Genomic DNA, 59,851 nt, shown 5'->3' on the forward strand with positions numbered 1-59,851 from the left:
GGGAGGAGGGGGAGGGAGGAGGAGGAGAACAACAACAACAACTAGAATATCCTCAGTGAAAAGTAGACACCTAGCAAGAGCAGGTTGTTAAATACAAATAATAGTATTGAGAAAGGAAAGAATTCTTTTTTTTTTTTAAAGATTTTATTTATTTATTTGACAGAGATAGAGACAGCTAGTGAGAGAGGGAACACAAGCAGGGGGAGTGGGAGAGGAAGCAGCAGGCTCACAGCGGAGGAGCCTGATGTGGGGCTCGATCCCATAACGCTGGGATCACGCCCTGAGCCGAAGGCAGACACTTAACCGCTGTGCCACCCAGGCGCCCCAAGGAAAGAATTCTTGAAAATTATAAATATGATGACAAATCAAGACAAAGTTGGAACTTCAAGCTGAATTTCTTCAGAAATTAAATTTTAAAAAAAGGATCAGGAGTTAATGGTAATAAACTTTTTTTTTAAAGATTTTATTTGTTTATTTGACAGAGATAGAGACAGCCAGCGAGAGAGGGAACACAAGCAGGGGGAGTGGGAGAGGAAGAAGCAGGCTCATAGCAGAGGAGCCTGATGTGGGGCTGGTATTAAACTTAAGGGCAACCCTGGAAGCTGGCAACCAGCAAATGTTGTCAAAATCCTCAACATGAGTTCCAACCTTGATTTTTATACCCAGCACAACTATCAATTAAGTGGGAGGGCAGAATGGAACATGTTCAGATATGTAAAGTTCTCAGAAAAGTTATCTCCCACACACTCCTTTCTCAGAAACCAGCTTAAGGATGTACTCCACCACAACAAGGAGGTAAAACAAGAAAGAGGAAGCTAGAGATCCAGAAAACAGGGAGATCCACCCAGAAGAGAACAAAGGGAATTCCCCAGATGATGGTGAAGGAAGGGCCTTCCTGGGATGAGAGCCAGGCAGCAGGTCTGGAGACCAATCAGGCCAGAGAGTAGCAAGAGAACAGAATGTTCCAAGACGGACCTTCCCAAGAAAATATGTAAGAATCACAGAGTACCGAATGTGTGAATGGTCTTACACTTCTGTCAGAGTCTGGGGCTGAATTAATGAAAGCTATATAAGAAACTAAACAGGGAGAGAAGGGTTATGTATAAAAGGGAAATATAAAATACCGTGCTGTGAACAACATTTCAGTCTTCATCAAGCAAAAGGATACAGTCATAGCCAAAAATCGTGCCATAACAGTATGAGAGGGAGGGGAAGGAGACTGACTGTGCTTCAGACAGAGGTGGAGAGAAAGGTTATTGAAGCCAAATCCTTACCCTCCTTAGAAGGAAATCAACAGATAAGATCTAGAAGTGGAAACTCAAGAAAAGTAATACAGCCACAGGACTGAGAAATACAGATGTTAATACCAGAAGACAGAGAGCAGTAACAGGGCTGCCTCTAGGAAGGGGAGGCACAGTGCCAGGAGGCACTGGTTCTCATTACAAGCCTGTTAGAACTACTTTGCATTTTACACGACGCACATGAAATGTTTTGCTAAAAAGTAAAATTTAAAATGCTGCAAAACACACGACACATGGAAAGATGCTCAATACCACTCATCACCAGGAAAATGCAAATCAAAACCACAGAGATACCACTCCACTCACACCTGTCCGAATGGCTAAAATCAACAACACAAGAAACAACACATGTTGGCAGGGATGTGGAGAAAAAGGAACCCTCATACACTGTTCGTGGGAAGGCAAGCTGGTGCAGCCACTGTGGAAAACAGTGTGGAGGGTCCTCAAAAGTTAAAAATAGGCTACTCCATGATCCAGCAATTGCACCACTAGGTATTTGGTCAAAGATACAGAAACACTAATTCAAAGGGATACATGCACCCTGATGGTTACAGCAACATTATTTACAATGAGCCAAATTATGAATATAACCCAAGTGTCCATCGACAGATGAATAGATAAATACGGTATATACATATACGAGGGAACATTACTCGGCCACAAAAAAGAGTGAAATCTTGCCATTTGCAATGAGACAGACAGAGCTAGAGAATATTATACAAAGCAAAATAAGTCAGTCACAGAAAGACAAATACCATATGATTTCACTCATCTGTGGAAATTAAGAAACAAAACAAATGAGCAAAGGGGGAAAAAGACAGCAGAAAACCAAGAAATAGACTCTTAACTACAGAGAACACACTGGCAGTTCCCAGAGGGAAGGGGGGCGTGGAGATGGGGAAACAGGGAATGGGGATGAAGGAGGGCACTTGTCGCAATGAGCACCAGGTGACGTATGGAAGTGCTGGATCGTGCATCTAAAACTAACGTAACACTGTATGCTAGCTATCTGGAATTTAAATAAAAACTTAGAAGAAAAAAAAACCACTGCAAAACCAAATCCAACAACAAAACCTAGAACTTCCCTTCAAATTGCTTTCAATCCAGTAAGGACAGACTATGGCAAGAGAGGTTTCAAAGGCCTTGGGGGACAGGGGTGGTGGAGCAGGGAGGGTGCCCTTGTGCAGGCATCCCAGGGTGGGGGTGGGGGTAGCAGTGGTTTGTACAAATTAGACTCGTTCTCAGGGTCTGAGGCTGAGGGAAACACGGAAGAAAATGCCCCAAGAGCCAGCTGTGAGCTGTCAGTCCCTCCTCACACAGTGACTGGATGGATTCCTTCGATGGTTTTATCATTACGAACAGAAAACACTTTCTGTGCTTTGGAGTCGCATTTAGGACCGGCCATGTGACTGCAAGGCAGGGGCAGAAATATAACAAGGGGTCTTGGCCTGACTTTTAAAAGCCTCCTGCCTTCCGTACATATTTTCCTAACATTTTTGAAGTGGCATAAAAGTACATTTTTCCAAAAGTCCATAACACTAATTTTGTGTTTCTCCCAATTTTTACTTTTTTTCTTTGAGGTGATTTTAGTGGGTAAGCATTGCTAAGAAAACAGAAAGAGAAGTTCTACTTGGACAGGGTAAAGCCTCCACTCTAAGTGCAGGTCTCCCCCATCACAGGACCCCAGCAACTTCCCAGGCGGCACCTGTCTTCTCGATGCACTAATAATGAGACAATAATGAGAGATGATGCTAGAAAGACTCCGTTTGTCGAGTAGAAAACACCTCTAGTTCACAGCTTTAAGGATGACCACTATTTCCAGGCCCTCTTCCAGAACTCCCCATGGTCGGAGACACTGAAATGTGCCTCGCTTCTGCCCTCTGTGATAAGGACCCCTAGGAAGCAAGAGGATATGCTCATTTAGACCAATGCCATCGGGACGTCGCTAGCAGAGGTCAGGAATGAGAATTTGATCAGTTGGCAATAAAGCCTTGTTTATCGCCCCCTGCCCAGTCCATTTCTATACCCTCTGCAGCAAGCAGTTTTCCCAGGAGTAAAACACTGTATGTTCCTATTTCCACATTCATAAATGTACCCCTTTAGAACTGCATTTCTGCTGTTCTAACACTGGCCCTTTCTGTGGTTAAGACTCCCTCCCCTTCCATTAAACTTCCATCATTCCAGGTCTTCACGTGTGTTCAAATGACCTTTCCATGTACAAGCTGCTCGACCTCACGCAAAGAAATGTGGACTGAAACCAAGAAACTGTGTGCCCTTTCCATGTGAGCAAAGAAATGCAAAAACCAGACATGGCAACGTGCTGGGGGAGGGGAAGGTAAACAGTGCTGAGGAGCTGGAATGTTCTCCGCGGAAGCTGGTGGGGAAGTGACGGGACAAAATTTAAAATGCAGACACCCTTTGACTCAGCCATTTCTCCTCTAGCAACTGTGCCACATTATTCTTGCTCGTGTGCAGGGGTATTGCTGTAGCTGTGTTTATAGCAGCCAAGACTAGAAACGGGTGAAGTGCACCTCTATGGAGGGCTGGTTAAGTCAATTACGGGCATGTCACAGAGGGAAACGACAGGGCCATTAAGAAAATGTGTGCGGACATGATCTCTGACATATTACAAAGTCAAAAAACATTCACGACAGGGCGGGGTGCATGTACTGCATGTGTGTGTAAGGAAACACGGGGCTGTGCATGCTCAGACACACGTGCAGAGAGCATCTCTGGAAAGAAGCAAACAGGAAACGGGACAATCAGGAGTCTCTGGGGAAGGGCAGTGGGATTGGGCCTGGGGGGGGGTCTTTGTGCCATCTTTTGGACTGGTGTCAAGTCTTACCGTTTGCATGTGTTACTTTTTCAAAAGAAGTTAAAATGTTGTCATTAAGGTTCTGCAAAGATAACACTGTAAGATGGAGAACTGTCCACCATTGCTTACAGACAGGCTGCCCCACCTTGCAAACTTAGAAGCATCTCCACCAGTCAGGACTCCATCGATCGGTGACAAACCCTCCCCACCCCACCGACATGCAGGAAAGCACAGGAATGCGTGCCTGGCCCCCACACTGAGGCTCCCTGGGTAGAAGTTTCCTCATCAGGAAAATGAGGAAGTTGACCTAAGTCATCCCTTCGGTCTGTTTCCGTCACATGAGATATCTATGATGTTTCGTTTTAAACCAATTTTATGTTCCTAAGAATCAGTGGCAGAGCAAAGCGATGGGCTCTGGTATGTTCTCTAAAGCATATCTAAATGCTCTTAAGCCATCCATTCAAAATAATTTTACACTGAAGCATCCTTTAAATATATTCAGAGCACAGAATTTATTGAACAGAATACGGAGACAGCTAGTACAAAAGTTTATGCCTTGGCAGGGCGGGTTTCATCAGGCCGACATGGCGGAACATGTGAGAACATGCTCTGAATGGCTCTTTCGATCTGGACACTGCAGAAATACATCTCCTTCCCTCCGGGAAATGTAAAGTCAGCCATAAAACCATGAATTTATTACATATCAGATAACCAGAATGGGTGATGGTAAAGAGTCCTTTCCTGCACCAACTTTTTAAATGAATTCTCTGTCAAAACAGGAAATACAACTTAAAATACAGAAAAGAAAAATTATGAAAACGATAGCATTCTAAGACATCTCTTAAAAGACTCCATCCCCAAAATGTTAATGTACATTGAAGTCAGAATAAAAACACACACCACAAACTGCAGAGATCCCCCCCCCCACAAGACAGGGAGAAAGCTGTATAGCAGAGGGGGACAGTGTGCGCCATGGAATTGACTTCCTTACTCACAAAGGACAGAGGAGGTAAAGGGAACATTTAAATAGATCACTGAGTTTCTTATAGGAAGTTCCAAATCGCAGCAGTTTATAAATTCTTTAAAAAGGAAACACTAGCAGCAGAAATGAGAACCAAATGTACTTTGCAGTCTGCTCTCTACACATAAGCTTGAATCACTTTATTGAGGCTGCTTACGAATGAAAACGCACAAAAACAAATCACTCCTGTTGATTAGTTCCTCCACATCTCCTACAGTAGCTAACATACAGAAGGTAAACCGATAAATGTTTGCTAAATACGTGAACGCTGAAGGCAAGCGGTTCTTGTACACATGGTGTCGGGACTACAGACAATAAATTCTGACCTCTGAATCCAACTAGAAGAGTTCAACGAAAAAAACCTCACTTTAAATGAATGCCACAGTTGGAGGGCCACAGCCGAACGTAGTTGACTTCCAAAGTACAAAAGGAAGATGGGAATGCAGGTGTCCAGTTCATAGAAAGAACCAGACCTTTTCATATCACATGGAAAAACCATCGAGTCGACGTGAGAAACATGCATGCTAGTTTATCATTGTTTTAAGTCACAAAAAGCTATGCATCCTTCTTAGCACTAAGCCTTAATGAAACTGTGCTGAGCTATGGGATTGGTCTACCCTAGCTGGCATGTCCTGAAAGGAAACAAAAAGTAAACGGGATCCTGTGCTGCTGGGGCCGGTCGCGGTGCTGGGCAGGGGTGACGCGGACACTCTGGGCGGCTCGGCCTGCGGTAGCCGGGCCACGCTCCGGGCGCCCGTCAGAATGCAGCGAGCGCATGGCAGTCCTGCACCCATGTCCATTAGCCGAATGATTAAATATACATCAACCCTGTGGTATAATAAAGTAATTCTAATAGGGCATTGTCACAGGATCAATGTTTCCTGGTTTAAAAATAAACATTAGCATTTATCTAGCAGCAGAAAACTATTATCCCATGGTACTGTTTTATTCAACTGACATCTTTTAATCAAAGCAATCCATATTGTGGCAACATTCCAAGGTATCATGATTGCAAATATCTACGGCAAGTTAGGTAATAGCTATGTTTTTGTTGCTAGCTTTTTCCTCTTCTACGGAGTCGATGCAGATGTTTTCTAATGAATTAATTCCATTAGGAAAAAAATCTGAAGTAATTATATTACTCAAGACAACCTCTCATTTACCTCCACGGGTTTCACTTGTAACTATTATACACAACCGCTCGTGTGTGTTCATGTCTTCCAAATTTTCCAAAATACCGCTGTAATGAAAGTAAGTAAAACAAAACCTTATTTTCCAGGGGCACGGACGATGTTGCTAACACCCTGTGGAGAGAGGTCTGGATCCCCCTGCAGGGTGTCAGCTGGGGGGGCAGGGGGATCGTGCACCCCGAAGGACATGCTTGGAGGTGAAGCCCGTGGACTGTGTGTGGCAGATAAGACTCGGGCACAGGAGTGAGAGGGTTGGGAGTCTCGCTGGAGGCCCGTTTTCACAGCCTCCCAGGCCCGCCTCTGGGCTGTTGCTCCTCACCAGGGTCTGCTGGGACTTGCTCCCTTCCACGATTTCCCAGAGAAGGGCAGCACTAATTCGGGGAGAGGTCTGAGGCTCGCAGCTGGGCTTCTTAAACCTGGGCAGGCCACGTCTGTGATACCAATTTTAATGACCTGCCCTCGCTTCACATTTAATTTACAAGTTATGTAAAGCCCCACAGAAAGCGTCCTCATCACTGCCTCGCTGACATAGACTGGGCATTCTCTTTCTGCAGCCCCCAAATTCACTCCCCACGAGCATCAGGCAGAGATCTTCAGGCAGCAAGAAAATGGAAAACGCACATTTTCTTCACTGTCTGAAGCGGTTTGGTTTCAAAAAGAAAAATAAAAAAGCATCTCACTGCGTGTCCGGATTCTGTCCACTTCATCTTTAGAATAACTGCACGAGGCACGAAGGCAAGCACATAAAAGGGGTACAAGTGGTCCAAGTGGCTGAGACTGCAAGATCACTCACCAGAGCCTCCACATTGCTCCTGAGTGGGACCGCGGTCCAGACCCTGTCTTAGCCATCCCAGCCTCATCACAGCCTCCTCTGAGACCGACTTCATTCAGAATGAGAGGCTATAAGAAGTTGCTCAATGTAACCTCTTGGAGACTTCATTTCCTCATAAGCAAAACAGAGCCCTCATCCCCCACTCCCCGCCCCCGGGTCACAGCTGTTGTGAAGGAACATTCTGGAAGTGCTCTGCACAAGGCAGAGGGAGCACTGGAACAATAGCAACTTTCCCTAAAAGGTTCCTGTCAAAGCAGTTCCGTCTGAGGAAGATTAAAAAAGAAAACAAGCCTTCCACAAACCCAATCAGGCCAGGGAAACCCCGAAGGCCCCACTCAACACGAGGCACGTGTGGTCCCTGAACTACCTTCAAGCACCAGACAGTAATCACAGGCCTTAGCAGATCTGGGTGCAGGAACTGGAGACATCCCTCTACTCGTCAGGGGACTTTCTAAGAACAGGTCCCTTTCTGCTGATCTTTGAAAGCTTTCACACCCAACAACAGCAAACATGGCCACGCTTAACTGAGAGACAACCCCTCGAAGTGGTCACTTTGTATAACTCCAGAGTTGGACCTAGTTCTGCTCCTTCTCTAACCAGACGGACTCCACGGACCGGGGCAGGGGAGGCCACCCTGGACCCCTGGGGCCTTGCAAGACGCTCTCAGTGAGCTGCCATCGCCAGCAGGGGGCGCAGCGGCCCCTTCACCTGAGGAGGGCTCCCAGGTGGACCGTCAGTACAGTGCTCACGGTGATGAGGATGCCTGAGTCCCATCTCTCTCATTTTTTTCTTTCAAACCAAGAATTTCACAAACCATAACCAGAAACTTGTAAATGGTCCAGTTTAGAGAAGGGACTGAAATTGACAAATGGTATTGTATTCTGACACAGATTTCTGAGTTTGCAAATATAAAGATTTGTGTGTGCAAAAAATATAGGCACCATTTGAAAAATGTTAAGCTACTTACATATGGTACATATGCTACACACACACACACACACACACACACACACACACACACACACGGTTTGTTTTCAAATTAATTTGAAAGGCTATCTAGATCTGAGCTATCACTGCAGTTATATCTAACCCAACACAGCCTGCAAGTCCCCACTGATATCTTTGGATAGCAGTTCCGTTCCTGGGATTTGTTTGAAAGCGTTTACGTTTTCACGGATCACTGCAGGTTCCTCATTTTTCCCCCTTCTGTGTTATGTAGGTATAAGCCGTCTCTCTAGGCATAAACTGTTCACTGGTAAAAATCAATTTTGATTTTATCAGTATTTATTACTGCTGGTGCCAGCAATTTAGAAGACTAGAGGGGGAAAAACATGCAAACTAGGAGAAGGAAAAAAAAATTAAAGCTGGGTCTTCATACCTACAAATAATACAGCCTGCTGTCTTTAAGAAGTTTTTTGTATTGTGCGGAAGGAGCTTAAATTATCAATTTAAAAATTCAATCAATAAAGATTTACAGGACTCTGCTACTGCTTACATCTCTTCTGTATTTGTGGGCTCGGTGGCAGATTTCTAAAACAAAGGCACTGCTCTCAGGGGTGCTATACAGCAGTGCCTGAGGTGGCAGGCAGGAGGGTGGCCTGACCGCGGACCGCTCGGGCTCACTTCCTGACCGGCACCCTTGCCGGAGTCAGCCTTGCTCATGCCCGGCCAGTTTATTCTGATTATTTGACTCTTCTCCTCTCGGGACAGGCCAGGCCACGTGAGGGAACCACACTTCTGCCCTTCTGCCTTACTCTCATCTTCCTCTTCCCTCATTCCAAGACAGACACTCAAAAGGTGCAAATTCCTCCAGGTCTGAGATCTGGAGTGTCTGTCGCTCTTCAAACGGCTCCTGACCCTGAGCAGTGCTGTGTGGTACACTCTCCCTCTCCCGGCACACTCCTTTCTGACTGGATGATTTACGTAATATCCAATCTCCCCATCATTACCTTCCTTCTCTCCCTGGGAAGTTCCCTTCTTCTGCTCCATCAAAAAGCTCCTTAAACTAACATGCGTTCACCGAATCTTAACCTCTAAAGGAGAAAGATTTTACAGGATGATCAGTTAGAAAGAAGACAACTCTGGATTTTAAATTCTGATTTTCAGCTACAAACAAAAGGCCCACATCTTCTGACAAGCTGAATGCCATCTCCTGCATATACACCAAACACAAAGTCACTTCCCAAGTCCTAGAACAGAACAGATACCCGAGGCACTCTTTTCAAGAGCTCAGCTGCCCCAGTGCAAGCGCAGGCAAGTTCCAGCCTCAGTCGCCAAACCCAACCAGCTGTTTCTGTGAATCACGTTTTCTGGGAACACACAGCCACACTCCTTGAGAAAAAGTCTGCAGAGCCCTGCTCCAGAGAAATGGGGCTATGCCGCACTCCCAGGAACAGTCCAAAACCCTCCTAACCCTGGTCCTTTTGAGGCTGTGAGGGGCTGGAAGCTATCAAGATGGGTTCGCTGCAGCTCCCACACTTGGACTGCAGTCCACTTACAGAAAATTAATGGGAGAAGGCACAGTCATTTCACCTCGTTCCCTAAGTCCCTGGATCCATGGGGACAACATAACACTGGAGACGAACTTCTACTCCAGCAGCCCTCCAAGCGCACGCACTCAATGCCCTCCAAGCGCACGCACTCAATGCCCTCCAAGCGCACGCACCCAGGCGTATGGCGGCCAACTGGGTCTGCTCCATGTTCCCTGGGAGCACTCGGGACACAGTAACTTCTCATGAGGACAGAAGCTACTTCCATAGGCCGCAGACACCCAGCTCGCAGTCTCTAGGTCCCTGACCAGGTCCTCAGGCCAGAACCAAGTCCCTTCCGCCCAGGCCAAGCTCAGGAGGACTGTGACTCAATGTGACTTCTAAGAACTGTCTCCCTTCTGATGAATTTGTCTTTTCAAACCCACCCACTCCTGGAACCATGCTCAGCAGGCTTACCCCTCATCTTTCCTGCACGGCTCCTTGACCCAGAGGAGAGCTTTCTTTCTACTGAGGGCAGAGTGGTGGGAGGGCAAGGGCGACCGGCTGCCTCAGATCTCAGCAGTTTTATTTTGTCTCTCAGTTGAAGCTAACAACATACACACACACACACACACACGTTACATACTGTATATATATGTATTCAAGTCATTAAATGTATGTATTTCTCATTGATAGGGCTCATTTTAGAACCAACCTTCCAATAACAAAATAATAATGAGGATAAGAATAATTTCCCCCCTATAGCAAGTGTGACAAAATGACAAAAGAACTCTTAATTCTGGGGCTTTATTTTAATTTTTTTCTTTTTAAGATGCTACATAGTCAAACAGAATTGGATTGGTCTTTTATGGCATAAAATTCATTTACAGTCAAACTCTCCATCACTACTCGACGATTATCTGAAGAGCCTCTCACCCCTCCCCCGCCCCACCCAGCTGGTTCCGTGTCTGCTACCATTCTGGCGCCCCATTCCGAGCAAGGGTCACATGGGAAAGGTCGGGACCAGACCAGGGGCACACGTGCTGGAAGTAGGCGTGGTGGTAGAGGGGCAATGAAGGAACAGAAGATCGGCTAGTCTTCTCCATTTGAAAGGGTAACAGAGTTCACTGCTGCTACTAAGAACTTCCCTCTCTTTGACGGTAGTTATTTATTTACACAGAGAAACACTTCCTGGCAGCTGTTCTCCAACATTCAAACCAACCACACCTCCACGTGTACGGAGAGCCCAGAACCTCCACAAAGAAAGGAGCCCACGGCCCTTCAGCAGCAATGCCAGCATCACCCACCGGCATTAAGTAGCAAAGGTGATCTTTAGGCCACAGCATTAATTATAAATCTTGTGGCAATATGGAAACATGAGATGAGATACATTAAATAAGTTAAATATGCATTAAACATTTCTGAATAACAATTCAATCTCACTACATGAACCAACAGTAATTTAGCTTGGTCCCTTTAAGAGAACAAAGCATTGACTTTCACTTCCAAAGTTTTGGGTCAGTCGGTCAGCATCCGCCTCCCACTCCCCACTCCCACTCCTGACAGACAGATCCGACGCCACCACAGCACAATGCCATTGGCCTCTGACCCTGTTCATCAGTCCCAAGGAACTAAAAGCCAGGGGCAGGGCAGAGCGGAAGGTGGAGCATCAGCCCGGGGCTGAGTGAACAGGTGGGGGTTGCTACGTGGAGGTGACGGCCCTCCCCGCCGCACTGGGCTCCTGCTCCCCAAGGGCCAGCACCAACAGGCAGGAAGAGTGTCTTGTTCTAAGAGAGGTAATCAACCCAGCCACATGTACCAAGGCTACAAATGTTTAAAGTGACACTTACAACATGCCATTACAATTTAATCACGGTTTCCCTTGTCATTAATAAAGACCATTCTTTTCCCCCCAATCATTTACTATACATTTTTCACTTTCTAAAAGATTGTTACGTTATAATTGCGTGTGTGTGTGTGTGTGTGTGTGTGTGTGTATGTGCACGCGTGCGCACGCGAAGGGAGGGGGTAATTTAAAGGCAAGACCTGTGAGATGTCATCACACGTTAACTTCTTTTTACACATGGTTATGATAAATTCAAACCCCATGGTATGGCGGGCATCAATCCAGTGTGCCACCCTTTGCCTGCCACCTCTACAAGGCGATCTTCCCTATGATCACGCCAACGATGAAGAACAAGACCACCAGCGCGAGGAGCCGGGCGCTAAGGCCCTCCTCCTTCACAGCCGCGGCCAACCCAGGAACAGGGCTGTTGCTCTGCGCGGTCTTCCTCATCCGGAGTCCATCTTCTTCCTACGGGAGCAAATGCACATTTCAAAGACAACCCAAGGCACCGGCAGCAGAAGTCACTGTCCAGCCTAGCAGGGTGGGCTTGTACGCAGATCTGAATCACACGGTGTGGGCCAGCCTCCTCATTTTTCAAAGGGAGAAACTGAATCCCACAGAGAAGGCACTGGCTTAAGGCCACTGAGAAAATGCTGCCAGAAGCCCCTCTTTCCTTCCACCCACCTCCATGATGCTTCTAGGCACCTTTTTATACCACGCATCTAAGCAGGCCTGCCTCGATTCCCCATCACTTACAGGAAAAAAAAAAGCCCCCGAAAGGGTCAGCCAGGCCCTTTGCACCCGGGGACCACCCCTCTCTGACTATGCCTCCTACATCAGACTCCACCCTTCTCTGTCCTCCTTTCCTCTCCTGAGCAGGCTTCCCTAGTCACAGGTCACAGGTTTTGAAATGACAGGCCCTTCCCAAAGCACAAATATAAAAATATGAAAATCACAAGAAACTACAAAGTGGGGGCCCAGAAGCTTTCAAATGCAAAGCTCTGACTGATGAGTTACACGTAGACTGCTGGACAGAAGACACGACATGTGGAATATTAAAATGTGACTGAATCTGATGTACACATCTCGGATATTTTCTACTTAATGCATGGAGCAGAAATTTGTTCTTCCTTTACTGCTCCCAAGGCCAAGTCGACACTCCTCAACAGGGCACGCAGCAAGGCCTTGCTACGGGGGCTCAGGTGCGTCTCTGGCTAATTACCCCACCTACTCATCCCCAAACTAGTCAGTCCTGGAGACCACAGGCAGCCAGCCCATCGAGCGGAGTCTCCACGGCACTTGTGGCCATCTCTGTGGGGCACTCCTCACTCGGGTTGTCAGTATTTGTGTCCCTAGCTACTGTGGTCAGCAGGGAGCTTCTCAATGGCAGGGATAGCCCGTGTTTGCACCCGCAGCACCGGGGACATGGGAGGGCCTCGGGAAATGTGTTGGCCAAATCACAGAATGAAACAACACAAAACAAGAAATCAGTGTTTGGCAGGATAAAGAATCTTCTGACGTCAAGATTGGTCTGATAATATTTTAAAGATATTCTGCTCATGGGGCATGGCCAATAGCGCTGCACAGTGATAAATGACTGGTGTTATTTAACTTCAAAAAAAAAAATGGGCACAGCAAAATACAGCATTTATTTTATTGGGTTTATATAGAAGCTATTTCTACCTATTTATCACTTTAAACGGCAAAAGACTCTGTTTCTGAAAAGGAATACACTCAAGGAGAAGCTTTAGGCATGTCTTAGATTTTTAGCCAAAAAGTGTCAGCTTCATAATTTATACTAAAAGAAGTTACTGAAGGAGGCAAACAAGATCACTGCACAGAAAGAAGATGATGCCATTCTCCAGACACTGTCAGTTCTCCTGTATCTACAGCACTGTCAGAATTAAAGAAGAAGTCGACTGAACAGAATGCATTTATCATGTGAGTCTGGTGCTGTGGTGGTTCAAGATCGAAAGCCTAGGGCATGGGTGAGTGGCATGATCGAGAAGAAGGGACAGACAGGCCTCAGATTTAAGCTGCAACAGAAGTTCCTATGACCAGATGTTCAGAAACATTCTCTTCAAGACCTTGTCTGAAACAGCCATACTTTTAAAACTGGAAGGGGCCGCAGACATTTTTGCGAGTGGAGGCCCCAGAGACGCTGTGACCACCACAGATTCAGAGGTAGTCAAGTGACAGCAGTCCCTGGCACAACAGCTCAGGCCGCCAAGGCCAAATGAAGTGCGCCCTGCCTCCCTTCACCACCCAGTGCAACCTGACCTAACGCCAATGCCGACCACCTCGTCAACATCCACGAGCTGGAGACTGGGGTTTCCCCACTTGTCTACTGTGACAACCTCCCATCTCCAATCTCATCACCATGTGAACAGTTTGAGGAGACCCCACTGCCCAGGCCCACCTAGAATCTTCAAAAACCAGAATTAGGCCTGTGCTAAAAGAGAACAGGTCCGTATTTACCTATTTACCCTCCTAAAGAAAGATTCTCACCCACTGGGGATGGAGTAGCTTGACACCGTGAATTCAAGATAACCACTGCTCTTCTGTGTTTAGTCTCAGAGTTTGTCTTCAGTTTACACTAATGGGAGGGCGAGAGGGGCTTTTTTTCCTTACAAGAGGACGAGAGTCTGCAGGCTGAGGCAGGAGAATGGAACAGATGTGGACTCTGAGGCACAAAGCCTGCGTTCAATTCTCACTGGAAGTGTGACTCAGGCAAGTCACTTAACCTCTCTGTTCCTCAGTCTCCTCATCTATAAACTGGGGATGGTAATAATCCATCCCTACTTCACAGAAGAGTTTAGACTAAATCATAACATGTCAATACAACGGAACAAGAATTTAAACAGCTGAGAAATCTCTGCTCAGGACACTCGTTCATTAGGGGGCAGGGGGGAAAGTGTCAGAGCTCTTTTGAAAATTTGATGGAAGCCACAGAAATTCCTCCCTAGGGAAAGAATGTGTAAATACAAAACAATTCTACAAATAAAGGGATTTGTCAACTTTCCCACCCAAGATCACAGTGGAAAAGCCCCTGTTTTCTGTAGACTAGCAGGAATTAAAACGCCACTGGGGCGCCTCGCTGGTTCAGTCAGTAGAGCACGTGACTCTTCATCTCGGGGTTGTGAGTTCGAGCCCCATGTTGGGCATGGAGGTTACTTAAATAAAATCTTAAAGAAAAGAAAAGAAGACGCCATTACCTTGAATTGCTTGTTCTCCTCCCGGAGCCTCTGCACTTCCCCCTGCAGCCTCTTACACTCTTCCATCACCTTCTTAACTTCAGTGTCATCCAAAGAAGAACTCAGAGCTTTAGATACCGTTGGTGTTTCTGTCTTTGATGCAGTTGTGGGTATAATTTTATTTATTTCTACATCATGCTGTTCAGAAATAAATGAAAGCCCAAGTGTCACCAACTATGTAATAAAGGACTTTTTTATGCAAAGTAAAGTAGTTCTCAGCAAACACCACACGTGGTAGCGTTTCATCCACACTGTAAAATGTCACATTTATTTTAAAAATGGATCACTTTATCTAGTATCTTAATAATCTAAAGCAACTGGGCCCCAGAAATTATGGATAAGAGCAAATAATGAAGTTCGGCTGAGACTAATACTTCAAAGGAAGAGAAAAAGGGCTGTGCAGATTTCACTATCAAATTCCTGCCATGCAAAAATTAGCATATCATAATCGTGCAAGCTCAGGAGTTATTAGCCACAAATTACTGTCACCAGGAAGACCTCAAGATCCCCAGGACGGGCCCGGACAGGGGAGGTGGGAGGCCAGGGAGGACATTACATAGAGGGCGATTTATTTCACGAATTCAGAACTTCGAAGCTGGGTTGAAGGTGAAACTCGCTCAGTGTCTGCAATATTTCAATCGAGGGAAGCTACACATCCCCCACTTCCCTGCCGAGACACTCATGACAGTCTCTGGAGAGCGACTGGGGAGGAGCCGGTACCAGGAAGGGCATGGAGGTGGGCAGGTATGCTGGGGATCACTGGCCTGGGGGTTCCACGCAGCAGACTGAAAACAACCAGCTCTCCCTATCGCACTCTCGAGCTTGACCCTCCATCTTCCAGGTGAGAAGAGGGAAGCCTTGCAAAGGGCAAGGCCCCCATCTACAAAGCTGATACAGCACAGAGCCAGGAGCAGAGCACAGGTCTCACAGGTTCCCAAACCAACCTTCCTGGGACAAAATGTGCAATGGGAAGAGACAAAATCAACAACAACAAAAAACCCATTACCCATTCAAAGAAATAGGATAACGATGGCGGTCAGTCGCTGAGCAGGAAGAAAACACTAAGTAGCGGTGGCACAGATCAACGCATTCCTACAGATCGCTATGGATAACGTTCACAGAATGCGAGTGTTTCGATTTCCCAACTCCAGCTATTAACAGCCAGGGTAGTGGAATATTCTGCAGGGCGTTATCTAATACAATTTAAGCTTTTCTAAGTTGGAGGAAGGTCCAAATCAGCATTTCAGATACAGTCTGTTCTCCTCCACTGGTCACGAGCAAGAGCCATGAGAGGTCTGTCCCTTGGTTTCACAGAGAAAAGCGAGCTGACAGCTTGGAGGCAGCTAGTCTTTCCCTCACCCACTCCGGCAGCACGGGGCGGGGGGGGACTCCCAACGGGAGGCAATTCTGCCACCATCGCACAATGGGCAATGTCTGGAGACATTTTCGGTTGTCACATGAGAGGGGTGATGACTGGTACCTAGTGAGGAGAGCCGAGGGACGCTGCTGAACACCCCACACAGCACAAGACAGCCCCCAAGGGCAGAGAATGATCCAGCCCCAATGTTAACAGTGCTGAGGTTGAGAAACCCTAATGTAAAAGCAGGTTTGACTAAAAAGGCAGAAGGGTTAAGCAGGTGGTGAGGTGGTGTTAGGGGAAAGAGCAGACAGGGAGACCTAAGACAGCAGTCTGTGAAACAACAGAACCCGAGAGCTTACCACCTGTCCATCAAGCACCATGATGAACGGCAAATTATTCCCTGTTGTAGACTTACCCACTCTTTATAGCAACCTATAACTTTGCCAAGTCAAAGAAGCTCTTTAGGATTTATGACATTTCAACAGCCAACAGGTTGCACTTTTCAAGAAAAAAAATTGTTTCAAAATTAGTTGTCTTTCTGCAAGTCTCTCAAAGGCTGATTTCATGAAGGCCCACTTATTTGTTGACTTCAGCTTATTTTTTTTTATCAGACATCAGAAGAAGGAAAATAATTTGCCAACTTAAATCTTGGTTTTGCAGGAGATGGTATGCAAATAAGTATCAGCTTGCAACATTCAATTATTGTTAACTATAAACATACTTACTGGTTTATCATTTTCTGCTGGCAATTCAAACACACATCTAAGTTTTGAATCCATAAGGTCTTCCGGTTTTGCCTCCTTCCACTAAAACAATTTAAATTTAATAATCAGGATATTATAAAGCTGCTGGAAAAATAATTTTCTTCCTATAACTGACAATTTCAAAAAAATATTCTTAATGAGAAAGCCCTGATGTATATCAAATAAAGAACTTACGTCTGCTGAGATTTCAATATTTTTAACATGACAAGATTAAATACACTAGCTTTCCTGAATATTTATCACACTTCACAAATCCCAGTCCTGCTGCCTGATTCCTCCAAGTCAACCAATGCTACTCGTGTTGCTAGTCTGTGGGAAGCACATGGAACAGAGACAACCACAGCTGAAGGAAGAGGAATTTTCTAAATTATGTCTAAGCAGTCAGAGGTAACTTTGGCTCTCCTTAGAAAAATAAAACTTACTTTGTAGGGTCCATCCTTCTTAGAGTAAGCGTGTACTACCTGGGAGTGGTTTTAGAAGCACGAGGCCAAGTACCAGTGGAGCACATTTACGAGCAAACCACTGTCTGGGCTGGCCCCCACTCTCTCCAGCCTGCTGGTGGGGACACCCTTCCTGGCTTAATCCATGCTCTGGGATGATGTACTCCTGGCTTAATCCTCCTCCTTTGGGTGGTGGAGGGCAGGAGTCCCAGGGTATGCTGAGAACTGCAGACCAGCGTAGCAGGAAGGTTACAATACTGGAAAAAAAGAAACTCTCCCACCCTCGCCCCAGGACCATGCAGGAGGCAGCTAGCGCAACACAGGTACCAAGAGCCAAAACCAGGAAACAATCTATGCTGAACAATAGGAACTGACAAATAAATCATGGCAGATCCATTCAGTGGAACAGCATGCCACTCAAATGATACTGAAGAGCACACAGGGCAAATTCACAGAATAGCAAATGAAGAAGCTACAACAATATTCTAGTCTACTCCTCCGCACACACACTAGTGTACGTGTGCCTCTGTGTGTGTGTCCAAGAGTATCAAGCAAGGACCGTCACTGAACACAAAAACCACCCATGAGACTGCTGGTGAGCAGGACATTCTCCTGATCTCCAAGTATCCGATTACTCAAGAGTATCACAGATTACCTATTAACCACGAGGGGCAATTGTGCCTTGACACTGGAAGTTGGCAGTCACCATCTTAACCAAGTAATCCAACTTGGCATCACCAATAGAGGGACAACCCAGTATTAAATGCCTTCTGATATGATGCATACAATGACATCACTTACGAAATATTCTTGCCAAAAAACATTTAACCTGAATTTAATCATGAAGAAATAACTGGACAATCCCAGAACTGGCCTGGACTCAAAAATTCAAAGTCATGACAAACAAAAAAGGTTGAGGGTATCGTCCTCTACTAGAATAAGAACTAACGGCCATTTTGGAGCAATTGGAAAATGCTACACATAATAGGTTTCTCTGTTAGATAACATGACTGTATTAATGTCAACTTTCTCAGCTATGAGGACAGTGCTGTGACTATGTAAGACACCGTCCTCATTCTGAAGCGTGTAGGAGTCAAGTGTCATGAAGTCCGTGTCTTACAGTCAAGTGTGGTTCAGCATAAAAAAGAAAGTTTATAACAAAAATGAACCGAATGTAGCAAAGTGTTAAATGGTGAATCGGTAAAGGTTATAGGAGTAGTCACTGTGTAATTTTTTCCGCTTTCTGTATATCAAAGTACAAAAAAAAAATAGTTTAGCACAAGGCTCTTGATACAGTGGTTAGGTCTAGTATAAGCAAATTACAGGTCACTTTTAGCTTTATTTTTGCTTATTTGTGTATTTCCAAAATTTCCTACAATGCACATTTATATAAAAAGGTTATAAAAATTATCATAAAAAGGAGTGCAATTCACCTTTATTGTCTACGGAGGCCTGGACACAACGGCACTCAGACACAACGGCTCCAGACCCTGTGCCAGGTGCTCGACACACACAGCACACTGAATCCCACAACAACATGTGAACTAGGTTTTTATATACCCCTTTTACAGGTGACCCAACCCTACAGAGAGTTAATGAAAACTGCCCAAGGCCACAACGTTAGCATAAGACAGAGCTCAGCCCCACTCCCAAGACGCCCAAGCCCATGCTCTTGTCACTAAGCCATGCAGCAAAAGCCAAGCAGAACACATTCTTGGATACTCCAAATTCTGTATTTGCCATACATTTCCTTGCTCACACAAATTAACATGAAGTGACACATCATGTTCTGGGAAATAAAAGACAAAGTAGTAAATGCCTCAATAATCATTCTTATGAAAGGGGAAGGCTGCCTACTACCACTCATCTCTCAAACCTCAAAATACCTGGCTTACCCTCATTTCCTGCCCCAAACTTGAACATCTGCAAAGATGGTCATTTATGCTTTTCCAAGACTAACAGAAAAGGCTGAGTGGTGACACTGGGACGTGAAGAGAAGCTATGCATAGAAAGCCCTTCGCATAAAACTTTTGAAAGAGAAAAACCATAGTGCTTTGTGAGCCATGGCTGACTGTGTGCAGGCACTCCTCGGGGGACCGGTCTCCCAGCGTGGGCTGGCAAGCTGGAGAGTGATGTGGGTGTTGAGGGAGCCCTGCCTTCTTTTTCCCATCTGTGAGCACGAGGACTGGCCAGTTTGTCCTAGCTAGGGCTGTGCACGGTAAGGTTTATCTGTACATTGTGATTCCCGCAGACACCAGAATGCCCGCTGATTTAGTCAAATGTAGAAAAAGCTTATTTCAAGGAGAATTTCCATTACAATCTTTTCCCAGAAAAACCGGTAATATCACTTATCCATTTTATAAAAACGAAGTTGTCTTATTTTTACCAAAATCAGAGACAGAATTAAACATGTATTAAGCAGGGAAAAAAAATGAGGGAAACTAGGGAGGAGGAAAAAAATCATGCTTACCAGAACCAACAGAAAAACAAACCCTCAAGCACTGGAGGACATTTAAGTATTCCACTCTCTCACATCCCTCTGGGCTCTTGGGGGGGCGGGTGCACACGGGAGACATGGTAAGAGACATTGCCTAGACTGGGAAGCACCCTTTCCTATGGGGGATGGATGGGGGGTACAAAGGAAAGGAATCCTCAAACCATTCAAGACACAGTCCATCAGAACAAGGAACTGCTGAAGCAAACTGAGATATAAAAGTCAGAAAAGAACAGTATTCTGTAAAGTTACATAAAATGTTAAAATCAAAGTCTGAGAAAAACCATAAAGGTAGTCAAAGTACAAACCTCCTTGAAAACACCATTCCCCTTTAAAAACAATGTTGACACATTTTGTAATGCATGCACCCAAAATTCTGTACCTAATCATTTTTTTTTAATTACTAAAAAAAAAGTAAGAAGCATTCAGTACTTACTACTGCTTCCATATCAGAAGTGTCAGTCGGAGCAAACATAGACTGAACCATAAACTTGTGTTTACTTTTCTCATTGGGGTCATAATCGAAAGGCTGTAACATCACTAAGAAAGAAAATATTTCATTAGGAGGGTCAGAGCTTGGTTACGAGCAGCCATTTGTCAGGTTCAAACTTGCATCTCGGTTGTACAGCAGTTTACCAGGATTCTCACCTGAGTCTTACAATGGCCCAGGTGAGGCCAGCAGGGCAAGGGGCCCGGCATCTTCTCCACTTTTCAGGTCTCAAATGTAAGATCCTGAGAAGCTGGGGGACTTGCCTAAAGTCAAACAGCGGATAGTGGCAGAGCTGGACTTGCACTTAGGATTCAGGTCTTCGGATTCCTAGCCCCCGGATCTTTCACAACCGCCCACCTGACACAGAGGTCGGCTACGGGCCCTACAGACGAGGAAAACCAGGCGCAAATACTGTATGCCATTTTGCTCAAGACAACAGAGCGAAATCTTCAGAAAGTAAACTAGAATAATCCAAGACATGTGATGGTTTCATTTTAGCTTTTCTTTGTCCATTTCCCATATCAAGGTAGTCAACTATTGCTTCAAATACAATTGTGCCCATGCAATGTTAGGAAATTGTCACAACCAGCACACTCACAGCATGGGGAAAACACCACCCGCGTACAGCCCACCTTTCCTCCCCAAGAACCTAGAGGAATCGCACATAAAGGCTCTCTCGGACAAGTCACACCCCCTGCACTGAGAGGGTGCCTCCCCATTCCTACTGGCTTCCTTAGAACCCATCACACTTGTGAAATGGCGGCTGCTTTAAAATACACGATCTGCTGCAAGGCTCTGGCTAAACCACACATCTGGTTAAGTTCCGTGACAACACCTTTCTCACACTCTGGAAAAGCCTCCTATAGCCCTGACCATGAGAAGCACGAGAACGGACTCGGCATCTCCCAGGAGCCAGACACCCGCTGTACGTTAGGTCTATTGTTACCTCATTTAAACTTTTAAGAGGTAGGCTCTGCTGTGGAGGTTATTTTAATGCCTGTTTTCAAGTGAACAAACTGGAGCACAGAAAGCTTAACTAAGTTGCGAGGTCACACCACGAAGCAGGGCGCGCTCAACTGCAGGTGGCCCACCACGAGGGACGGACTCCCTGTCCTCTACCAGTTGGAGCGCTGTCCTTCTCCACCAGCACCTTTCCCACAGGGCACTCAATCAGACAACCGACAGGTCCAGCGTGCCTAAGTCCCTTCCACCCGCAAACAACCTCAGAAAGATCTGCTGTTCCCTTTGCATCCTTCCTCTCCCCTTTCCTTGAAGCAGTGCAAGTGAGAAAAAAGAGTCAAGAAACCTTCCTGTGGATTCCCGGCATGCACTAAGGCAAAACTGATCCTTTTCATCTCTCCACCCCACCCGAGTCCCCCAGTCCCCGGTACCTTCACAACGTCCCAGGAAGGAAAGGAAAAGGACCCCGCCGGTACCTACTACGTACTAGGAACCACAGAAGGACGATTCCATTGAACCTCCCAGCCAGTCCTCACAATAAGCCGCCAGAGAAGCCCAGTCTCAGTGGCCTCACTTCGCTCCCATGGCCAATATATGAAAAGACGGAGCCAGAGCTCCACAGTGGCTTTGCTTCCAGAGTCAGGTTCCACATCCAGGCTCTCAAAGCACTCTCCGCAGACCCCAAGGGTCCCCCCATGAAGTGATCCATAAAGTCAACAGCGTGGGCAGGGTAACACCAAGACACCGTGTCCCTCTGCCGGTGCCGAGCTCCGCAGTGATGGCTGGAGCAAAGCAAAGAGTAAACGAGCAGCGCCTCAGCACAGGCCAGGCAGCGGCTCCCACACGGCAGGGTCTCTGCGTCAGGCACCGCCACACACTTGCAGCTTTTTTTTAAAAAGGCGTTTTCACTTAGTAATATCCTGGAGGAAGCAATAAAAAGGATTCATTTTACTAAACTTCAACCCTTGACAACACATTTTTAACACTCTGTATGAGGCAATGCACGGACACGTGACGCGTTCTGCTGTCTTGGGAAAAGCGGCTGTACCATGCTTAGAACGTGAGCTGAACTAGAAGCTTTCTCACGGAACACCAGTTACTAGAAAGAACAATCGACAGAAAATCAAGGGTTATGCAGACCTGGGTATAAGGTAGATATCTGCTCAAAAATGAACTGTGCCTATCACTTGAAGGAAAACAACTTAGAGTAGTTGTTGCCAGTGATAAAATCCAAGCTTTCTACCAAAAGGAGACTCTTGGAAAACATCTATCCGACATCAAGAGCTCAGTTTCCCAAATACTTGAAGACTTTTGATGAGATCAGTGATTTTTTTGATACTGTGTCATGAAATATGTCAACATTTGGAAGATCTGCATAATTCAGCTAACATCCAGTATTACAAAACCCATTCAAAGTGCCAAAGAGACCAATGCATTTTAGTGAAACAAAGTTCAAATAATTCACTATCATGGTTTCAAGACCCCACATGGTACTAAACTTTAAGAGAAGTGCCACCTGTCAAGTTCTGGTGCCCACAATTATCCGAAAAGGCTACTGAAAACACTCTTCCCTTTCCCAACCACGTATGTGTGGCAAAAATGGTCTCCCTTCATATACATTCATCAAAACAACACACTGTAACAGACTAAATAAGCGCAAACGTAGCACATGAGAATCCAGACATATTAAGCCAGACAATAAAGAGATTTGCAAAACATGTCAAATAATGCCAGTCTTCTCACTGAATTTTTAAGTTATTTTTCACTAAAAATGACACAGCATGTATTTGACTTATTAATGTTATTAAGTGAATTAATACTCTTAAATTTCTCAGCTTAACTTACAACATGACAAATATTGATATAACCGCCAAATGTAAAGGCTGTTTGGGTCTACAATTTCGAGGAGTGTAAAGGGGTCTTGAGACCAAAAGGCTGAGCCCTGTTATTCTGAACAGCTGCCTCACATGCCCCTCCAGGAGGAAAATGACCTGGCTAAGTAATTCAAGTGAAGGCATCGGTGGCTTTGTGTAGTGCCTCTTGGGAGAAAGGGCAGTTTAAAAGAGAAAGCAATTGGGGCACCTGGCTGGCTCAGTCGGTGGACGGCGCATGCCACTCTTGATCTCCGGGTTGTAAGTTCAAGCCCCATGTTGGGTATAGAGATCACTTAAAGATAAAATCTTTAAATAAATAGATAAATAAATAAAAGAGAAAGCAACTTCATACAAACCAAGCCGTGAGTTCCAGCATGCATCCAGGCCTCGGGTAGAGACAGAAGCACACACACAGGCACGCACTCGTATCCACTACAGGAAGGGGTCTGGGGCTCCCTGTGCTCCTCTAATCAAACCACTGGCAGCTGCAGGTGGGTGCTGAGATCCACTGGCACCGCTGGATGTCACAGATGTCATCAGCACAATTCCAGACCTAGAGAGCATCTTACCTACCAAGCTGCCACGGTGTAGATCCGGAAGAACAGCCAGAAGTTCTCACTTACATTTAGACCTCTGAGTTCAACAAGAATGTAAAAACACAAAGAAGTGGGTACTGGCAGCAATCAAATCACCTTACAAGAACAGTGGAGACAGCCAGAGGCTGGGACTTGTGAAATATAAACAAGAATGAGGCTGGCGAGCTGAAAATGTGAAACTGGGAGTGAAAATCGTGGCCTGCTGGTGAACCTCCAGGAAGCTCAGGGCGTCAGGTGGCCTCAGCCCTTCCCCCATTGCAGCCACCTCCCTCCACTTGCAGCAGCAAGTGAAAAAGAAGGTGTTTGCCACTCATCAGCTCTCCTTTCCTTGGGGGCTCCCAATCGGTAAGCAAGAGTGAGAAAGTCAAGAGGCCACCCAGATGCTGAGGGCCTTCATAAACCCTCGCTATGCCTCAGGATCCACACCCCGCTTAACACTGCCCCCAACTCAGGTCGAAAAGTTTTTATTTCTCAGCTACCATCATCTCATGTCCAATTCAGTCTGCTACACCCTCTTAGCTGGAACTTCATGAGAATGGGACAGAACAAATGTTGTTAATCGTTTGTTCTTTCAGCTCCGTACATGCAAATTGTGACAGAAATTATGTACTTTTTCCTGTGACAGGCTATAAAAGAGCTTCCCATTAACTTAATTTATTTCACTTGAATATCAGAGACACTGATGATAAAACCCTCTTAAACGAGCCATCTATCCTACTTTTAAAATGTATCTGCTGATACTACATGAAAAAGAAGCCGGTTACCAGGAGACCGCTCACCATTCACCAACATTAATGCTTTGTGATACAATGTCTGACAGACTGCAAAAGTGGGGTTCTGTCAGGAAAGGGCTTTCAGGCGTCATAGAACAGTGGGTCAACAAGATCAGACTTTCTTCCAAAGAGAAGAAATGCTGAATACATGTCACTAAACACACACACACCCATCTCAGAGAAATGATGACCTCATTAAACGCAGCACAACAGCTTCCTAGGAGAACCCAAGCGGGTCACACATCACTTTCATCTGCATCATAATGTGAACAGAGCAAATGAATGAAAGTCTCACAAGCAGCACGGCACATGCTTTATTATTTTTTTTAACCTTGGAATCTTACCTTCGAGTTGTCTCTCTCCTCATTTTACATGGCCACAATCACAGCTCAGGCCTCCACCCGACATCTAGATTTCTCCAACTAGGAGCTCTTCCCCCTTCCTCCCAGTGTCTCTCCCATCAAATCACCCTGCACAGCTCCTATAACCCATCAATTTAATCTCCCCTACACACCCTATTCACCATCACCACATTCCTCAGATCAAAACCCTCCTATAAAAAAACCCCATTTCCCAAGTAAAAGACAATCAGTTTAACTCTTCCCAGTCTCCTCAGCTTTCCCGGTATGGCCCCATAACAGGTGCACACATGTGCTGACCACACCCCCACTTCCAGGGTGTTCTGTCATTATCAAAGTCTCCTCTTACCATGTTGCTCCTACCTGGCACATCTCCTTTGGTCTTCCTGCCCTACTCACATCTCAATATGCCAATCTTCCAGAACTTAACCCACTAATCCGACTTGGTAACGAGGAGAGCCTCAAGGTTCAGGATGCATCAGAATCACCTGGGGTTCTTGTTAAAACACAGGTGATGGAACCCCACCTCCAGAATTTCTGATTCAAACAGATCTGGGTTGGACTGAGAAGGTGTATTTCTAACATGATACTGATGCTGCCAGCCCCGGGACCACACCTGGAGAATGCATACTCAATATTTCACCCAACACTGTGGCTCCCACTAGAAAGCTATCTCACACCCTCACTCTTCTCTGGGGAACTTATTCTACTAGCGGACACTGTTGACACTAAGATGCCTAAGCTTCTTCCCACATGTTTGCCTTTCTACCCAATTTGACTGAGACCAGGACTTCATGTTTTGATATCTCACATTTTGGGTACTAGTTTTTCATTGCTTGACAGGGATATACCTTCTTCCCTTCCAACATTCAAGCACTCCTGAATCATGCTCCCTCTAAAAATCTCCCTGGGGCTAGCGCAAAGAGAGGAAGCCTTCTTTCACCCTCAACCATCTGGCTTCCCTTCTGTCCTACCTCCCAGAGCCATTCTCTCCTACCCATGTGTTCAGACCATGGTTTCCAATCTTCCCATCACAACTGTTCCCTCTTTCTCCTTTTTGATCACCTGTATACCACCAAAAGGCTATTCTCCACCAAACTGCATTTAAGGTGTAGTAATGTTGTTCCTGCTTCACTTTTTAAGCTAATCAGAAACAAGCCAGCGCTTATCAGCTTAAAAGACCAGTATTACCACAATGAGGTGAAATAATTCTAGCTGAAAGCAAAGCAACTCAGCATTGTAGACTGTGTACCCTTATCGTGAGTAAATTTATTACTTCCTATAGGATTCTCAAAATGTTGAAACCATAACTGCTTTCCAGGACTCTGCCTATTCAGGGCCCTATGGAAGGAACTACGAGTCAAGCAGGTAAATAATTTTATCTACTTATAAATAATTTAACATTGAATTATCTTTGTGTTCTCTATAGATTTTCCAATTCAGTACAGCCCATCTTAGATCACAAACTCCTTATTGTCTGGTTGACTTACTTGTGCAACGACTCATACAAGACGTTCCACAGTGTCACTGGAATATGAATATGTCGGATGCAAAGCAATGACCAAGAACAGGCCTCATTCACGCTTTTTATAAATATCTTTTAAAACATACATCTTTTTAAAAACTCTGACATACTTTCCCGTTTCCTATAATACTTTATAATAGAATATAATACAGCCTTTTTCGATTAACTCTTGGGATTATGAACGCCCACTGTATTCTATCTTAGAAAGACCTACAAGCCACGGCTCTTGGGACGGAGCAACTAGAATACGGAGAACTAAGTAACTCCAGTTCCGGGCTGTTATTTCTGAATCCTCTCTCCTACTCGTTCTTTGTGATATTCCTGTCCATTCCTTCACTGTGGCTACCTCCCAAAGCCCTTTCACTTCATTGTGGCCTGTGATGGGCTGGACATCAGGACAAGGCTAAGAGTGAGTCTAAAGTAAGAGTAGGGGCATCTAGCTGACTCAGTCAGTACAGCATGTGACTCTTGATCTCAGGGTTGTAAGTTCAAGCCCCACGATGGGTATAGAGATTACTTAATAATAAAATCTTTTTTAAAAAATTAAAAAACAGGGCACCTGGATGGTTCAGTTGGTTAAGCGTCTGCTTCGGCTCAGGTCATGATCCCTGGGTCCTGGGATCAAGTCCTGCACTGGGCTCCCTGCTCAGTGAGAAGCCTGCTTCTCCCCCTCCCCCGACTCATGCTCATGCACTCTTTCTCAAAAATAAATAAAATTTTTTTCAAAAATTTAAAAATTAAAAAAATAAAGAGTTAAACAAGAGTGTCATGGTGAGGAGCTCAAGTGTTTAAATATGTAAGAAACTGCGGGACGCCTGGGTGGCACAGCGGTTAAGCGTCTGCCTTTGGCTCAGGGTGTGATCCCGGCATTCTGGGATCGAGCCCCACGTCAGGCTCCTCCGCTTCTTCCTCTCCCACTCCCCCTGCTTGTGTTCCCTCTCTCGCTGGCTGTCTCTATCTCTGTCAAATAAATTAAATAAATAAAATCTTTAAAAAAAAAAAATATGTAAGAAACTGGGGCACCTGGGTGGCTCAGCTGGTTAAGTGTCTGCCTACGGCTCAGGTCACAATCCCAGGGTCCTGGGATCGAGCCCCACATCAGGCTCTCTGCCTAGCTGGGAGTCTGCTTCTCCCTCTCACTCTCCCTCTGTGCCCATTCTCTCTCTCTCTCAAATAAATAAAAATCTTTATAAATAAATAAATATGCAAGAAACTATAATCAGTAAAAAGAACATAACTCTTGGCTGCTCCAAAGTTGTGCTTAATTTCTGCTCCTCAGTGACTCCGCAGAAAGCTGAAGTTACCGTCCACTAAGTGAGGTGTTCAGTGTACCTGGTGAGTCCTCTTGATCATGATCTTTGAAAATGTAAAGAATAGGGGTGCCTGTGTGGTTCAGTCGGTTAAGCATCTGCCTTCGACTTGGGTCAGGATCCCGGGGTCCTGGGATGGAGCCCTGGATGGGGCCTCCTGCTCAGAGGGGGAGTCTGCTTCTCCCTCTCCCTGTGCTGCTCCCTCTGCCTCTGCTCTCTCATTTGCGTGCTCTCGCTCTCAAATAGTCTCAAAAAAAAAGATTTATTTATTAGAGAGAGAGAGAGAAGCAGACTCCCTGCTAAGCAGGAAGCCCGACCCGGGGCTCTATCCCAGGCCCCTGGGATCATGACCTGAGCGGAAGGCAGTCACTTAACCAACTGTGCCACTAAAATCTTTAAAAAAAAAAAAAAGAAAGAAAGAAATAAAGAATAAAGAAATAATAAGAGTAAAGAATAAATAAATAATGTCATACTACTAAAAAGTGAAAGTATTCTTAAGAAACTTGAATATCACAGTAAACTTTTAAAAAATCTTTAAAAAGGATAATTAGGCAGAATTTTTATTAATTTCCTTTTGTAAAAAAACAGAATCTCTAATTTATCTGGTGAAAAAGATTAAAGACATCTTTTAGGTATGAATGAGAGTTGTTCTTATCTGAGAAGAATAAACTTGGTTCATGAAAACCATTTATAAAAAGGTTTCGCTTATCAGAGACTTCCAAAGCAAATGATCAAAGAAGAATGTTGCTGTTAAGATGCCCAAACCCTCCAAATTTAGCTCCTGCTATCAGCACTTGACAGATGAATGCCTGGCTTCTTTCTCTAAGGGCAGTGCACTTACACGCTGGTGCTAATCACCTAAAAGCTGCAGCCCAAGGTTGACTGGTCCAGGGCAGGCAAGCAGCTCCATTAAACTGAGTCAGCAAAATCTTAAAAGGATTAATTATCAATTGCAATACTACCCAATTACATTAATTGACCAATGTTTCCAACCAAGAAGAGCTGCTGATATGCATTCTCTGTCCTCAGGACTTTACTGGAAGAACTTTATGCTTTAACGTGTGATTGAAAAGAGTGCTGGAAAGGGCTGTGTGTCAGAAATGAACACTGCTCCTTAATTCTTTGAATTTTAATTCAAAATACTGATTCAGACGCTAGCAGATTTGTGTTTGTCTTTAATCCATTTTCAATTCCCAGGGTTCACTTAGTTAGGTTTATCTGTACCTAAATATTGGTATCTTTAATGACTCTTTCCAATGCCCCCCCCACACACAGATAGTTTGCATTTCTAATTTGCTTGGTACAAAGGCAACCAATGTGCATAACTGAACTGCAAATGGAAGCATGCTTGCTACTTTAGTGAAATTAGAATTCAGTGAAGGTTATAAAAATATTAAACTTAATATCATATTACAGGAAGCGTAAGTATTTTTGATGGGCCCATAATTTTACCACTTCACCTGCTGTATCCGCTGGCAAACATGGTTTGGAATATTAATGGAAAACTCCCTCATTATTAAACTGCAGTATTAAAAAAAAAAATCCACAACCACTAACAGCTTACCACAAAGACATTTTCAGAAATTATCTACCTTAAAAATATTTTCCCACCAGACAGTTCAGAAAATAGATTTAATTTTGTAAAGCTAGAACAAATGGGGAGACCCCCTACTGCTTCAAACAATTCATTAATTCAAAAAGTTCTATTTTCCTTGCATTTAAATCTCAGGGGGAAAAATCCAATCTCCTCTTCTCCAATCTCCATTTAAGTGTAGCTATTTTGCTGAGGTCCAGATTTGAATAATTCAAAACCATCTCCAGTAGGCGGTGTGTATCAGGGAGCAAGGGCCAAAACCATGGAATTCTGGGCCAATTAATGCAAACAGAAAGCACTCTGCACCCCCTCACCTACTACACTGCCTCATCCAATAGGCACAAACCACAGAAGGGGATACTGGAAGAATGAGATGAGATGAGATGAGCACCTACATAAAGAAAAAAGAAAAGGACCCCTACCCTAGACCCAGGTGACCAGACCCCAAACCATCCCTTTGGGCAATCCACACATTTCACCTACAGACACAAAAAATTTAGGTTATGCCTGTTTCCAACCGTTACTTTACAACCTAAGTTTTCAAAACAGAGCTGTTATTTTTTAAGGATTCAATAAGTAATTTGCCACCTTCCGGGGAAAATAACATGATAGGTCAGAGTCTGGACTTTTGACGCACAATGTAAGCTCCCTTGAATATCACGCCTACCTAAAAGCTAAGAAGAGCTTCACAGGGTGTGTCAGGTATCCAACAGCTACAAAGTCTCCCCTCATCCCCCCCATACAACCCTGATTTGTGTGCCTTCAAAACCTCAGTCCCTCTGGCCAGCTATGTGGGTGGATCTCCTCCTCCTCCTTCTCTTTCTTTCCCTCCCTGTCCCCCTCTCTCAAAGAATGATTTATAACCTTCCCTAATAGCTAGCACATCCCAAGGGTTTTCAGAAATGGGAGAGAAATAATGTACTAGGCATGTCCTTTGCGGGTATGCCGTGACATTCTGTGTAGTAGACAGGGCAATGCTGGTAGTATTTTAAGTTGATTTGATGGCCACCTTTTTATAGATTTTATTTGAAAATTCACTAGTGGCTTTTCACTAGAAAACAAATGCATATCATAGAAAGAAAAAAACACATATTTCATCTTAAAATTAGAAAAAGTCAATTAAAATGTATGGAATTAATTCCTAAAAAGGCAATTCAAATATGCACAATCCACATTCAACAAAAACTAGCCAGTTTTTGTCAAAGCTAGTGAGAAAATAACGCAATCCCACTCTTGTGCCATGCATTGACACAGCACTGGAAAGTACTCTGTGAGGCATATACTATTCCTTCCATTTTACAAATGAGAAAACTAGAACCTAGAGACGTTAATGGATTGACCAAAGATCAGCCAACAGGTTAAACAGCACAACTAAGCTTCCTGTTCAGGTCCCCAGACCTCCAGTCTAGCGATCTCTGAGGAGAGGCCACCATATGTGGCCATGTGTACACCTGGCCTTTGGACAATCTGCGCTGCCTGTCTGCTGGTATCCTTCTGGTCCTGAGGATACTTTCTCTCCCAAAGGAACCTAGAAACTCTACATCTCACCAAGATGTCATCATATAGCTGCATTTTAAGAGGACCTTGGAAAAGCCCAGTGCTTTTTACCTCAAGATATGAATGTCTAATAAATTATACAATGGTCCCTAAGCACACAAAACTGCAGCAAATGGGCGCCAGCCTCCCTTGCCAACTGGAAATGCTGTCCCAGAAACGCAATGGCACCCAGCTTCACACAGGTGCACCTCAAGCAGTGAGATAAATACACACCAAGTAAAAACAAGGGAGCCCTTTCTCACGTGCAAACATAATCGTGTTTCCTCTAGGAATAAGGCTTGTAGACACATGGGCATTTTATTATTCAATTACTTTCCCCTCAAGTACATTACATTTTGAGAACCATGGTACTTTATATTTTACATTCATTTTTAAGTCGGGCCACCCCCTAACACTACTGAGGCAGTTTCGTCATCACCGAAGAGCGGGCGAATCAGAGCAAAGCTAGTTTCAAGTACCAGCTCTGCCATTAATCACCCATGTGACTCTAGATAATCACACCCACTCTCTGTACCTTCCCTTCTCATTTGCAGAAGAAAGGCCGCAACCACAAGATCCTCGGCCTTCCTTAAGAGGGAATTATAAATCAAAACAAATGCCCAGGGTTATTACCTTAAAAAACATTCCAAAAACATTTTTTTAATTTAAAAAAATAAAAGGAGAAGCATTTGGGTGGCTCCATCGGTTAAGCATCTGAGTCTTGGTTTCAGCACAGGTCATCATCTCGGGGTGGTGAGATCGAGCCCCACATCAGGCTCCGTGCTCAATGCAGAGTCTGCTTCAGATTCTCTCCCTCCCAGCCCCCGACCCCCACCTTCCATGCTAAGAAATAAATAAAATCTTTAAAAAAAAAATATCATGATGGGGGGAGGGATGAAATCTTTCTGAAAGAGACACGCACACATCTGTATTTCACACTGGAAAGCACACCTACACTGCACAACTTCCTGTGGAGGCTACTTTATTCAGAAATTATGTTGCTGCCCCCTTACTTCCGTGAAAATTGGTAATTCTCATCCCCTACTGACAACCTTGCTCAAATTTGATATGGCCAAAGAAATCAAGAGGATAACCAAAGTCAATAAAAGAAGGAAATAAAGATTTCAGCTGTCCCTGATTTCAGCAGAAAAACTGAAACCATATGGATCCAAGGGGTACAGAAACGCCAACACCTCAGACCCCTTCACTTCCTCAGCACGCGGCACTTGAGTCTGGGCTTCCGAGCCAGACACAGTGATCCACACCTTGGCTGTGTCATTTGCTAGCATTGTGAGCCTACAGCCACCAGTCTCCTTTCTAGTACATGGCAGGTAATGATGCATTCCTCACAGGCCAAAGAACAGAAATTACAGTAGATAATGTGTGTGCTGGCCCAGCACAAGGGAGACCCTCAATAAAATCTGGCTCTCACCCTCCTGACTTCCTGAATAACAACCCAATTCAAGAGTCCAGATCAGGTCTGGCAGCCTCAGAGAGAAGCACACAGGGGATAGCTGGTGTGGGAGCACCATAATGAGAGAGACCAATGGATGTGGGGAATAAGAGTTTGCAGAAATGATCAGATAATGAAACACCTTATATCTTTCCAAAGAGGTGAATCATTTTATTTTAGGTGTCAAATGAATGGCCAAATGCATCACAATCAAAATCTGTCATGGAAAAAGCCAGTCAGGTACCCATTCCAATGAGTAGGAGCTTCTAATGCCGCAGAACCCTCTGTGACACAAAGTCCCCTGGCTTTTACAGGATAAACACACACTCCCCCACAGCTCCTCCACAAATACAAGAGACATCTTGGATCCAGAAGTTCTAATGAGCTGAAAGTTTATTCCATTTCTAAAAGACATTTAAACTCAAACCCATCACTTACATCTCCTTAATTCTAAAATCCAATTCTCAGTCTGGGCACTTTACCAGCATCTTTTCCAAAGCTGGACTTTAGAAAATATATGCATTCTCAGATAGAAAGGGAAAAACCCATCAGACACGCACAAAACTTTTCACCCTTGGATATATTCCAGTCTCCTCAGTCCTCACCTCTCTGAGCTTTTCACGATCAGTAAAGTGCAGTTACCAATCATTGGGAATGATACGAGCCTAATGTCAGAAACCATTTACCTTAAATAAGAAAATAACTCCATTTAGCGTTCTCTCACAAAGTAAAATTAAGTTTGTTTGGCTCTTTTTTATTTATTGCCAAAGGGCAGATTTAATTTCAAGGGAGTGAAAATCAAACTGATTCTGAAGTAAGGTCTGAAGTTACCACTTTAATTTTGCTTTAACTATTGAGGCGCAGAAGGCTGTTAAGCAACAAACCAAAGAGGCATTAATTATGGAAAACCAATAGGTGAGCGGGACCCACTAAGCTTTTCAATCAGAGGGTGGAGTGTTGAGGGAGAAGTCTGTTGTCTTATTTTGCTGCACCAAATGCAAACTTTAAGAAATCCTACTGGCTTTAGGAGGACTTTTTAGCCCCCCCTCCCCCCGTTGGCCTCCAGTCTCAGGACTTACCAGACACATTAATCGAGGCCCCTGCATCGATGATTCCACTGTTAGGCCTCACGCAGTACCTACGTGGTGCTGTGGTCTTCACTTTAAAACACACATTTCGGTCTGTTGGGTTGCCAAGCTTTAGGTTGGTGGTGACGACATCCGTGAAGGGACCTGTGGAATGAGGCAGAGACTGAATGGAGACCTTGTGAGGAAAGTTTAGAAGACAGACTGATTTATGCTCTGGGGTGGGGAGGGATATGGTATATGGTTAAGGGAAGATTCAAGATCCAAAACTAGCTCACTATCACAGGTGGGAGAAAGGAACTGATGGTGCTAACACACTAACAGTAGCATCTGAAATTCACCATGTTCTCACCACACCACCAGGCAATCTAGGTAAGTGTTCTAACATCCAGTCTCTCCTTGAAACCGCACAACTTTACTGTTATTGTTGTTACACCAATAAGAAAACAGAGGCTCAGGGAACCCTCTCAGGTCCCCTCCCTCTTCAGGAGCTTTAAACTATCGCTCAATAAACTTTGCTTTGCTGCCCACCAAAAAAAAAAAAAAAGGAAGGAAAGGAAAGAAAGAAAAAAAAAAGAAAGAAAACAGAGGCTTAGGAATCTGTGTTTCTTGTCTAAGTGTTCATGCTAGTTAGTGGCAGGTAGTTAGGATCTGAACCAGGCAGTTTGAATCCAAGGCCAGTTGTTAACCTATGTTAAACACTGATTTCCACAGTAAGATGAACTCTAACAAGGAGAATCTGAAGGACTAAACTTGGGTCCCACAATTATCAAGGGCAGAGTGTGCCAAGGGTAGCAGATATAAGAAAGACTTTGAGATGTTAATTGTCTATAAACCCAGAACCCCCACCCCCCAATATGGTGTTGCTGCCATGGCATTAGCCACAGCAAGTTCAGAGCCCTGCTAGGAGGCAGCCCATACCTGAAACGTCGCATTCAGTTTTGTAACTATGCAGGCTACTGGGAAGACTGAAACAAAGCTCAGTGCCCTGAGGGTATTTTTTTATTATTATTATTTATTCATTTTCTACTTTATTAGATTTTTTTAATTAAAAAAGTAAAACACGCTTCTTAAAATAAGCCAAACAATAAGAGATGTATAAAGAGGAAGTTAATAAGCTTTCCCTTGTCCCCTGAGGTAACTAATATGGGAGATCTTCTCACATCATCCACGCTTATACAAACAGCACACACACACATGTACGGGGGAGGGAACAACCAATGGGATCACACTATTCACGTTACTCTGAAACTTGTCTATTTTCCATTTACCACTCTACCGTGGATACCTGACTGCTAGGTTTATTAAGGAGTCAGTGGGAGGGTTGACTACAAGATTTCTTAGGTCCTTTTCAACCTCCTTTCAAATTGACATCTTTTCACCATGTAAATCAATGGTACCTTTGTGTTTCCTCCACGCAAGCTCTTCACTCCTATATCTACAATTACAAAGAAGTAGGAGGTGGGGTGGGAAGGTCTGTGTGCTCCTATGTTCACAAACCAAGAAATACATAATGCTGGTTCATCTATTCCCTAAGGAAACCCAACAAAGACATTCAAATCTGTGCCCTGAAAAATTTTCAATGAGACTCTAAGCTCCTTAAGATAAGGATGATACGTTATCAATTTTTATAACTCCAGAATACAGAATACCTTCCGTATCTCCAGGCACTGTGCCTGGCATCTAGTAAAGGTCTCAGTGTGTGTGTGTACCTAGACAGATGACAGACAACAGACAGACAGGAAGGCAGGCAAAGATATTCACCAAGGAGGAAACTACCTGGTGGATAAGCACTAGCAAAATTAAAATCTCAGGCTGCTCTCTCTCCTTCAGAAGTGCTCAGGGTATAAAAAATCAATTTGATATGGGCTTAACTTAAATCTAAATTAAGAAATCAATAATGATGGAAAGGAAAAAAGGAAAAGGGACTCAGTTCCAAACTCAAATAAACTACAGCCAGTTCTGCCACAAAGCTTAGTTTGAAATCGTGAATTTGTTCCAATGTGATTGATGTGCATATTAGGGGGACAATCTGAGCATAAAACAAATTTCACATATGCTTATTCATGATTTTGTCTGCAAGAAATGCTGGGTGAACACAGAAAAGTACATCCAGCTGAACCAAGCTGCCTAGAAATACACAAAATACACCCCTACACACACCTCAACCCCTATAAGCTACCTCAGCTCACCTGTGGGTTAGCAACCACACCCACCCACACCCGGTGTCACCACCTGCCCGCCTTCTTCCACTGGAGTGTGACTCATGAACTACAACTATTCCGATGCCACCTCTACAGACAAGCTGCACATCTTCAAGGTGAAGTGCCACCCACGTTTACTGAAATACGATACTGTATTTCCTACCCATTTAATATGTGTAAAACCATGATTAGGTTCCTGTCTGTGTGTGTGTATGACCAACAAAGTTTTTGAACACTGTGCACTTAACCTCATCTGCCTCTCGTAAGCCCGACAGTGCCCACCGCGCTGTTTTACGTGGCGTGGTGATTTTCAGGACTGCACAGGTTGTATCATAGCAGAACCAACTGTACTGCTGGGTCATCTACTGTTTGAAGTTACTTAAACTAGAATTCATTCTCATTCCATGGGCAATGGCACCTTCAAGAATGACATGCCTAAAGAGTGTTTTTGATTATGTTTGTAATAAGCCCTGCCTTTGGCCCTCTAGGGCCAGGCATTTTGTAGGTGCAGCTGTAGCCAGACGTGGGTAGAAGAATCTTTGGCCGTGCATCTCACCTACTGATGCCCATCCGTCCACTCAAAGTAATCTCCTCACTGAGAACCAAAAGCTTACCCGAGAGGGCAGGTACCCTGTGGCCTAAGGTTTTCAGCTGCAATGAGGGAGAGCCACACCAGGACAACACTCCAGCCTTGTATCAAGTTTTAAAATGGCATCCAGGGAGAAACAGTATCATTGGTGCGTTGGTGCGGAGACTGTGTTGGGGGATTATGGAGGCAGCAGCTCTCTGCAACTCTACCCTTTTCCACCCTCCACAAAGCAGACAATCTGATTTATCCCCCAGTAAGACTGGAGATCACTTCAGCAACAGTAAAAAGAAATAAGAACCACTAAACACAACTCTGATTTTCTGGGGTCAAACACAGCCATTAAACACGCACACGCACACACACACTCACGCGTGCACAAATGGCACACACACCACACATGTACACATTCCCTGACCTTTACAGAAGAACTGCCAATCCCAAGAACTCCACAGAAACACAGCTCTACCTCGAACAGCTCTATAATGCTGGGGCAAAGGAGAAGAAAATAGACAACTGTGTGTCTATACAAAAAGACACCTGAAAAGGGGTGAGCTTTCAAATTATAAAGCCTGGGGGCAGGGGCTGGGAGGGAGGGTACTAACAATTTGATGGTGATTTATAAAACTATCAGGCCTTAACATTTTCCAGATATAAACTTAAAGTTATTAGTTTCAATGAAATTCTGTCTCAAGAACATGGAAGCATCTTCAGATCAGAATACCAAGAATTCATAATGGCCCACAATCACATCCAAAAAAAAAAAATACTGAAGTATACTGAGCAGAAAATAGGGTTGTTGGCAAGATTTCACTGTGATGAAATTAAGAACGTTTACTTGTTTCCAACTCAGTTTGTAGCGTCTCTTCCTCCTTTGCCCCACCTCAAGAAGTTGGGGGTAGGGGTGCACCAAAATTTAAGTACTTGTTTATCCCTTACACTGACCTTTTCTTCTAGGTATTCCACAAAAATAAACCAAATTTAACTGTAAACACTAAGTGGTTTTTGGAAATTCTCCCCAGTTAATTTATTACACAGTAACTTAAGTAATGTTTCATATTATGAATCACATAAAAGGTAGTCTAAATTATTAAAAAGACAAACAGTATTTGTAGTAAGAAGCAGGATAAATAAATAACCCAGATTTCTCCCTCAACACTCAATCCTGGGCCTTTAAGTATTTGGGATTTCTTGCACTTACATAGGTTTTTATTAGTAAAAATCTAGACGAACTATGCAAAAAATACATACAAGTGAACAACATTGTTAAAACAGCAAAGTCTCATGAGTAAAAATCTAGACATTTTGTAAAAACAGGCCAGACCTCTTCTCCCCACCCTGGGCAATGTACTCTAAGAATTTTATTGAAAATAAATTATATTTGATTTGAGTAATTATAGGAAATAAACCATGTTAGTGATGATCTCCTTCTCCCCTGTATTAATGAATTAGAATATACAAAAACCTCAATAAAAATGATGTAAGGGCTTATGAGCATCACTCAGATTTTTACTAGTCACTTTCATTTCATAAAACTGCCATTTCCATTAAAGCATTATGTAAAAAATGGCATTTTACTAAACCAACATGCATATTTATCACCAATGAATTTAAACATTGCTTATAAAGTACAGAGTCAATTTTACAAATGAAATCTCCTTCAAAAGTTAGACTTTTTTCCTCCAAGAAATGAAAAAATGATTTGGTACCTCTAGAACCACAGCACATGTATTTAATCATTTTTCTTTCCAATTTTCAAGTCCTTATTTCAGATAATGTTTATACAAAACTAGGAACTAAGGATCTAAAGTGTGAAATGAAGGCCAAAACAACGAAGCAATATGAACTTGGCGGAAATTAGAAATAATCTTTAACATTTTAATTTTTCGTCTTAACAATTTGAGTAATATTCTTTATGCCTTGCATTATGCATACTCACTTGTGAAAATTCTTGAGTTTGTAGATGTTCACGAATAGCAACGACTAACTTGGGTATGGACTCCTTGACAAGCTCTAAATGGAATTTAGATAAAGCTAAGCACAGTATAAACTATTTTCTCCACCAAGTCGTGACTTACTGTCATTCTGAAGTGTGTATTTTCAGACAGTAAGATCTGGAACTCACCTGTCTTAGAAAGCAAAGAATACAAAGCCAGCAGAAGGATACGTTGCACTAAAGGTGAAAGGAGGAACGGTTAATTTTTCAGTCTTACAAACATGGAGCCTTGGAATTATAAAGTGCTGGTTTATTTTTTATTTTTTTTAAAGATTTTATTTATTTATTTGACAGAGACAGCCAGCGAGAGAGGGAACACAAGCACACAAGCAGGGGGAGTGGGAGAGGAAGAAGAAGGCTCCTAGCAGAGGAGCCTGATGTGGGGCTTGATCCTAGAACGCCGGGATCATGCCCTGAGCCGAAGGCAGACGCTTAACGACTGCACCACCCAGGCGCCCCATAAAGTGCTGGTTTAAACGCCAAGGAAAGAAGGTCACAATCCACACAATCCAGCAAACTTCTCAACGGTAAGAGGTCAGGTTATAAGTACTAAAAATGTCATCAAAAAGGGGTGGATAAACTTGTAAGGCAGGAAACACAAGAGCGCTATGTAGAAAAACATATTCCATTAAATCTTTAAATATTTTACCAATATATGCACAGTGCAAGTATTGTACCTCTTTTCTGTAATTGTTCATTCAGAAACCCAGAGAGAAAAAGACCAACAACAGTCTTCCTTTCAGGAAATGCAAACACCATTTTTACAAAAGAGTTAAGAGCTCAGGTCCCAGTGACTGTAAAAGGTAAGAGGGAAAACTGCCAAGTGAACTCAAAACTCCATCTTGGCCTTGCTCATCTGTGTGACCTCAAGCACATCTTATCACCCCATCTGTAAACAGCAGGACAGAATTTTTTAAGGGGTAGATATATCATTTCATTTTTACTCAGCAATTCAATCTAACCAGAATGAATATAAATACACACACACACACAACACAAGAAACTATAAGACTCCTAGAACATAACACAGAAGAAAACCTAGATGGCCTTGGGTTTGGCAGTGACTTTTCAGAGACACCACCAAAGGTACCATCCATGAAAGAAATAACTGACAAGCTGACTTCATTAAAATGAAAACAGCTGCTTTGCACTGGGCACTGTCAGGAGAATGAGATGACAAGCAGGCCACAGACTGGGACGAAATATTTGCAGAAGTCATATCTGATAAAGGACTGTCATCCAAATAGACAAAAAAACTCTTAAAACTCAGTAAGAAAATGAACAACACAAAACATGGGCAGAAGATACCTCACCAAAGAAGATACACAGATGGAAAATAAGATAAACAAAAGGAAAAAATATACAAATGAAAAGATGTACAACATATGTCATTAGGAACAGCAAATTAAAATAATAATGAAATCCTGAGATACTAACACATACCAAAAGGGCCAAAATCTACAGCACTAACATCATCAAACACTGGGCAGGACGCGGGGCAGCAGGCGCTCTCATCCCTTCCTGGTGGGAATACAGAATGGCACAGCCACTTTGGAACAGTTTGGCTGTTTCTTAAAACAACAACAACAAAACTACACATACTCCTGCCTACAATCCAGCAATCAAACACCCTGGTATTCACTAAAAGGAGTCGAAACCTCATGTCCACACAAAAACCTGCACATCTGTGTTCACAGCAGCTTTATTCATAATCGTCAAAACTTGGAAGCAATGAAGATGTCCTTCAGTAAGTGAATGGATAAACTGTTCTCCATCCAGACAAAAGAATATTATTCTGCATTAAAATGAGCTATCATGTCATAATTCAGACATGGAGGAATCTTAAATGCATATTACTAAGTGAAGGAAGCCAATCTGAAAAGGCTGCATCCTGCATGATTTCAATTATATAACGCTCCAGAACAGGCAAAACTATGAAAACTAAGACAATCAGTGGTTGCCAGGAGGTGGGAGGAAAAAAAGGACTGAACAGGTGGAGTATAGGGGATTGTCGGGGCAGTGAAACTATTCTGTATGATACTACAATGGTGATGGGTGTCATTATATGTATTTATCAAAACCCACAGGATGTACAACACCAAGACTGGACCCTAATGTAGACTACAGACTTTGGGTGATAATGATGTATCTATGTAGGTTTATCAGTTTTAACAGATGTACCCTCTGGTGCTGGATGTTGATAGTGGGGAAGGCTGTGCACGTGTGGAACCAGGGGTATATGGGAACTCTGTACCTTCTGCTCAATTTTGCTGTGAACTTGAAACTGCTTTAAAATAAAAAGAACTTTGGTTTTTTGTTTTTTTTTAATCAAAAAGGAGGAGAAAAACAGTATTTGGACTTTGTATTAATTAAGTTTTGGTAGCACCCCCAACATTTCTGATACTAAATATTTATTTTGAAGTATTTATATATTTTATATGTGTACACATAAATGAATAAAGCGTATATACATGCACACACATATGTACACATGAAGAAAAATGCTTTGCAAAGAAATTGCTTTTCTTCCTTTTTTTGGAGTTCATGAAATTCTGGTGTTAGAAATACACATCCTTCCTTTGTAATATGTTTCTAACGTAGCTACAATACTTTGAAACTCAAACTATATGTGTTAGCAAATAACTTATATACCAAATTGATATATAATCTATCAGGTCTCAGCTTTCCAGATATAAACTTAAAGTTATTAGCTCCACAACAGCTTTTTTCACTCTGCATAAAAAGAGCTGTATTACTTTATATTTTTGCAAACACAATTTAGGTACAGTATCTTTCCTTTCTTCAACCCTTCCAAAAAACAACTTACCATATTTCACTTCAACTCCGAAAAGATTACCTTCTGGGAAGGTAATAATCTGTCTCCAGCACCCTAGGACTGATGATGGATTTTGTTAAGAAAATAAAATCATGCTTGAGGTTTCAATACAATAGACTCTGTGCACGGGAAAAGTAGATAGGAATGGGAAGAAATGGACACTATGAAATAAAGTCTGTTGGATAGCTTACAGATGTCCTTAAAATTTATCCTTTGGCAGTCTATTTCCATTAGAGTATCCTACTGCCTCGTGCTTTTCCTAACCATCTGCAATGCACCAATCCTCACATTTTTTTTCCTTGTTTATGTAAGTCTTCCCCTTCCAAAATAGAAACTCCATGAAAACAGAGACATTTCTGTCCCTCTGGTTCACTACTGATCATCAGCATCTAGAATACTTCCAAACACAAGGCAAAATACTCAGTAAATTTTCTGAATGAATGAATGAATGGCCACACCATGATCCTAGCTATTTTAAGCAATAGTTTTACTCTTCATGCATGCCTCCCCTGTATGCACAACCAGGCTCCAGGTGAATGGACGACCGAGACATCTACCACCCCCCTCCCCAACACTATCACCCTTTCTACCTTCAGCACAGGATTTCTGTCACCTGACAGCTCGTATGTTCCTCTCCTGACTGCTTCCCTCCTAAAGTAAACCTGCATGGGAGAGGAAGCTGTGCCTGTCCGTTCATCACTGGATGCCCTGAGCCTACAACAGTCAACCAACCAGTAAAGGGGCTCAGTAAGTGTGTACAGCATGAATGAACGCCAGACTTCCTCAGAGGCAACTCAACTCTGATCCTGGCATGTTTCCTACAAACAGACGCCTAGTCCATAACTGGGATCTGAAGTCATGATAAATTCATGCTGTTCATATACAGGTTGAAGGTATTAAAAATGTTCACTTGAGTCAATAACACTTTCATCATTATTATTCTATGATAACTTTGTTTAAAGTCACCCCTCTCTAAAAAAATGAAAAAACGATAGCATAGTAACAGACAAAGAGGGTGAGCTCTTAAATAACTATGAATTCAAGAGTAAGGACACTGGGAGAAGTTGTTTGTTTGTTTGTTTTTAATCTATTTTCTTGATTGAATTTTTAGCTCACAGTAAATCAATGCTTTAGCAACAAAAATAAAGCTTTGCAAGCAATGTATTTTTAATGGCCGACATTAGATTCCAATATTTCAACAGAAAACCTAATTGTGTAGCTCTTATTTTGAAATAACCACACATAAAGAACCCTACACAGACACATCCCTTTCCTGAAGAAATCTTAGAATGCAGTGTTCTCAATTAATAAAGTAACCTCTAAATTAATAAAGTAAATAAAATATCCTCAGGAGACAGACACGTCACACCCATTAGAGCAGGAGAAATCAACACCAAGAATACTCACTGATGATACCATCAGAGGCACACCAGCAGCCAACTTGACTGCAACAGACGCTACCAAACTTTCAGGCTGTTTATTCAACTCACTAGTGTCCTAGCTCCTTTGGAGCAGAAAGAAAGGTCAGTTGGCCACCAACTCCATGGGTGGGAAAGCTAGACCACAAGGCACTCTACTGTAGTTTAAGAATTCAATAGATAAAAGTACTGTGGAAGGCCTAAGGTCAAACTCAGGAAAGCTAGCAGAAAAAGACATACAGCTGGAAACAAGGAACAGCTTAGGAAACTGAAAGCTCTTTGTAGCTTATGTTAACAGATAAGCAATTATTATTCAGACTACACAAAGAACTCTTATTGTGAATAATAAATACGCTACATTCTTATGAAGGAATAATATACAACAACTGAAAAGAATTAACCAGACCTGTATTTGGACAAGAGACAGGTCTCAGAAGCATGCTAAGGGACACTTTCGCCATAATAGCACATGAAGTCATACAACAAAAGGTGGAAGAGGGTCATGCTAAATTCCTCTGGAGAGTAAAGAAAAGAGAGGAGCATAAATGGGCAGACATGCCTTCAAATTCTTAGTAAAGTTTACTTATTAAAGAGAAATTTAAAACAAGTATAACAAATTATCAACATTTAGTGATTCTGTATTTGGTTATTTATTACATTATCTGTATTTTTCTGTATTTAAGTGTTTTCCCACATAAAACTACCTGCAGGTTATGTCAGATCCAGGCCATGTCTGAGATCATTTTCTTCTTACCCAGAATGCCTTGTATATATAAAAATACTGGAATCCTGAATTGTGGAGTTGTTGAAAACCAATATACCTACATCAACAGCCATTCTTGTGTAATTTATAAAAACCAAGGTTATCATTTAAAAACATATTTAAAGTAGCAGTGGTCTCACTAATTTAAGACAAAAAACCCAAACCTAAAATTTTTGACAAAGTCTATTACTAGAACTGTGAAGACTAGGCTTTACCCCTCTAGAAAGAAATACTATGACTACTTTTCTATTTATTTCCTAAATACAAAAATAGCTAAAAAGTACTACATAAGGACTGAAACTGCATAATCCTATCTATACTCAGCACTAAGACAGACTACAGTAGACAGCTGAAGATTATTTTAAGGTAATAGTATGCCTGACTAGTATGAATTTTATCAGTTCTAAAAGTATCTTAGACCATTTAATAAACTGATTTTTTTAATGCACGATCTTTACCCCATTGTAACAAACACCTAGTAATTTTTCTCTCTTTAGAAGACCAAAGTAATCACAAGATTACAGGGAACATGAAAATAAAAAGATAAGTGATATTCCACTCCAAATAAAATTCCACCTAAACAGGACAGTGGCAAAACAAGATGCATTCTTTTCACACAACGTAAGCACAGTCAAGATAGACATTATGCCCAAGAGAGGGATATGAGTGGTAAGACAGCAAGGGGGTTCCAATTCCTCATCATTGTAGCTGCGGTTTTAACTTGACTGAGTTATAAATTAACAGCTCAAGTCAAGGGCATAAGGTCAGTATCAGAAGTAAAAACTCCCCCAATGTTCAATCGTTAGTGAAGATGACGGCACGTGAAAAGCTTCCACACCAAAATCAACACATCCCAATTCACAGCAGACACAGGGAGTGAAGCAAAACACATTTAGCACCCTGCACCTCTATGTTTCACCTTACATGTTCAATTTGTGAACAATGAGGAATAGCAGAATGTGGTTTATCGGTCAGTATGTAATCTGCTCCGGTTTCCTTTTCAATAGAGAACTTAACTGGCTAGACCAGTGAAAAGAGATTATCAACCAGGTCAGCAGCTTCTTAAATTCAACCAGGGACCAGGGAAAAGGCCGTGAGACTTGGATGAAAAATATCTTCTATTTCCCCCTTTTTCTGCCTTTAGAAATCATACTCATTCTTCAAAGTTTTGCTCAAATGCCTTCTCTTTGGGAAAGGCATACCTAATCTCTCAACTGAGAAAAAGTATTCCTTCTAATACCATATTCTAATAAGCTAACGGTAGCCAGATTTACATCCACGCCTGGTCCTCTCCCTTGATCATGGCTTGCAGGTGTATTAAGCATGTGAAGCCCTAACAACAGTATTAAACCCCACTCCCCACCCCCAAACCCACTGCTTGCCATCTCAGGAAAAGGAACCATCACTCACTAACACGTCTGGGCCAAAAGCAGTTACCCTAGATTCCTCTCCCCCTTGCCGCACTCCACATTTAACCCATCAGCCAGTTCTACCTTCAGAACAGATCTGGAATCTGAGCACTTCTCACCACATTCTCTCCACTGCCACCACCCTGGTGCTAGCCACAGTCTCTGGCGCACTCTCAGCCTGTATTCTTGCAGTACCCTTACGGCTTGCACACATATCATCACCCACACGTCTCACACCTCTCAGAGCCTACTCTCCTGACATTGTACCTCTGCAGGCACAATGATCTTACTACGCCTTGAACACACCAAACTCAGTGCCACCTTGGGGCCTTGCACTTGCCCTTCCCTGTCTAGAATGCTCTCTCCCCAAATGTGTGTATGGTGTGCACATTCATTTGATACAAGTCTCAATTCAAATATCACCTTCTCAGGGACATGGCCTTCTCCAATCACCCTCTTTAATACAGAATACACTGCCAAACCCTTTAACCTGTGCACAACATCCCCCCAACTTCCACTGCCCTATTATCTGGCACAATGTTATATATATATATATTTCCTTGTTTTTTATTTAGTGCCCATCTTCCCCTCCATAAGATGAGCTCACTAAGGCAAAGGTTTTGTCAGTTTTTTCACCTTGGTCTCTCAAGCATCCAGAACAGTACTTAGCACATTGTAGGCATTCAATTAGTAACTCAGGAATGAACTGTCCAGGTACTGTGCTACAGGGATGGCTCTGCTCTCCTGCCAGAACCCCGGGAAGACAGTAAGTATGCTTGGAGAACCATTCCAGGACCCACCCAGAATTAAGAAATAAGAATCTGGGATTGAGGCTCTAGGATAATGCATTTTGGGAAGAAAAAGAAAAGAGAGAAAGAGAGAAATTATCAAATGATAGTGACATTAGTTAACATTTAATTGTGCCAGGTCTGGGATGCCTAGCTGGCTCAGTCAGTAGAACATAGGACTCTTGATCTCAGGGACATGAGTTCGAGCCTCATGTTGTGGGTAAAGACTGAAAAAATAAAATCTTAAAAAAAAAAAAAACTGTGCCAGATCTATTCTAAGGATTTCACATGTGTTAGCTCATTTAATGCTAATACGCCCTGTAGTGAAGGCTATGAGGCACAGAGAAGTTAAATACTTTATCCAAGGTCATGTGGCTTTTAAGGTAGCAGGTATAGGATTCACATCAAGCAGTATGGCCCCAGAGTTCACCTATGAACTGCTGGGCTGTACATTACCTCTCACTGCATTGAATGCTGCATTAAAGTTAATAGAGAATGTTTTATGTCAACACAGGAGGGTAGTGAGGGTGGGGGGGGCTGAACACTGAGGGAAATCCTGGAGTCTGAAAAGATGAAGGAACACACCTTTTGAGCTGCAGGAAAGCCCTGGTAAGAGCTGTGTGGTGTGATCAAAGTGGGGCCTTCACAGGGGACGCCACAGGGGTACAGAAGGGATATGAGGGAAGTGAATGAAGCTGAGAAATGCGTTTTGAAAAGTTTACAGTTAAAGTAAAAATAAACTGTAAAAACTAATTACCTAAACCCTATGCAAGTGTGGCAATGAGTTGTGCATGAGGAAATGAAGAATATTAAAAATAATTCTAGAAGATAGGTGTAAGGCAAAAAGCCGGGTCTCTCTTTTCTGACGTGGGTTCTGAAAGCATCTGTTGCCTCCCCAACATTTACAGCATGTAGTATAAACCAGAAAGAAGACATGTGTCTGCACGTGTCTAAGGGTTTCTTACTCTAAACAGCTTATAAATACTTAGTCGCTTAAAATGGAAAATGAAAGCTGACACTGTTTAAAAAAAGAAAAAGTGTGGCCCAATTTTGAAAGGCTTTGATCCTGGCCTAGGAATTCTGAACACTAACTGTAAGATCTAGGAAGCCAGTGAATGCTTTAAAATAAAGAAATGACATGATCAAATTTCAGTTTTAGAAAAGTAGCTCTGAAAACTGTACAGAGGAGACCCTGAAGGGTGGGGGAAGAAGGGAGAATCAGAAACAGAATTGGGACGTGCGGCAATAACCCTGAAGGGCCAGGGCCTAGCCTCAGGGTACGGCAGTGGGGCTAGAAGCAGCACAGGAGCGCAGTGGGTGCTGAGGGGGAAAAGAAGGGGGGTGAAAGCCGAGTCTGGGACTTCCGGAGAACCTAGCACAGTGCAAGGGCCATTTCCAAGATATGAAAGACACACTTGATGGGAACAAGTCGATGAATCCTGAATGCAGTATGGACAATGTTGAGTCTGAGGTGCTTTCATGACAACCAGACAGGCAGGGAGGGATGCCTAGTAGGCATAGCTCAGGGATCAGAAGACCTGCTTGGAGATACAGATTTGCAAATTTTCTGTGCAGAAGTGACAGCTGAAGGCACTGTTAATGAGAAAACATAAAGAGAATGGCACTTAAGTAGAGAAGACAGAGGACAGAGCCTGGGAAATGTCAACACCCAGTAAAAGAAATGATAAAGAGGTGGGCAGTTCATCAGAAAAGTCAAAAATAAGTGTCGTAGACAGAAAGCTGGTGAACTACAAATGGCTTCAGTAGAGTGGTATGGCCTGAGAATTGAAAGGAAAGTGAAGACGCAAACCAGTAATTCAGACTCATTGTTTCCAGAAAGTTGGTTGTGATGGAAGACGGGGCATTCACTTAAGTGGGGGAAGGGCTGGGGGAATGCGATTTCTCTTCAGGAAGGGGAAACTTCAGTATGTTTGTAGGCACGGGGCAGGCGTTAAGTAGAAGAGAAATCTGAGACACTAGAATAGGCTGACTAATGGAGTAAGATACCATACGTGATGGAAAAGGAATGGGTAAAGAACAGAAGGTGAGGGGTGCCTGGGTGGCACAGTCATTAAGCGTCTGCCTTCAGCTCAGGGCGTGATCCTGGCGTTATGGGATCGAGTCCCACATCAGGCTCCTCCGCTATGAGCCTGCTTCTTCCTCTCCCACTCCCCCTGCTTATGTTTCCTCTCTCGCTGGCTGTCTCTGTCCCTGTTAAATAAATAAATAAAATCTTTAAAAAAAAAAAAAAAAAAAAAAAGAACAGAGGGTGAGAAGCCAGTTCTGGCTCTGAAACAGGAGGCGAGGATGGGTGAGAAGAGAAGTCTGTAGAAGAAAGAAAAATGCCCACACAGGGTAGAAAATCCTTACCCATTTCTGAGTGAAAGGCACTGTGTCTACATGGATCAGCTGCTCCTGCTGGCTTTACTGGTGGGCCTCACCATTCCTCACCACACAAAGTCCCCTCCTCTCTTTTCTGCTTCTTTCTCAGCATTCTTACACCCAGACACCACGAATGCCCTGAGACCCTGCCATGTGCCACGCACAGTGCAAGGCACTGGTATCTGGAGAGAAAAGACACAGTCCAAAAAGCCAAAGATCTTCTTGATTAACGAGGAAAGGAGTCAAGAAACCAAACACACCTTACGAAGGTAAATGTGGGGGTATGGACCCAGGCACATGTGAGAGGAGAGAGTGACAGGAGAGTGACCTCAAGAACTGAAGCTGTGTTGAGCCTTGAAGGGAAGTAAGGAGGGGCAGCAGACAGGAGGAACACACTCATTCTGCGTGGAACAACATCTGCAAAGCCCTAGGACCAGGATGGAGGAAAGGCTGGAACACAGGTAAAGGAAAGACAACGCTGGTGATAAGGGCAACAGGCACAAATGATTTTCCAGGTCTTGTTAAAAAATTTAAACTTCAGGGGCGCCTGGCTGGCTCAGTCAGTGGAGCACACAACTCTTGATTTTGGGATCATAGGTCCGAGCCCCACGCTGGGTGTAGAGATTACTTAAAAATAAAATCTAAAAAAAAAAAAAAAATTTAGGGGCGCCTGGGTGGCTCAGTTGGTTGTGTGTCTGGCTGGTTTCAGCTCAGGTCATGACCTCAGGGTCACTGGGCTCTGTGCTCAACGCGGGGTCTGCTTCTCTCCCTCTCCTTCTACCCGTCCCCCCAACTCGTTCTCTTCCTCTCTCTAAAATAAATAAATATTTTTAAAAATTTAAACTTCATTCTTTTGACAATGGAGAGACATTTAATGATTTTAAGCAAGCAAGAGATGAGCTCAGATTTGCATATTTTAAAGTGTCATCGGTACAGAGAGAAGGGAGAGGACTCGGACAGGAGGCCTGTCAAGAGACGATTACAGTCATCCAGGGGGAAACAATGCAGCCACAGAGGGGACAAGGAAGAAGGGGCAGATCTGAGTCATGGGCTCTCTGAGTCACTGAACTGGTCAACGGTGTGGATGTGGGCACCGCTCAGAGATCGCTGCAGGAAGAGGAGATGGGAAGAGAAAAAGCTAAGGGAGTGAGGAGGGCAGTTTGGAGTCTGCTGCATTTGAGGTCCCTGTGGCCCTATGTATGGGCTGGGGGCAGACCTGGGGTCATCTGTGCCAGATAAAGAGCCCCCCAATGGGGAAAAGCAAAGACAGAGGGAGCACGGGAGGGAGGGAACCTGAGAAAGAAAAGCGAGAAGAGGCAGAGAAGGAAACCAACCTGTAGCCTTCCACACTACCAACAGGACTCCATGAGGAGTGGGCGAAAGGGGCCCAAGGGGTGGAAGAAGCCACCAAGGACGAGGGAGGGGAAGGAAGAGAGTCAGAGGCAGGACAGCAACAGTAAGCACCACAGGGAACATGCAGAACACGGGGACACTGCACACGACAGACAGAGCGCAGCAGTAATAAGGGTCCCGGGCACCAGCAGCAGGAGCAAGGGGTGGTAAGAATAGGTATTAAGACTGCTATCTCCAGAAGCCTGTCAGGACAAGAGGGAACGTGAAGGGAGTAGTGAGAGAGGGCAAACATGACTGAGAAAGCAGTTAAAGCTGGAAGAGCCCACACTCGGAGGCTTACTGAGGACCAGACTGGCTGGGCACTGCACTCAGGGCCTCAGTGCGAGCAGGATATGTACAGAAAAAAAGAAATGATCTTGCTTTGAAGGAGAAAGGGACCAAAGGCACTCGTTTATAAAGTAATGATAAAATAAAATAAAAATGAACGTTGGAAGTTTTCTCGGGACTTCTCTAGATGACCTTTCATGTTTCTTCCACCTCTGCTGTTCTGAGTGAGATTAGAGGTCAGCTAGACACCCACAGTAACTGTGATCCTTCTGTCCCCAAATCACAGGAGGAAGTTTTGAATGAGTACACCTGCAGATTCTCTAAGGAGTGATTCATGGCTTTCCTTCATCCAATTAGTAAAGCAGTGTCTGACTTTAAAAAGGTCAAAAAGCACAGATTTAGATTTTCAGAGCAGTCCATCAGGATACATTTATATGCCAACAAATCAATTCAACCAGCAGAATGAGAATTCAAATAAGCCTCCACAAAGACAAACCTCTGGTTTTTTCAGCAAATTGCTCTTTTTATTCGTATGTATGCTTCTATTTCCAACAGTCATACCAAACGCTAAAAAGATGACCATGTCCAGAGTTGTATCCCTTCTTTGGAGTTAGCAAAAGAAAAGGATACGAAAAGAATACATTCATTACTAAGTGAAAGAAATCAGTCTGAAAAGGCTACAGCCTGCACAACTGCAACTCTATGGAGACAGTAAAAAGATCAGTAGTTGCCAGGGGTTGTTGAGGAGAGAGGGTTGACCAGGTGGAAAACAGGATTTTTAGGGCAGTGAAAATACCCTGTATGATATAATGATGGTGGATACGTGTCGCTGTACATGTGTCCAAACCCAAAGAGTGGATGACACTGACAGCAAACCCTAATGTACACGGCGGACTATGAGTGATGATGACAGGTCAGTGTAGGGTCATCTAACAAAAGTGCCACTCCGGTGGGGGACGTTGGCAACTGGGGAGGCTATGCACATGGGAACAAAGGGTACATAAAAAATCTCTGTACCTTCCTGTTAATTTTACTTTGAATCTAAACCTGCTCCCAAAAAGGGGGTGGGGGTAGTACTTAAAAAGAAGTCCTTAAAAAGTCCTGGGGAAAAAAAGATATATTCTGTTAGTCACTAATGGGAAAAAGTAAAGAAACAGAACCTAAAGGAGTCTGCATTCTAGAAGAAAAAATAAAGCAGTTAGAAAATGAAGCACGCGAGGGGTGCCTGGGTGGCACAGCGGTTAAGCGTCTGCCTTCGGCTCAGGGCATGATCCCGGCGTTATGGGTTCGAGCCCCACATCAGGCTCCTCTGCTATAAGCCTGCTTCTTCCTCTCCCACTCCCCCTGCTTGTGTTCCCTCTCTTGCTGGCTGTCTCTATCTCTGTCAAATAAATAAGTAAAATCTTAAAAAAAAAAAAAAAAAGAAAAGAAAATGAAGCACGCGAGAGTAAGGCATAAACAAAATATGCAAATGATATACAATCTGTACAATTTGAGGAGACGCAGAAAAAACTAGATAGGAATATCTCCAAGAATACTCAGGAAAGGTCAATAGAATAGTCAGCTTTTAAACAGGAAGAGGGTTGGGGCGCCTGGGTGGCACAGCGGTTAAGCGTCTGCCTTTGGCTCAGGGCATGATCCCGGCATTATGGGATCGAGCCCCAAGTCAGGCTCCTCCACTATGAGCCTGCTTCTTTCTCTCCCACTCCCACTGCGTGTGTTCCCTCTCTCACTGTCTCTATCTCTGTCCAATAAATAAATAAATAAAATCTTAAAAAAAAAAAACAAAACAGGAAGAGGGTTTGTTAATTAAATATTCAGGCGCCAGTTAGTGCAAAGCACTGGTAGGCTGTGGGAAATACAAGCCCTAGGTTCTGCCCTCAAGGAGCTTTCCATCTTTCTTCTTCAGCTAAAATAAACTTTAATCTCACGTTCTGAAGGCTGGAGCTGGAAGGAACACCAAGTGACGTTCAATTCAAGCATCCTCCTCCAACGGAAGAAGAAATCAAAGCCAGTGATCCTAGCTGAGTGTCTCCAAGTGACAGCAAGGGCAGGCACAAAGTCTCCCCTGGTAATACAGGGCATACACGCTTTGCAGGCTCAAAGACTTCGGTACAAATCACACCTTTCGCCAAGTCCTGGGCCTATGTCTCACTTCTAAACCGGAGACGGTGGGGCGCCTGGGTGGGGCAGTCGGTTAAGTGTCTGACTCTTCTATGAGAAACAAACTGAGGGCCTCAGAGGGGAGGCCGGTGGGGGAATGGGATAGGCTGCTGATGGGTAGTAAGGAGGGCATGTATTGCATGGTGCACTGGGTGTTATACGCAACTAATGAAGCATTGAGCTTTACATCAGAAACCATGGATGTACTGTATGGTGACTAACATAATAAAAAATCATTTAAAAAAATAAGTAAATAATAAAAATAAAACCTTAAAAAAAAAAAAGTGTCTGACTCTTGGCTTTGGCTCAGGTCATGATCTCCGAGTCCTGGGATCGAGCCCTTCGGTTCTGTGCTAGTGTGGTGTCTACTTGAGATTCTCTTTCTCTCCCTCCCCCATGCCCCTCCTCCCTTCTCCCTCTCTCTCTAAAATGAATAAATTAATCTTTAAAAAAATAATAAAAAATAAACCAGAGATGGCGATAATAGGACTTCTGAGATAGGTACCATTCCTTTCCTTCCCTTCTCTCTACTGTACTATACATGCTGAATGGTGAAACTAAAGGCTAAACTCGTCCCCAATCAAGTGACATCATCTGGGGTCTCAGGCAGTGAGAAAATAACGGACTTCCAGTAGGTAGAAGGGAAGGTACAGTGACAACATCAGCACATAATTTTCAACACTAACAAATTAATGACACAGTCAGAAGTCATCAAGTTAGAACAGAAGTTCTTAAGGGAAAAAAGAAGTGGTAGAAAGATCTGCCGAAGTCAGGAAAGTCAGTCACTCTAAGGTTCCAGAACAACTCTGAACTTTGTGGCAGCAGTACCACAGAGGCCACGGAGGCCATTACTGGATTACGATTACAGTTAAGCACCGTTCCTTTCTTTTTCTCTCATTTCTCTTTCACTTCTCGATTTCCACTGTCCTATTTCCAGTCCTCCTTTCATCTTCGTAACAACATAACAAATAAGAAAATCTAGGGCCTTCCTAGTCAGCCAGGTCCCCACTTATGGTTTAAGGGAAGAAACAGTGCCAACATGGTGATAAAGGACATGGGCTTTGCAATCAGAGAGACCTTGGTTCCAATCCCAGCTCCACCTCTAATGCAGGTTCATGAACCTGAAGATAACTATGTCTACTTCCTAAGCCTGCTAGAATTAAATAAACAAGCAGGTTTAGGAAAATGCCTAGCACACAGTATAAGCCCACTGAGTCATAAATCTCACCGGCCTCCTTCCCATGAGATCGAATCCCAAAGAACAACACAGCTTTTTCTAGGCTCCCAACTAGGGACAACACATAAGGTCCTGTCTCCATAGTCTCCTCTCCCCCTCTGCCACCTAGAAGCTGGGTACTTTAGGAGCCAGGACTCCTCCCCAGTCCCCAACCCAATGCCTGGCCCATAAGAAGCTTTCAGTATGTGGTGACAGAACCAACCCTGAATCAGTCATGTTTATTCCACCAGACAAGAAGGGGTTGTCTGTCCATGAAGAAAACCTCAAAGGATGAACTGTGGGAAAGAAAGAAACCCAAAATATTCACAACTGGACGGTCATCTATCATGCACACAATCACCACATCCGTGCATGGCTCGAAGCCCTCTCCAGTTGGATCCACACACCTGCAGGTCCTCATGCAGAGGAACAAGGCCTTCCAAAGTACACGTCAAGCAGAATAAAAGAGCACTTTTTGTTACATACCTGGAGTTAGTCTCTTTCAGCCTGTGAGAAATCTCTAGTTATATATGAATTTACCCTGTTTGATTCCTGCTGAAAGGAGGGGCCTATCAGGGACACTCAGGACTAAAGGCTTTGCAGCCCTACGTGTAAAGTTTAAGGTGGCATCTATAAAGGTCATTCATGTTAGATACTCCTATCTTAATAAACACCCTTTGAACTTCTCTAATTCCCCCTTCACAAACCTGCAAACCTGTGACATCCCTGTCACACGCACATTTCATGCCACCATCCAAAGACTCAATAGAGAACTCAAACAGAACTGCAAATTACTTGAAAGTTAATGTTTTCTAAATATACAGAATCCTGAAACACCATCAAAATCTGATATAAAAAGTGAATATTCACAAGGTAAACCAAAGAATGCTTCCAAAGCACTCATCATCAATACAAACTTTTTAAAGAGTATGGTACAAAATCCCTCATAAAAAAATTGCACAAAGAGGGGCTCCTGGGTGGCTTAGTCGGTTAAGCGTCTGCCTTCAGACTCAGGTCATAATCTCGGGGTCCTGGGATCAAGCCCTGCACTGGGCTCCCTGCTCAGTGGGGAGTCTGCTTCTCCCTCTCCCTCTGCCCCTTCCCACACCTCATGCATGCACACACTCTCTCTCAAATAAATAAAACATTTTTTTAAAATTCCACAAAGAATAATTCTTAATTAATGTTCTTAAGCAATTATCCTGACAGCTACTAATACTTCCTTAATGGTTATGAATTCTCTGCATTCCTTCCCCAAGAATGAACCCCTTTATGAGTTCATTCTAAAGAAATGACAATGATATACTGGAAAGAAACAGGCTTTGGTGCTAGACACCTGGGTTAAATCCTTGCACCCCCATTTACCACTCTATCCTCATTCAGGGGCCAGCTGTCTAACCACTGAGTAGCTGACCTCACAGGATTATGCCATAGGTTAAACAAGATAAAGAACATAAAGCATCTACAACAGTCCCTACACTTTGTGGACTATCTTCTGGAAAGTAAACATTTATCTTCTAGAAATGTTCGTTCTTCCCCTACCTTTTCTTTCCAAATGAACATCGGCACACCACAACAGCTGCTGCTCTTAGCTCCAGACCCAACCCAGAAGGGAAGCAGGGGGAGTCTACCACTTAGCCGCTTACACATGCGCCCTCTGCTTCCAGCTCCTAGGTTCAGCTTTCTATTCCACTCCATTCCCTGTGCCCCCTCCAGCCTGTAGAGACAATCTAAGCAACACAGCTGTAAAGGCTCTAAGCCACATCACAAGCAATTCAAATCTAGGTAAATGGTCCAGGGGTCCACTCCACTGCCATAAAGAACAATCCAAAGGACACAAACAACAGTCTCTCTCTCCCCCAAAAGATTTATTTCCCTAACCACCCTTCCCAGATAGGCTAACGTAGGAGCCTACTGAATTGCCCACGTATACTAATTCAAACATATTACGGGTTATCGGTAAGAACGTGTACCCACTAGCCGTACCTGAGGTGCCCACGTGGCCGTGTACACATACACACAAGCCAAAAGTCTGACTAAAGACATTATCTGACCCTGATGAAAAGAAACACTAACCTACCAGTCAAAGCCTCATGATAACCCTCTGAAAGATAAAGGAAAACTCCAAGAAGGTGTTTTTCTACAGCTTTACCGTTTTGTGCAATTAATGCTAAAATGTTATTAAAAGAAAGCACTTCAAGACTGCTTCCCATGGAACTATGACATACTCTCAACGGGTTTTTTTTCCACGTAAGGCAGGAAACCTAAAGCACATTAAGGCATTGTATCTAGACATCAACAGCTTCTGTTAACACATTTAACATTTTGAAAAAGAGATATTCTAGAGATACTTTTTTGCCACGTTGGTTTTTTTTTTTTAAATAATCCAAAAATGTCAAGTCCAGTAACTTTGTCTCCATAAACAAAGCTCCTTAACCAACTCTTGTTTTGGTAAAGCCAGCAGCCCAGGTCTGTCAGGTAAAAACTTCAAAGAAGGCACATATCCACTGAGCAAGGGCCAAAGCAATCCTGGCTGTGCTATGCTGATGATAGCCTGAAAGGGGCCGAAAATGACAGAAAACAAGGAAGCAAGCCTGGAAACCATAATGTAACTTTGTTTTTAACACAATCCCCGCTGCAAAATAACTGTGCAGAAGGCTTTTATTTTATTAAAGACTCTATGGCAACCTTGTCTTGACTAATGGAACTCCGCGCTCTTTGTGTCCGTCTTTCTTGTCATCTTGCTGAAAGCTGTGCTCATTTGTTCCAAATCATGGGCATCCTTCAGACAGCAAATTTCTCAAATACAAATGGGGGATGGATGAGGCAATCTTGGAGATAATTCCTTATGTAAAAATTCAACTTTCAGGTTTTAAAATTTGAGCCTAAGGGTAGTGCTTAAGTGATGCTAACCAGAACAGTTTCCTCCCTTGACTCCTCCCCTAATCTTCAACTACCAAGTGGTTAATACTGCAGGTCAAAGTTCTCCATACTCTGTCCTCAGCACTGGAAAAGAGAATGCTATATAATTTTAATAAATAAAGGACAGTGTTAATAACGTTTACGAGTTCACCTCTTTGATGAGCATCCATTCAGGCTAATTATTTTAATAAAGCCACACACAGATGCAAAGCTACCAGGCAATCATGAAGAGAACTACTGTATGCGTCACAACCATACTCATCAAGGAACTGTCACCACTTTCCAGATATAAGCACGTGGCCATGTCGACCCATTTCTCCCCCTAAGGAGTTAACTGTGAAGAAGAGAAGTAAGTGAATAAAAGAAAGTTAACTTCTGATTCACATTTTTCTCCCAGGAACGTAAACTCAGAAGTAAATAGTACAATCTAAGAAGATTTAAGTTTGATTAAAGCTTAGTAAGTTTAATGCCACTTACTTTTGATGAGCAAGCTGGTTAATAATTAAATAAATGAAGATAATCTATTCAGGATGGATTTAAACCACCACCATAAAGAATCTTAAGCACACTGCTGACATTTTGTTGTGCTGTAAAACACAGTCTGTTCTATGTGATCATGAAACGTGAAGGAAATCAGTGCTATCCTAAAGCCAAAGAATGAACGCGGTACTTAGCATCGGAAAGATAATGACTGCAGCCAACGGACTCTCTCTGCAGGGTTTTATATTTTTTAGCTTCCTAAACGATATTAAATTACACATTAACTTAAGGGGGTGAACTAATGATTCCAAGCATGCTTTCCCTCACACAAAAGACAGTGTCACTAACCTGTCCTCCATCTACAGCTCCCGGGTTCCTATTTTCTTCCCAACCATACCAACCTATCAGTGTCATCCCTACTGACCAACAGTGAGACATCCTGAAGGCCACTGGGTTCATCTCAGAATAAAGCAAAGGTCCACAGTGGGTTTAAACCTCAACTGATCAGCTCATGAGGACAGTTAACAGACTACTCTCACGTGACTGCTTCATGGGCGGGAGGAGGTGCTAGGATGTGAAGGAGGATTAAGAGTCTTGGACAATGACCAAAAAAACACAAGACATACTATTTACCACAGATGGAATCTGATAGGAGGGGACAGAGAAGAGAAAGAAAAGAACAGACACAAAATGCTCTGAAAGTGACTCACTCAGAAAGCTCTTTGAGCTGGGCAACAAGTAGGGCCTCAGGGCCAGGAGATGCAAGGGAAAGGAAGAGTTAGGCCTTGGAAGACGTGAGATCAACGAAAGAGTAACAACGGAAAGCACACTTTTCACAGGTTTCAAAAGACCCTTAACTCTTTCAAAAAGCCTCCTTAACTTCAACAAAATGCCCAAGATGAAAAAGAATCCAACATATATAATCCCATATCATCTTAAGCTGCATTTAAAAGATGCTTTTTTTCCTTTAAAAGATAATTAACTTTTTTCCTTTGAATGATAAGTTATTTTAGGCATTTTAATTACTGCTTTCTATTAAGTTAGCTTACAGGTTGGATTCATCTAAGTGAACCACCTGAAATCAGAGTCTCCACCCTCAGTAACTTGGAAGCAATCAGTTAAATGTAGTTCTCATCCTGAAATGAATGAACTCTATACAGCAAGCCAGAGTACCGAGGCTCTATTCTAATTTGTCTCAGTGCTCAGTTTAAAACAAATAAACCAATCTCATAAAGTAGTTTACACAGGCCTGCAGAGGCCTCTTCTGAAGTCATGAACCAACAGCCTTCAACAATTTGACACCATGACTTCTCTTGGACCACTTCCCTAGCAAAAATATCCAGTGACTTTGGCCATCATTACTTCGGCCAACCCAGGGCCAGAAAGATCACTGCTCTCTGCTTTTACCTTTCAGGTAAAGAAGGTGAAATGATGAAACCAGTTGTCTAAATACAACCACCAATACCTTTACAATACTGTGCATTTCAGAGTTGCTGAACAGCCACAGTATCACTCCTAAGCAGCAACAAAACTTTCTACAGAAGGCAAGGCAGATATGAGTCCAATCCCCATGGACCCAAGAATGACCTGACTTTGAGGAGTGAAGCTGCCAGCCCAAGGTCAAACATCTTTATGTGAAAAAACTGGTACAGAAACTTTAATTTTCTCAAATCAGTACCTCTTTCCATAACATTACATACTGGGGAGCCCGTGGGGGAATGGGAATCAATCAAGGAAGGACTAGCTAAGGAAAAGCAACACAATTTGAACTTGGACACTGGTTTGTCTGTGCACAGAAGGCCTTGATCTTACTCCTATCTGCTAGCTAGCCTCATCTCCTACCTTGCCTTGCAAACCCAACAAATGCTCTTTGCTGCTGTCATTCCAAACTACTGGTGGCATCCCGAAGGGGCCCAGTCATCTCAGTCTTTTTGCCTCTATGCGTGGGATTTCCTCAGCCTGACAGGCTCCCCACCCATTTCTTCTTTTAGTCCGCTTCCATTTGACCTTTAAATTCAGCACAAATGACACCTTTTTCAGGAGCTGACCTCCTTACTGCTCTCGGAGCACTCTGACTACCTTTTGTCATTGCACAGTCCTGGATGATTCTATCCTCTGCCCCGTTCCCTACACTTAAATTCTGGGGTGGGGGTTGAGAATGTAATTCGTCCTCCCCGGTATCTGACGTGTGGAGCAGGCACTCAATAAATGTTTGTGAACTAAATGAATGAATGTGCCAGTACTCAGGAGTAACTCAACCATGCTTCTGGGGTAGAGAACTTCAGACAATTCGAGTGGACACCATCGCCCCCCACCTTCACTTTCGCTACTTGGACTCCTTTCCCAGGCTGCCTGCTCTAGGAGAAGGCCATGAGAACATCACCCAAGCCAAAGTACTGTCATAGAGTTACAATCCAGGTTAGGTTTGTGGGGGGGTTTTGTTTGTTTTTGTTTTATTTTCATTTTAACTGGAAAATCTTCGGTTCTTTATACCATCTGGAGGCATTTCAGATTGTTATTCTGGGAGGCAAAGTGACAGCCACAGTTCTGGAGTATTTCCCAGGGGTAAGACAGCATAACCGTTAAAGAGTGTGAGCTTTGAAGTCTGAGTTCAAATGTGCCACGTGCCAACTGGGTAACTTTGGGTAAGGTACCCTATACTGCCTCCTGCCAGTACATATAAACTAGGGTGCCTCTGGGCAGCATTCATTCCACAGACATCTACTGAGCACCTACTGATGGCCAAGGGCTGGCAGTCCCTGGTGACCTGGCCATCCGACATAAAGTATACTCTCATCATATCACCTGTTGTATTTCCTTCACTGAACTTACCACTACCTGAAACACTCTCCTTCGCTGATTTGCCCCCCGCCCCACATGCCCCATGAGAAGGTAAGCTCTATGATGCCAGGCAACTTGTCTCTTGTTCATTCCTTGTCTCTCCAGTGCCAAGCACATACCTAGTACACGGTTACTCAACACGTTTTAAAAGGAGGACTGGGAAAGTCTGACGTGGTCCCCACTGCCCCGTGATGCTTGTACTTCAGTGGAGAAGGCAAGGGAGAAAAAAACCATAGAAAGTATAAAGCTGCACTTTACAGAGGGCCCTGGCTTGTCACCAGCACACGTGGCGCACTGGGCTTCCCCCGGCTCCAGGTCCAGGCTGCTCTGGTTGGAGGGGGGAAGGATCTCCGCCCCCGGCGGTCCCCGCACGTCCGCAGCCCCACAGAAGCGGGCCACGGGCACCAGGAGCGCAGCGAAGACAAGCGGAGCCCCGTCCCATCGCAACTGCGGGTGCGCTTCCATTCATTTGTCCAACAGAGGTTTATTAGGCTCCTAAAGCGTGCTGGGCACCCGGAAGACAAACGACCAGGTCCTGTCCTCATGGAGTTTCCCTTCTAGTGCAGAAACGCAGTAAACAAGTGCGTAAAACGGTTCTCTGAGGTAGTGTGAGTGCCCTGCCGGCGCGGCGCGGAACCGAGGTGTGACGGGGGACGGCTGCAGGTGTCCGCCGCGGGCCGCCCGGAGGAAGCGGCCCCGGGGCGTCCCCTGCGGTGGGCGACCCCGCGGAAGGCGGCGCGCGCTCGGCCCGAGAAATCCCCCGGCTGGACGGTAACCGCGCCCGGCGCCTCGAGGGCCGGGCGCGCGCGGGGAGGCTCGGAGCGAGG

General features: G+C 43.8%; 1 protein-coding gene and 1 long non-coding RNA gene across 2 annotated transcripts in view; one reads left to right on the forward strand and one right to left on the reverse strand.

The window, feature by feature from the left end:
* Positions 1–10,415: 10,415 nt before the first annotated feature.
* On the reverse strand, positions 10,416–33,560 carry VAPB (VAMP associated protein B and C; the record flags this gene model as incomplete). The annotated part of the gene is made up of 5 exons (XM_034641578.1): positions 10,416–11,941; positions 14,689–14,865; positions 16,813–16,893; positions 20,222–20,325; positions 33,335–33,560. Coding segments are annotated over 5 exons (747 nt in total), but the record flags the coding sequence as incomplete, so codon positions are not given.
* Positions 33,561–59,474: 25,914 nt separating this feature from the next.
* LOC117795712 overlaps positions 59,475–59,851 on the forward strand; it is a 9,049-nt gene continuing 8,672 nt past the window's right edge. The window contains exon 1 of the long non-coding RNA XR_004619846.1: positions 59,475–59,605. This is a non-coding gene — a long non-coding RNA (uncharacterized LOC117795712). The remainder of the gene's footprint in view (positions 59,606–59,851) is intronic.

Source organism: Ailuropoda melanoleuca, chromosome 13 (assembly GCF_002007445.2).
Source record: "Ailuropoda melanoleuca isolate Jingjing chromosome 13, ASM200744v2, whole genome shotgun sequence".
In the NCBI taxonomy this organism is placed as follows: Eukaryota; Metazoa; Chordata; class Mammalia; order Carnivora; family Ursidae; genus Ailuropoda; species Ailuropoda melanoleuca.